Source organism: Sus scrofa, chromosome 12 (assembly GCF_054392235.1).
Source record: "Sus scrofa isolate SSC_HxYL_T2T_F1_AM1 chromosome 12, Sscrofa_HxYL_maternal_Yorkshire_Landrace_v2.0, whole genome shotgun sequence".
Taxonomy (NCBI): Eukaryota; Metazoa; Chordata; class Mammalia; order Artiodactyla; family Suidae; genus Sus; species Sus scrofa.
Window position 1 is genome coordinate 19,104,506 of NC_139394.1, and position 67,534 is coordinate 19,172,039.

The 67,534-nt window shown below is 54.8% G+C and overlaps 4 protein-coding genes and 2 long non-coding RNA genes across 17 annotated transcripts; 3 read left to right on the forward strand and 3 right to left on the reverse strand.

Annotated features, from left to right (window-relative positions):
- Window positions 1–631: 631 nt before the first annotated feature.
- FAM171A2 (family with sequence similarity 171 member A2) lies at window positions 632–12,475 on the forward strand. 3 transcript variants are annotated; one of them, XM_021066867.2, is made up of 8 exons: window positions 632–885; window positions 4,699–4,926; window positions 5,155–5,247; window positions 8,646–8,804; window positions 9,144–9,323; window positions 9,421–9,537; window positions 9,661–9,787; window positions 10,852–12,475. In XM_021066867.2, exons 1-8 carry the CDS (start codon window positions 768–770, stop codon window positions 12,326–12,328), a joined length of 2,499 nt encoding a protein of 832 aa, XP_020922526.2. In that variant the 5' UTR covers window positions 632–767; the 3' UTR covers window positions 12,329–12,475. The 3 variants fall into 3 exon arrangements, with proteins under 3 accessions (XP_020922526.2, XP_020922525.2, XP_020922524.2); XM_021066866.2 differs by lacking the exon at window positions 632–885 and adding an exon at window positions 1,430–1,763 and having other exon boundaries at window positions 10,855–12,475; XM_021066865.2 differs by lacking the exon at window positions 632–885 and adding an exon at window positions 1,432–1,763.
- Window positions 12,476–12,991: 516 nt separating this feature from the next.
- GRN (granulin precursor) lies at window positions 12,992–19,658 on the reverse strand (the record flags this gene model as incomplete). The annotated part of the gene is given in 13 exon segments (NM_001044578.1): window positions 12,992–13,450; window positions 13,556–13,771; window positions 13,884–14,120; window positions 14,357–14,602; window positions 14,693–14,790; window positions 15,046–15,172; window positions 15,414–15,508; window positions 15,600–15,732; window positions 15,829–15,941; window positions 16,273–16,357; window positions 16,451–16,576; window positions 16,701–16,845; window positions 19,642–19,658. Coding segments are annotated over 12 exon segments (1,752 nt in total). The 3' UTR covers window positions 12,992–13,312.
- Window positions 19,659–32,040: 12,382 nt separating this feature from the next.
- On the reverse strand, window positions 32,041–34,575 carry LOC146398089 (uncharacterized). The gene is made up of 2 exons (XR_014821126.1): window positions 33,793–34,575; window positions 32,041–33,111 (listed from the first exon to the last, which is right to left on the reverse strand). It is a non-coding gene; the product is annotated as an uncharacterized LOC146398089 (long non-coding RNA).
- On the forward strand, window positions 32,372–38,965 carry SLC25A39 (solute carrier family 25 member 39). Of its 6 annotated transcripts, none has more exons than XM_021066107.2 (12): window positions 32,372–32,607; window positions 35,647–35,746; window positions 35,847–35,906; window positions 36,024–36,068; window positions 36,327–36,460; window positions 36,781–36,848; window positions 36,990–37,114; window positions 37,292–37,465; window positions 37,773–37,882; window positions 38,146–38,227; window positions 38,302–38,382; window positions 38,492–38,965. In XM_021066107.2, exons 2-12 carry the CDS (start codon window positions 35,662–35,664, stop codon window positions 38,605–38,607), a joined length of 1,080 nt encoding a protein of 359 aa, XP_020921766.1. In that variant the 5' UTR covers window positions 32,372–32,607; window positions 35,647–35,661; the 3' UTR covers window positions 38,608–38,965.
- A 603-nt stretch (window positions 38,966–39,568) lies between these two features.
- Window positions 39,569–48,973, reverse strand: RUNDC3A (RUN domain containing 3A). 5 transcript variants are annotated; one of them, XM_005668758.4, is made up of 11 exons: window positions 48,617–48,973; window positions 44,866–44,981; window positions 44,335–44,468; window positions 44,096–44,181; window positions 43,025–43,114; window positions 42,836–42,916; window positions 42,492–42,657; window positions 42,224–42,381; window positions 41,402–41,539; window positions 41,187–41,293; window positions 39,569–40,152 (listed from the first exon to the last, which is right to left on the reverse strand). In XM_005668758.4, exons 1-11 carry the CDS (start codon window positions 48,721–48,723, stop codon window positions 40,010–40,012), a joined length of 1,326 nt encoding a protein of 441 aa, XP_005668815.1. In that variant the 5' UTR covers window positions 48,724–48,973; the 3' UTR covers window positions 39,569–40,009. The 5 variants fall into 5 exon arrangements, with proteins under 5 accessions (XP_005668815.1, XP_005668816.1, XP_005668814.1 ...); XM_005668759.4 differs by having other exon boundaries at window positions 39,569–40,763; XM_005668757.4 differs by having other exon boundaries at window positions 44,335–44,471.
- A 95-nt stretch (window positions 48,974–49,068) lies between these two features.
- On the forward strand, window positions 49,069–50,860 carry LOC146398090 (uncharacterized). The gene is made up of 2 exons (XR_014821136.1): window positions 49,069–49,186; window positions 50,309–50,860. It is a non-coding gene; the product is annotated as an uncharacterized LOC146398090 (long non-coding RNA).
- Window positions 50,861–67,534: the final 16,674 nt, after the last annotated feature.

Consider the following 67,534-nt stretch of genomic DNA (forward strand, 5'->3'; position numbering starts at 1 on the left):
AACGACGGGAACTCCTCAGCCATGAATCTTATTACTTGCGAGGTGGTGAGCTCCCCCTTCGCCCTGGCCCAACAATAGTACCATTTACTGTGCCCCTGCTAAACATTCAAGCACGTGCTAAACCCTTTACTTCATTATCTCATTTAATCGTTACAATAACCTCTCGAGGTAGAGCTTATTACAACTCCCATTTTAAAGGCTGTGGATCAGAAGGCTAAATCACTTGCCTATGGCTCACGAAGAGGGAGAAGCTAGACGAGAACGGGGTGATTCCTAAGGGGGCTGAGCCCTACCTTCCCAGCATTGCGCAGAAAACTGGGCAGTTCTCACACTTTTTGGAAACACTCATGACCAACTCTTTATGTTGTAAGCAATAGCCATTCTCCCTGCCCAATTTTTGCACCAAATTTCCAGGGCTCTGAAACTCCGAGAATCTCGGTCATTGGACCCTATTCGATACACTCCCTTGCACCTGGGGGTCTAGGCGCCTAGTGGGGTCTGTGGGGTGGGCTGCGGACTGACAGTGCCAGCGGGTGGCGGGCGGAGCGGGGCGGTGAGGGGGCGGTGCCCGGAGGCCCGCGGGGCGGGGCGCCGCCTGCAGGGGGCGCTGGCGGCGGCTCCGGGCGGAGACAATCGCGCCCAGCGGCCGCCGCAGCCAGAGCGGGAGCCCGAGCGGCGCGGAGCGGCGCAGAGCTGGGGCTGAGCGGGGCCGGCCGAGCGGGGCCGGGCGGGAGCCATGGGCCGCTAGGGCCGGGCCGAGCCCCGCGATGCCGCCGCCGAGTGGCCCCAGCGTCCTCGCGCGGCTGCTGCCGCTGCTGGGGCTGCTGCTCGGCGGCGCCTCCCGGGCTCCCGGCAAGTCGCCGCCGGAGCCCCCCAGCCCACAGGGTGAGTCTCGGCCGGGAGGGGCAGCGATCGCGGGCCTGCGCCCCCCCCGCCCCGATTAGGCCCCCTCCCGCCAGCCCCCTCTTCGCCGCGCTCATGAATTGGGGGTATTCTATTCCCTGAATTTGGGTGGGGGAAGCTAGGCGACCTGGGGTCGGCGCTTCTGGGGGAGAGGAGGGAGGGAGAAGGAGACCGTCGGGCGGGGGTCTCGGGGAGACACAATGGGGAGGGCCGGGGTCCTCGGGCTCCGCGCCGCCGCCCCCTCCCGCCTTGTTTTTCTCTCTCTTGGTCCGCGAGGCGCTGCTGCCTGAGCCATTGTCTATCGAAGACACCCGCCCAGGGGCGGGCTGGGGCGGGCGCCCGCTCCGCAGCCCCCTGCGGGTTTCTCGCTCCCGACCCCGACTGCGTGGGGCGCAGGCAGCGGTTGCCACCCTGGGCCGGGACGGGGGCTGGGCGCCTAGAGCTGGGTTTGAAGGGGGAGGAGGGAGGGGTGAGGTGGTAGGCGGGTTGACTGCTCAAATGGGGTTCTTTGCCCTGGAGCCTGACAGCGCCCAGGTGGCCCCCCAGATTTAAAATCTGAAGTGCACCAAAGAAACGCTGATCAGCCCATGATGGAGGAGGGGCTGCAGATGAGGAGGGGGTCTGGAAAAAGGGGTACGTTGTGGTTCCCAGCTCAAGGCGCATGGCAGGGCTGGGGTGGCGGAGCCATGCTGAGCTGGCTGACTGGCTGTGGGCAGTGCCGGCTGGGAAGGCAGGTGCCTGGGTCCTGGTCCAGCAGACCTCCAGCCACTCCTGTCCCCAGCCCTCCCCCAGGTCAGCCCCTTCTCGTCTCACCTCTCCATCGCGGTGGAGGAGACCCTCCCAGCGCCTCGCGGGCCCAGGTGGGTGTGTGAGGTGGGGGCGGGGTCTCCTGCAGCGGGAGAGGGCGGGAGAGCTCGACCAGGACTCCCTACCCTTAGCCTAGGTCCGGGGGGGGGGGCCCTCGGGGGGGCCTCCAGCCGCTCCAGCCCTGCACCGCCTCCCGGGCCCTGGCCCCAGTCACCCCAGCTACTGTTCGCTCCACTCCTGCCTCGGGGCCCCATCTCTGCCTGAAATGGTGCTCTCCACTTTTCACCTCCCCAGCAAGGAGCTGGCAGGAAAAGCAGGGGGGAAGGCAGTCTGGTTGAGGGAAGTGGGGTCCGGATGAAGGGAGGGGGTCGGATTTCCTCCTGGACTGAGGCAGGGCTGAAGCCTGGACAGGCGGATGCTGTCTGGAATGTCAGGCTTTGAGGAATGGGGAAGGATCTCCCTGGCCTCGGGTCTTCTCTGCTCTTTGCTGTAGAGGAGGCTTTGATGGGTAGGAAGAGGCCCTGGATTTTGTTTTGTTTTTTTTTCCAGGAAGCTTCTCCCTCCAGTCCTGCACCCCAGGGGAGGGAGCCCAGGGAATTGGCTGGAATAGAGCCACTAGAGGGGGGTTCTCCCAGGCCGCTGGCTGGGGGCCTGGGTTGCAGGGAAGGCAGAAGGGACTCTGCTAGGCACCTGCCCACCCCCTCCCCAGCTTGGTACCAAGGCCTCTTCAGGCCTTATCTGTCCATCCTTGTACTGTGTTCCCTGGACTCCCTCCCTTTTCTGAGGCTCTGGCCCTTGAACCCAAGGCTTCCTTCAAAGGACCATATTCCAGACTCCTAGGTCCTATCTTCCCAGCTGTTCCATCCAGCTGCTCCTGCCTGGGGTGGGGAGTCGGCCAGCCCCTCTAGCTTCTCAGAATTCTTGCTGGATGGTGGTGGAGGAGGGGAGGGGAGGGGAGGGGAGGGGAGGGGAGGGCGGAGAGAGTGCCCCTTCCGGGAGATCAGGAAAGGGTCCGGTGTGTGCACCCACTGACCAAACTGGGCTCTGGCCTGGAGGCGAGAAGGAGGTGGGCTCGGGAGAACAGCTGGATGGGATGCCAAGATCAGGCGTGGCGCTGGCCCTGGGGTTGGCTGAAAGCCTGAGATAAGACACCTGTCGCTGTTGAGTGTCAGGCTCCACCCGTGAGGCCCCCTGACCTCCTCGTGCTCTGCTGCCCCCAGCTCTGGGCTCTTCCTTCTGAATCTGGACCCTCCTAGGTCTGTGTTCAGCACCCAGCCCATCCCCCACCTTCCTCCTGGGCCTCGCACGGAGGCCTGTGTACCTTTTCAGGAGTGACGCCTACTCCCATGATGAGCAGCAAGGTAGGGGTGAGGCATGTTCTTGAGGGGGCCTCACTGAGTGGGCAGGGGTAGATGGTGCTGTGGCAGAGAGGCTGCCTGTGGAATCCATGGGAACAACTCAAGGCCTGATCCCTCTCCTGTCACCCCATCTGAGCTCAGGACAACCTGCAGGCCCATCTTGGCTGGACCATCCTGGAGCCAGGGACGGAGGTGCCTGGAAAGCAAGCCTCGGACTCCCCTTCCCAGCTCCCTCCACACTAGTTTCCCTTGGGCCCTTGTCGGCCCCCCCAGATCTCCTTCCCCTTGCCAGGGCCCCTGCTCCCTGCCCATCTCCTGGGAGGAATGAGGGCGTTGCTATGGTGACTGACTGTAGCTGACCAACTGGGAGGGGGCTGGCGGTCCATGTGAGGGGGAGGGGGCGGGAGATATTTGTTCGGCTTAGAGGTTGGGGCGAGTCCCTAAATCTGAAGGGAAATGGGCATGTGCAAAGGATTCTGGGAAGAGGATGAATGATGGGAATGCTCAAACCCATAGTGTCCGCTTCTCATTTTTTTTTCTTGAGAACCCAAACTGGCCCAACCGACCCTCTTCCCTTCCAAGTAGCTGAATCCTGACCACTCTCATCTCCACTTGCAGATCCCTGGCTTTCCAGTCATTTGTCTTTTCTCAGCCCTCCTTCCCTCTTCTCTCCCTGACACCAGCCCGATAGGGAGGGTCCAGTGCTTAAGAATCTGGGTCTAGGAGTTCCCGTGGTGGCTCAGTGGGTTACTAACCCAACTAGTATCCATGAGGATGCAGGCCCGATTCCTGGCCTCATTCAGTGGGCTAAGGATCCAGCATTGCTGCAAGCCGAAGCATAGGTCGCAGATATGGCTCAGATCCAGTGTTGTGGTGCTTGTGGTGTAGGCCAGCAGCTGAAGCTCCACTTAGACCCCCTAGCCTGGAAACTTCCTTATGCTGCTGATGTGGCCTTAAAAAGGAAAAAAATAAATAAATAAAGGATTTGGGTCTAGATGGAATTCTTTTGGATGCAGCGGGTTGAGGATCCAGCATTGTCATTGTAGTGGTTTGGGTCGCTGCTGTGGCACAAGTTCAATCCTTGGCCCAGGAACTTCCACATGCTGCAGGTGTGGCCAAAAAAACCCAAAACAATTTGGGTCTAGAGACAGACTCCCAGGTTTGGATCCCAGACCACCCACTTAGCTGTGGTGCAAGTATCTAAACTCTTTGAGCCTCACTTTCTTTATCTGTAAAATGGGCTAAGAGCATATTTTTGAGCCTGATTCATCATTGACTGTAAGATACACCATTATTTATTTCATGTGCCAGCAAAAACGGAACAAAATGCTGCTGGTTATAATTATGACATCATCAATCATAGGCATAGCCAGTGTTCAGAAGCATTAAAATGTCCAAAAGTGCATGAGTTATACTTGATGAAATGTGCTAATAGTACCATCTATCTACCTTACCAGCTGAGGTGAGGTTAAAATGAGGGCCCTGTAAATGCTGGCTCCTATCATTCCTTGTCTAGCCCGGGGCCCAAAGCCCCTCCCAAACCCCACTCCCCTCCTCTGACCCCGAGGCTCCCCTCATTCTCTCTTTCCCCCTGCCTCCTCCTCACCGTCCTCACCCATCTTGCCCACAGAGATCCTGATCAAGGTGCAGGTGTATGTGAGTGGGGAACTGGTGCCCTTGGCCCGGGCCTCAGTGGATGTGTTTGGGAACCGGATGCTGCTGGCCGCTGGCACCACGGACTCAGAGGGCGTGGCCACACTGCCCCTCAGCTACCGCTTGGGCACCTGGGTGCTGGTCACTGCTGCCCGCCCTGGCTTCCTCACCAACTCTGTGCCCTGGCGTGTTGACAAGCTGCCCTGTGAGTGCAGGGGCAGCTGGAGGGGGGGGGCAGCAGCTGACCCCATCAGCCCCTTCCCAGAATAGTCCTCGGGGGTGGAGGGGCTAGGCTTTCCAGCAGCTGCTGCATGGGCTGGGGTACCCGGAGGGGGCTGAGGGAGGATGAAGTCACTGGGATTCAGACGGTGGGAGCGCCCAGCCTGGGGGAGGGGAGGCTTTCTCTGGAGCTGACAGGCCACCCCTCCCACAGTGTATGCATCAGTCAGCCTCTACCTGCTCCCCGAGCGGCCGGCCACCCTCATCCTCTATGAGGACCTGGTGCACATCCTCTTGGGCTCTCCTGGTAAGCCTCCCCCCTCTCTGTGCCCACCCCACTTCTGCCCACACCAGCTCCTCTTCCTTCTCCCTGACTTGGATATAGAGAACTCCACCCCGCCACAGGTTAGCTGATGCCCTTGGGGAAGTCACTTAACCTCTCTGAGCCTTAGCTTGTTCATCCGTAAGATGTGGCTATTGATAGTATCTACCTTGTCAAATCGAGGTCAGGATTAAATAGCGTGCAAAAAACAGCACAGAAGGTGGTCAATAAATATTTCTTGTTATTGGGGCTTCTCGTGGTTTCTATTCTCCCTCTATTCCTACCATTAGAATTCCCACCTCCTGCCACCTTATGTGCAGTGGATCTACACGTACTTCTTATGCACCTACTGGGCGCCTGGCTATGTGAGAAGCTGGGGTCATTCCACAGCCATAGAATACCTGTCAAGTGCGAGGCCAGGAGCAGCACTGCTATGGCCCTTGTCTATCCCCTGGGCTTTCAGTCTCACCCAGCAATACTTCCTGCAGCACCTGCGCTGTGCCAGGTATTGCGGGGGGAGAGGGGTGGTGCTGGGGGATAACGGTGAGGAAAAGAAGACCATTTTCCTGCCTCGTGGAGTTCACCGACGACTAGGACGATAGACAAACAGATCGTTGCCAACCCTGAAACAATCACAGAGCCGGCAGGGCAGTGGAATGGAGGGCAGCTGCCCCCAACACTGAGGCCACCCTGGGGAGTATAGCGGGGCCAGAGGACTTGGCAGCGGGAGCTGCGGGATCTGGAGCTGAAGGGAGAACAAAGTCACCTTCACCAGGGAAGGATCAAGATGCCAGGGCACGGGGGCACTGTGAGGTGCAGGGGACACTCCTGCCTGGCTCTGAGGGGTGGTGCAGACTGGCTGGTGAAGCTGGGTAGAGGGTAGGCTCTACCTGGCTGGTACTAGGGAGCCACGGTGGGTTTTGGAGGGGAACCTCCTCTCCCTAATTTATATTCTTAGCTTGAGCCTTTGTTCCCGAATTACTATTCTTGTTTGCTCATCCTCCTTTCTCTGATCCAGAAGCTTCTAAAATGGCTTTGGAGGTTTCTGAAATGCCACATGAACCCTTTGTTACCCCCTAGTTTAAAGCCCTCCCACGGCTCCCGCTGCTTTCTGTGGAAAGCCTCGACTCTTTCACAAAGCTGGCAGCACCCTCCAGGATCTGGCCTGCCTCCCACTCCAGTCACCTGCAGTCCCCCACCAGCAAGCTGCCTCCGAGCCCCTGGGTCTTGCTCCTGTCAGTGCTGGAAGTCCCTCTCCACCGTCTTTCCTGAGTCTTACTCATCCTGTAAGGCTCCACAGGGTGCTCCCGAGCGGGGCGGACCAAACTCTCGTTGCACCTGAGTATTTTAGTGGCGAGGCAGGATGGAATATGGGGGGGGGGAGGATGGGCCCTGACACCAGACTGCCGGGGCTTCAATCGTTGGGCTCCAGGCTTGGGACCTTGGGCAAGTTACTGAACTTCTCCTGACTCCATTTCTGCATCTATAAAATGGGCATCTACCTCGGAGGCTGTCGTGTGAATTACAGGGGTTAGTATGGGTACCCTGCTTAGAACAGTGCCCAGCATATCTGAAAGCTTAATAAGTGTCGGCTATGACTATATTACACTGGAATATTGTTTACAGGTCCCCTCTCCTCCAAGAGAGCAGACACACACACACATACACACATAAACCTAAGCTGTCAAATGCAGTAGCCACTAGCCAGATGTAACTATTTAAACCTGAATAAATTGGAGTTCCCGTCGTGGTGCAGTGGTTAACGAATCTGACTAGGAACCATGAGGTTGCGGGTTCGGTCCCTGCCCTTGCTCAGTGGGTTAATGATCCAGCGTTGCCGTGAGCTGTGGTGCAGGTTGCAGACGTGGCTCGGATCCCGCATTGCTGTGGCTGTGGTGTAGGCTGGCAGCTACAGCTCCGGTTTGACCCCTAGCTTAGGAACCTCCCTATGCTGCGGATGCGGCCCTAAAAAGACAAATAAATAAATAAATTTTTAAATTAATTTGTTTGTTTACTTATTTATTTTTTCTTTTTAGAGCTGTACCCATGGTATAGGGAGGTTCCCAGGCTAGGGGTCAAACCGGAGCTACAGCTGCCGGCCTACACCACAGCCACAGCAACACGGGATCCGAGCCACGTCTTCGACCTACACCACAGCTCACGACAACACCAGATCTTTAACCCACTGAGCGAGACCAGGGATTGAACCTGCAACCTCATGGTTCCTAGTCAGATTTGTTTCCACTGCACCACGATGGGAACTCCCACTAAACATTTTATTTATTTTATTATTTTTATTATTATTATTGTCTTTTTATGGCCACACCCACAGCACATGGAGGTTCCCAGGCTAGGGGTCTAATCAGAGCTACAGCTGCCAGCCTACACCAGAGCCACAGCAACCCCAGATCCGAGCCACGTCTTCGACTACACCACAGCTCACAGCAATGCCGGATCCTTAACCCACTGATCGAGGCCAGGGATCGGACCTGAAACCTCATGGTTCCTAGTCGGATTTGTTTCCACTGCACCACAACGGGAAATCCTAAACTTTTTAGAATTAAAAGTAAATGCAGGAACTCCAGTTGTGGCTCAATAGTTAATGAACCTGACCAGGATCCATGAGGACGCAGGTTTGATCCCTGGCCTCATTCAGTGGGTTAAGGATCTGGTGTTGCCCTGAGCTGTAGTGTAGGTCACAGATAAGGCTCGGATCCTGCGTTGCTGTGGCTCTGGTGCAGGCCGATGGCTTCAGCTCTGATTAGATCCCTAGCCTGGGAACCTCCATGTGCTGTGGGTGTGGCCATAAAAAGACAAAAAAAAAAAAAAAAAAAAAAACCACTGCAGTTCTCTAGTCATACTAGCTGCATGTCAAGTGTTTAATAGCCAAGTGTGTTCGAGCGGGAACTTTAACAGGCAGCACAGACCTAGAACCTTTCCATCCATATCAGAAAGTCCTAACGGGTCCTGCAGTGAACAGTGCTGCACTAGACTGTGAAGTTGAAAGCAGGGAATTGTGAATTGCGTCTTATTCATCTTTGTATCCCAGCACCTAACACAGGACCTGCCACACACCAGGCAACAATAACTGTTTGAGGACCTAAACCTTGTCATTTTATAAGTGAACATGGAAACAGTGTTTCAGAGAGAGCAAGTAACTTGCTCAGGGCCACACAGCCAAGGACTAGGAGATTTGGAGTTCAGGACCCTTCTAGGTGAACATTCCAAGACTGCCCAGTTGCCTCCCTAGGCCACCACCTTCCCTGGCCTTCCCAAGAGGCCTGACCCACTGGCTCTTCTTCTCCGTAGATACTTGCTTTCTGCTCTGGTCCCTGGGGAACCTTGATCCTGGCCAGGTCACTGCAGCCCCTCTCTCCATCCAGGTGCCCGCTCCCAGCCCTGGGTGCAGTTCCAGCGCCGGGCTGCCCGCTTGCCTGTCAGCTCTACCTACAGCCAGCTCTGGGCCTCGCTCACACCTGCCAGCACCCAGCAGGAAATGCGGGCTTTCCCTGCGTTCCTGGGCACAGACGCCTCCAGCTCAGGTATGCTGGATGCCAGCCATGGAAGGGGTGTTTCCCCACCAGGATTTAAACCCTCAGCCTGGAGTTCCCGCTGTGGCTCAGCAGTAACAAACCCGACTAGTATCCATGAAAATGTGGGTTCAATCCTGACCCAGCCCAGTGAGTTAAGGATCCAGTATTGATGTCACAGATGTATCTTGGATCTGGCGTTGCTGTGGCTCTGGCGTAGGCGAGCAGCTGCAGTTCTGATTCGACCCCTAGTCTGGGAACTTCCATATGCTGTGGGTGCGGCCCTAAAAAGACACAAAGAAACAACCAAATCAAAAAAACCACCTCAGCCCTTGTGTCCTCTCCCCCCAGGCAATGGCTCCTGGCTGGAGCTGATGCCTGTGGCTGCTGTGAGCGTGCACCTGCTGGCAGGTAATGGGACAGAGGTGCCCCTCTCGGGCCCCATTCACCTGTCCCTGCCTGTGCCCTCAGAGCCTCGTGCCCTTGCTGTGGGCACCAGCATCCCGGCCTGGAGGTTCGACCCCAAGAGTGGTGAGTATCTGGGCGGGGCGGGCAGGTGCTGGAATCTGGGGAAAGAAAGAGGGACCGAAGTTGGAGGACACTGACCTTGCCCCCCCGCCCCCTGCAGGGCTGTGGGTGCGCAATGGCACTGGCGTGATCCGGAAGGAAGGCCGGCAGCTCTACTGGACCTTCATCTCCCCCCAGCTGGGGTACTGGGCGGCTGCCATGGCCTCCCCCACATCTGGTGAGAGTGGGGGGACAGCAGGGCCGGGAGGCGGAGGTAGGAGGGGAGGCTGGGGGCATGGATGCTTTCTGAAGGGCAAGAGGACATCCACACCTGGCAGTGCTAAGCCCCTGCCTGGCACAGGGCTGGTCACCATCACGTCTGGCATCCAGGACATCGGCACCTACCACACCATCTTCCTGCTCACCATCCTGGCAGCCCTGGCCCTACTGGTACTCATTCTGCTGTGTCTGCTCATCTACTACTGCAGGTGAGTACCCCCCACCCCCTCCAGCTGCCTCCCAGTCTCCCAGGCTGTTCTCATCACAGGCACTGACTGAGGCCTGGTCTCATGCTGGGCCCTCCAGCCCCAAAGATGCATAAAACACAACTTTGATCCTCAAGGCGCTGATAGGAAAGCACTGCATATGCACTTGCAGCGACCAAAAGACTAGGAGTTCCCGTTATGGCTCATTGGGTTAAGGACCCAAAATTGTCTCTCTGTGGATGCGGGTTCCATCCTTGGCCTCATTCAGTGGGTTTCAGATCGGGCATTGCCATGAGCTGCAGTGTAGGTTGAAGATACGGCTCAAATCCGGTGTTGCCACTGGCTGTGGCATAGGCTGGAGGCTACAGCTGGGATTCAACCAACAGCTGAGGAACTTCCCTGTGCCGCAGGTATGGCTGTAAAACAAAGACTGAAAGACTGGCAACTTCAGAGAAGTGGGAGGAGAGGAGGCAGGAGCTGCAGGCCCCTCAAAGATGACCTGCAGCTGCTCCCGCCACCCAGCCCGCTCTTCTTCTTCTTCTTCTTTTTTTTTTTTTTTTTTTTTTTTTGGCGACTTGGAGGCATATGGAGTTCTGGGGCCAGGGATCAGATCTAATCAGCAGTTGCTACCTAACCCACACCTGTGGCAACGCCGGATCCTTAACACACTGTGCCAGGTTGGGGATTGAACCTGCAGCCCAGCACTCCCAAGAGGCTGCCAATCCCATTGTGCCAGAGCAGGAACTCCCAAGCCCTCACTTCTAGGGGACCACAGGCCATACATGCCCCAGGCTGGCTTAAGTGGTCCTCCCAGGCTCTCACTGCACCTGCTATGTGCCAAGGATGACCCAAATGGGCACAGCGGCTGGCTGGACCTCCCACAGACACTCAAGCTCTTTCCCTCTCCCAGGACCCATCTGGGCTCCCCAACCCCTCTCCTGAGTCCCAGGCATTGTCCCCCAACTGCTCCAATTATCTCCATCCCTCATCTTGCAACTACAGTGGTTAGGGAGCTGCTCCAACCTCCATCCTCTCCTGATGGGGTCGGTCTGCCCCCTCTTCTCCAGAAGGCGCTGCCTGAAGCCGAGGCAACAGCACCGAAAGCTGCAGCTCTCCGGTCCCTCTGACGGAAACAAACGAGACCAGGCCACCTCGATGTCTCAGCTCCATCTCATCTGTGGGGGCCCCCTGGAGCCCGCCGCGTCGGGGGATCCCGAGGCTCCGCCTCCAGGCCCCCTCCACTCGGCCTTCTCCAGTTCCCGCGACTTGGCCGCCTCCAGGGACGACTTCTTCCGCGCCAAGCCGCGCTCCGCCAGCCGTCCGGCCGCCGAGCCCGCAGGTGCCCGCGGGGGCGAGGGCGCCGGGCTCAAGGGCGCCCGTTCCGTCGAGGGTCCTGGAGGGCTGGAGCCAGGCCTGGAGGAGTACCGGCGGGGGCCCCCGGGGACGGCGACCTTCCTGCAGGAGCCGCCCTCGCCGCCGCCGCCCTTCGAGCACTACCTGGGCCACAAGGGGGCGGCCGAGAGCAAGACCCCCGACTTCCTGCTGTCGCAGTCGGTGGACCAGCTGGCGCGGCCGCCCTCGCTCAGCCAGGCTGGCCAGCTCATCTTCTGCGGCTCCATCGACCACCTTAAGGACAGCGTCTATCGCAACGTCATGCCCACCCTGGTGATTCCCGCGCACTACGTGCGCCTCGGCGGCGAGGCGGGCGCAACAGGTGCGGGCGACGAGCCGGCCCCGCCCGAGGGCGCGGCCCCCGGCCCGGCGCGCCCTTTTCCCCAGCCAGACCCCCAGCGCCCGCTGATGCCGGGCCACCCGAGCGCGGGGGGCGAGGGCGGCGGGGGTGGCGGCGGCGAGGGCTGGGGGGGTGGGCGCTCGGCACCAGTCAGCGGCTCGGTCACCATCCCGGTGCTGTTCAACGAGTCGACCATGGCGCAGCTCAACGGGGAGCTGCAGGCGCTGACCGAGAAGAAGCTGCTCGAACTGGGCGTGAAGCCTCACCCGCGCGCCTGGTTCGTGTCGCTCGACGGGCGCTCCAACTCGCAAGTGCGCCACTCTTACATCGACCTGCAGGCGGGCGGCGGCGGCCGAAGCACGGATGCCAGTCTGGACTCGGGCGTCGATGTGCACGAGGCACGGCCGGCGCGCCGCCGGCCCCTGCGGGAGGAGCGGGAGCGCGCCGCGGCCGCCGCCCCGCCGCCCCCGCCCCCCCCGCCGCCGCCCGCGCCCCCGCGCCTGGCTCTCAGCGAGGACACGGAGCCGAGCAGCAGCGAGAGCCGCACGGGCCTCTGCTCCCCGGAGGACAACTCGCTGACACCGCTGCTGGACGAGGTGGCGGCGCCCGAGGGCCGGGCGGCTACGGTACCCCGGGGGCGGGGCCGCAGCCGCGGGGACAGTTCCCGCAGCAGCGCCAGCGAGTTGCGGCGCGACTCGCTCACCAGCCCGGAGGACGAGCTGGGGGCGGAGGTGGGCGACGAAGCGGGCGACAAGAAGAGCCCCTGGCAGCGGCGGGAGGAGCGGCCGCTCATGGTGTTCAACGTCAAGTAGCCCCCGAGCCCGGCCTGGCGCCGCCTCCGGGCCGGGCCCCGCCCGCTCCACCTGGGCCCGCCCCCAGGGTGCGCGCCCCGGGGCTGTGCAGGGGTCCTCGCCCTTAGTCCCCCAGCCCCGGCCTGGAAAGACGCCCGGGGTGGGGCGGGGGGCTGCGGAGCTGTCCGGTGGTATGTGCTGGTTCATGTCTTGGGAGGGACCCCAGGTCTGCCTCCGAGAGGGAGGTGGGGGGGGGAGTCCAGATGCCCTTTGGGAGGTGCTGGGGAGGCGGGCTGGGTGGGGGGAAGCAGTGCCTGTATAAATGTGGCTGTACATAGAAAGCTCTATCGTGGGAAAGCAGGAGGGGCAACCGGGCCTCAGCGGCCAATGTGAGGGCTGGGAAGGGAGGGGGCATTCTAGCGGTCCCCTGGGAGGGGAAGGGGTGCTGCTGGCTGACAAACCCACCCCTGGGCTAAGAGGTCCCAGGACTGGAGGCTGGGGCGGCTCTGGGAACTAGGGGATAATGGGATGGGTTCGCTGTGGGCAACAGCAAATATAAAACTGGTGAGATTAACTTCTGTGTGTCTTTCTTTGGGGCGAGGGGAATGTGGACACTGGATGGGGACCCCAATTCAGAGGTCCCCTGGGGAGGGCAGGCAGGGTGGCCAAATCAGACACTGTTAAGAAAGTGTACAAACTTTATTGCAGCGCACACACACACACACACACGCACACACACCACCCCCCGTGGATAGGGAAGAGCACCTGGCCACGGGGTCCACTAAAATCGGGGGGAGGGGATGGCAGCTTGAACTGTGGCCTTCGCCACAGCCCCCCCTTCCAATAGGGAGGACCTTAAATTGAGGCCCCACCTCCTAGGGTGATGGGGGGAACTCAGAAGGGGGGTTCTGGAGAATTCAGTGAGGGAGAGGTGCTGGGGAGGCCTGAGCAGTGGGCACCCTCCGAGCAGGGTCCCGAGGGCTGCGGAGTGTCTTCGGGCCCTCCTCACAGCAGCTGTCTTGGAGCCGGGTCCCTCAGAGGAGCGTCCCAGCGCAGGGCCTCCTTGTGCAAGCACTTGGTGCCCCTGGCCCCACAGCGGAAGCCTGCCGGGCAGCAGTGACGCCCGTCTGCACAACAGATGCCCTGGATGGTCAGAAGAGAGGAGTAAAAGTTGGACATGGCACGACTGGGCCCACGGCCCACACCCAGCCCTGGGGGTGGGGGTGGGGGTGGGGTGGCAGCACCGACCTGGCGGTAGGGACAGCAGGCCCAGCCTCCAAGACTGTCTCGGCAGCAGGTATAGTTGTTGTGGCAGAAGCGCCGTTCCCCACACGCCACGTCGCCCACACGGGCCAGGTGGGTGGCAGGGAGGGCAGAGTCCTCCTCCTTCTCACATGTTCGGGCCTTCACGTTGCAGGTGTAGCCAGCCGGGCAGCAGTGCTGGCGGTCCTCACAGCACACGGCCTGGGGGAGGAGCGGTGTTACACTCCCCTGCCCCCCCCCCCCCGGCCCCGCAAGTTGGCTCCCTGGCAATTTGGCTCCCTGTTGGGGAGCTGGCCACCCGCTGGGCACTCACGTGGGGCAGCTGGCAGCAGGCCCAGCCCTTGCTCAGGCTCGGGCAGCAGGTCTGCCCCACCGGGCAACTGGTGTGCTGGTCACAGCCCGTGGTGTTTCCGGGCTGGGACGCGGAAGCCCGGCGGGTGGGCATCTTGTTCAGTCCGGTCACCATGTCCTTCTTCCTCTTACAGTGTCCCTTGCCGACACACGTGTGGCCCTTGGGGCAGCAGTACTGGTGGTCCGAGCAGCAGACAGCCTGGGGACGTGGCAGAGAAGGGTGGTTTAGGAAGCTCCTGGGGACAGAACACTGAGCCCCTACCACCCCCTCCGCGCCTCTCCTGCTCCCAGCTCTTCCCGCCGGGAATGACTCTGAGTCAGCGGGGGCCACCTGTGGGCCAGGCAGAGGGCAGGAGACAAGGCAACAGGAGCCTGGCCGTGTGCCCAGCCAAGATGCTGTTCCGCCACCCCCTGGTTCTCCCCCTCCCCAGGCACCTCTGGGGCAGGACAGCAGCCCCACTCTCCAGGCGTGACTGGACAGCAGGTACTGGAGGAGGGACAGCTGGAGACGTTATCACAGGGGACATCTCTCTCCATGGCTAGGAGGTCCGGCCGGCTGAGGCTGGCCGGGATCTTCTCCTTCCAGGGCACCCACTGGGTCTCCAGGTCACAGGTGCCCTTCTCTATGTTACACTGATATCCGGTCGGGCAGCAGTGTACGTGGTCGTTACAGCAGACAGCCTAGGGTGGAAGGAGAGGGGACGGTGGGCATGGGGACCTAGGTGGCTGCCACCCTCTGGTCAGCCCAGCCCACTTGCCCCTCCGAGGTACCTGGACAAAAGGGCAGCAGCCCCATTTTCCGGACTGCAGGCGGCAGCAGGTGTAGTCGTCCGGGCAGCTCACCTCTGTGTCACACTTCACCTCCTGCACTGTGAGGCGCACAAGGACAGGTCAGCGGTGGCACTGGGCACCTGCGGGGGTGTCCCTCCTTTGCCAGCTCCACAGCCGGAACTGGATGTAGAGGACCACGAGGGCCACCCCTGGCAGTGATCCTAAGGCCCAGTGTGGACAGAAGGGGGCTGTCCCTCCTCTAGCCCCTCCGCGTGGCCATCAGTCCCCCATCTGCGTATCCCGTCACTCCTCAGGGGGCGGGTGGAATGGGGTCCGTGGCCTGGCCCGGGTACCTGAGTGCGCTGGCAACTTGGTGAAGAAGTCTATGGCTTCATTCTCCTTGGAGAAGCACTTCTTCTTGACCGGGTCACACACAAAGCCGTGGGGGCAGCAGTGTATGTGATCGGAGCAGCAGGTGGCCTGGGTGAGGGCGGGGGTGAGTCTTGGGGACTGCCAGTGTCCCTGGAGCCCAGGGAGCAGCGGCCAGACAGCTGGCACTGCCCCCATCCCCCACTAGGGGGTGACATGAGTCCTGAGCAGCCAGGCTCCCAGCAACCAGCCAGCCAGCCCACCCCACCACCTGGAGTCCCTGCCAGGTAGGTGTAGTCCAGGCCAGGTGGCTGAAGGCACACAGTCCAACTGGCTACAGCCCCTCACTCACATTGGGCAACGGGCAGCAGCCATACTTTCCACTGGACAGCTTGCAGCAGGTGGAATTATTGTGGCACTGGGACTCTGCATCTGGGCACTGGACGGCTGAAAGAGAAGAAAAGCGTGAGGGGCCGCCAGGGTGAAGGGGAGCTTGTCCCCGGCCAGGAGCCAGATGAGACCTCTCCCACCTCCTCACCTGTCTTTATAGTCTCTTGTGAAGGGATCTTTGCCATGGGGTGGGTGTTGGTCACTGTGAGGCAGCGGGAATGGGCCAGGTCACAGGAGGTGCCGTGGGGGCAGCAGTGCACCTTGTCTCCACAGCAGGAAGCCTGAGAAGAGATGGCCCTGACTCCACCTCTGCTCCCTCCAGCCCTTCCTCTGCCCCCGCTGCCCTCCTCCCTCCCCGCATCTTCCCGAACCTGTACCTGGGGCAAGGGGCAGCAGCCCCAGGAGCCGTCAAGCATAGTGCAGCACGTGGAGGAGTTGGGGCAATGGAACTGGCTGTTGGGGCACAGGATGTCATCCGAGGGCTTGGTATCTGTAGACGGGATGACACAGGATTCCGCCCATCAGTCCAGTTGCTGCTGGCACCTGGGCCTGCAGGCCCAGCTACAGGACTGGGGAGGCGGGGGATGGGGGAGCATTGGGGGGCGGGCACTAGGGCTCAGAGGAGCCCCCAGGCTCTCCTGACCCCTCCTCGCCCCAGTGCTGCCCCTCCGTCCAGAGCAGGGGGGCTGCTTAGTACAGATGCTACATGAATGAGGACATGAAGGCAGGAATCAAGGTCACCCCAGCTGGCTGGGCTCCTGAGTGCTCCAGGCTCTACGTGGTGCCCATCTGCCTGCCCTCCGCCCCCACCTTGGCCGCACCTGGTCTTCGGAGGCAGGACCACCCATCAGCACTGCAGTGGAAGCCCTGCGGGCAGCAGTGGAGGCCATCCCTGCATGACACGGCCTGAGGGACACAGAGATGCCTTCATTGGCGAGGCCCTTTTCCCTGGGGGAGGGAGAGACCTGAGCCCCACCACTGACCCACTGGCACCCTCACCTCTGGGAACGGGCAGCAGTTGGAGGTCTCATTGGTGGTGAGGATGCAGGAGTGGCCAGGAGGGCACTGGGCTTTAGTCTTGCAGGGTACGCCCAGATGCTGGCTCAGTGCCTTGGGCCACTTGTCCTGGAAGGCGAGAAGAGCGGATAAACCAAAGGAGCCGAGCCTGGCTCCCTCCTCTGGCCAATCCAAGGTGACTCTTTGGGAATTCCCAGGCCACCAGCTCTTGCCTGAGCCAAAGGGCACTCACCGGAACGGGATTGCAGCAGCTGTAGCTGGCTCCTCCCGGGTCCAGGCAGCAGGCCACGGGGCAGAGCTGACCATCCGGGCACTGTGTTCCAGCCACCAGCCCTGTCACCAAGGCCACCCAGCTCACCAGGGTCCACATGGTCCACCTGCAAAATAGCAAGAGGCTTTTGGCAACTAGCTTAAGCTCAGACAGCCCTTCACGCTGGAGCCAGTCACTCCCCCAGCCCCAGGCTCCGGCCCCAAGACTCCCCGAGTCCCCCCAGCTATACCCCATCCAGGCGGGAAGAAAGGTGTGGGGCCTGAGATTCAGCTTCCTACGCGTGTACACCCGTGAGCATAAATGCTGGCCTGAGCACATGTGTGAATCTGTGTCCCCAGCATGTGGCTTGACACCTGAGCCTCCGTGGCTAAGTGTGCAGAGATGTGGGCATGTGAGAGTCAGGAAGACCCGTGGATTCTGCGGGTCTGATCTGTGGGGACATGGCCACCTCCCAGGGGTGGGGAAGACCTCAGTCGCCGTGGGAGAACGGGGCTGGAGGACAAGGAGGGAGTTTCCACTCGAAGAAAAGTCGGAGTTCCGCTTCCCGAGCCGGCCCCTCTAGATGCCACCTTGTCTGATGCTGTGCTCACACCTGCACCCTGCTAAGTTCTGGTGGCCGAGAAGTGGGGGCGTGTGACGATATGGGAAACCACAGGGTTGAGAAAGTTGTGAAAAAGGAAGTATGGTGCCCATGGAGCCTGGGCTACCTTCCCCAGAGGCCAGCTACCACCTGCCCACTGACTGTCCCCTCCACACCCAAAGAAGGGGACACACAGGCTGGGTCAACCTTTGGGACCCCGGTGTTGTAAGGGCCCCCTAGTACCACCAGGCCATTTCAGAATGTGCAGACATACCACCCTCCCTTCCCCTGCCTCTCCCCACCCTGGAGCCGAAACCCGGCTGCAGGTGGAGACAGCCCAGGGCTGCCCACCCGGTGCCGATCTGAATCAGAAAAAGGAACCAAGCCCCGGTTTCTGAAGGAGCGCAGCCTCTCACTTCCTAAACAACTCTTCCCCCAAGCTCGGCCAGCCTTGTGGGGCAGGCCTGGAAGATGCGACTCTGCCTAGAGAGGTAAAATCAGTCATGTCTCTCGAGCCTCTTAGGAGCCAGTTACAACATGCTATGGTATTTCTTTACCATCTAAAGGAGTCATTATTATCTTTATTATTTTTTTTCTTTTTTTTGCTTTTTAGGGCCACACCTGTGGCATATGGATGTTCCCAGGCTAGGGGCTGAATTGGAGCTGCAGCTGCCAGCCTACACCACAGCCACAGCAACTTAGGCTCCAAGCTGCGACACAGCTCACGGCGACACCATATCCTTAACCCACTGAGAGAGACCAGGGATTGAACCTGCACCCTCATGGATACTAGTCGGGTTTGTAACCCGCTGAGCCACAACAGGACCTCCCTACCTTTACTTTTCAAAGGAGGATGCTGGGGTGTAGAGGTGTTAAATAACCTGCCCAGGTCACACCACAGGCTTTGGTGGCTCCAGAGTATATTATTCGACCTAAGTTCATTTCACAAGCGGCACCGTGGACAGTACCTGGGAAAGGACCCCAGACCCCAGGAGGGTAGAGGCCTGGGGTCCAAACTGAGAAGTGGGACAAAAGCACTTCCTGGGCTGGTGGACCAGGCAGGACAGGAACAGAGAGTGTAGGGGCTACCTGGATACTTACCACACGCGGCCCCTAGTCTGTGACAGCCGCCACAGTCGCTCCCTGTCTCTGGGCCTTGGTTGCCCGTGAGTCTCTGTGTGTGTATACACTGCACACTACGAGCGGCAGGGGTTTGCACAATCCTCTCTCCCTCACCTGGCTTTCCTCGGTGGCCCCTCTCAGCTCAAAGACCACCTCCACGAGGCCATCTCCTGGCCGGGTAAGGCTGAAGAAGCCCAGTCCTGGCCTGTGGCCCTTTCACGCTCTTCTCCAATGCCCGCAGCTCCCTGCAAGGCATCTACACCTGGCCCCACCTGCTTCTTGGGAGTCCAGCCTCAAGCCTCCTCAGACTTGTCCTGCTGGCCTGACTCAGGCTGGAGGGAGGGCCTGTCTGCACACACCGTGGACCACTCAGCACCCTAGTGATTCATTTATGCACATTTCCCTTCCTGGGCATCCTGAGGTTATGCATGCGCCGACCGAACACACATGCATGCACGCGCACGCACACTCAGGACAAGGGAGGGGGGAGGGGACCCGACTCCTCTCAGTAGGGTTCCCACGGTGCCACCACCACCGCACACCGCCAGCAGAGAGGGAGATCAGGAGCCTCTTCAGGCCCCTAAGCTCCGTCATCTTCCACTAGGTGGCAGCCCCCAACTCCAAGTGCCAGGAGAGAGCTTCTCAAAAGGTGAACCAACCCAGCTGCGGAGAGCCGGGGAAAAGTGACGGGGAGAGGCGGAAGTTAGCTTTTCCCACCCGCCACGAGAGGAAGTAAAGAAAAGCCAGATGCAACCCAGGGGTTCAATCACCACTCCCAAGTCCCTACGGCCTTTGAGGAGGCCACGGTCTCAAGCCCTACTCCCAGCCCTTTGAGGTCGGGGACCACCGGCTGGCGCCTCGTCTGCTCCCAGCCACAGCAGACACCCCCTACCAAACCACCACCAGCACCTGCCAACGGGGGCGGAGTCAGCTCAAGAACAGAGTGGTCCCTGCTTTAGGGGAAGGGGCTGCAGCTTCCGGGGTTGCTGGAGAAGGAGAGGGCCCCTTCTAATGGGAGTCACTGCAATTACTGTTTACTCCCCCTCCCCATAAAACTCCCTCCAGTGCATGGGAGTTTCTCTAAGGGAGTCTTTTCGTGTCTCCTCTCTGAAACTCCTGAGGACCCTCAAGTCTCCACGTCCCCTTGGCCGGGCCCCTGGGAAGGAGCAAGCGGGAGCGCTCCGAGGCCACCCCTCTTACCTGCGTCGCGGTCAGCTCTGGGCAGCAGCTGTCCGGCAGCTCACCAAGTAGGGCCCCTCGGCGCGATGGCCCGCCCACCTCAGTTTCCATTGGCCAGGTATCTGGACTGTCACGCTCCCATTGGCTACTCGTCGACATAAAGGCGGGGCCAACCTGGAATCCTGTGCTTCTTTCCTACTCATTTCACTCTCCTCCCTCCCTTCCTCTTTCACCCCAACCCCCCCATTTCCAGGGATCATGTGATTGGAGAATCATGTGACGCCCTGGCCGACTCTGCCAGGCTTCGAGTGTCCGCCTCGCCCGCCGACTCCTGAGATATTAACATCCAAGGGAGCTCTCGGTTAGAGCGTGCTTCCAGAGCTTTCGCAGGCCGTCGGCTTCTGGTCTTGGAACATTTGTGTTTCTATTCTGTTCAGTCAACTCGGATTTAATGCTGGGCAGCCAGGCCCCAAAGGGGGTTGAAGGAGAGTTGTGAGGGCAAAGATGAACAGCTCTCAGGCAGGCCCTTTCCTTAAGGTGCTCCCAGCAAGGGTGCGGTGGGGGTTGGAGAAGGGGAGACAGGCTCAGGTTAAATCTGATTTAAGGTACGAAGTCCTTACCTTACCTGTGCCAGATGCTCTAGGTGCGTGGAAGGGAAAGGAAGTAGGTTGGTTCTGGGCAGGGAAGAAGAGATTTCATTCCAACCTGAGGGCTGAGTTTTGAGCTGAGTCTTGGAGGATTTTAGGTGGCAGGTGGGGAGGGGTTGGAGAAATGGCCGGGGGGGGGGTGGTGTTGGGAGAAGCATCAGGAAACCAGATGGCAGGGGCAGCCTTGAGCAGGGATCGAGGGCCAAGTTCAATGTAGTGGACTTGAGGAACTGCTGGGGGTGTGGCACCCGGCTGGGCTGGAGGTGGGTGCGTAGCCAAAGTGGCTTCCTAATTTCAGTGGTCCCTGCCTCCCAGGAATTGATATGCTGCTTTTTCAAGTGTACCACATAGGACAGATTTGCCAGCAGCAGAAGCTAGACTGCTTGGTGCCCAGAAGCCCTGGCCCGGGCAGAGATGGGCAACGGGAAGTACACCGAGAGAGAGGAGAGGCTCAGAGAAAGCCTGGTGCTGGGCCTTGGGGGAAGGACAGTGTTTGGTGGTGCTGAGTGGAGGGAGAGCTTGAGCCGAGGGTGAGGCTGGGGTTGGGGGACAACCAACCAAGATCCGGGGTGGTAGGGGTCTGGGTAGGGAGGAGGTGGCAGGGCTGAAGAATTGTGTGACAGTGGTGCTCTTCCTGGGACTGGAGAGGGCCCAGAGGTGGATAAGGCTCCTACTGAACGTCAAGACTACTCTGCACACTCGTTCCCCTTCCTGTGCATCTTTATGCTTCTGTGGACAAAGCGAGCACAGAGGGAGAGGAACGGGGGAGGGACACTATGGGGTAGGACATTAAGAGGTACAAGTTATTACGTATAAAATAAGCCACAAGGGTATATTGTACAACAGGGAATATAGTCAATATTTTATAAGAACTGTAAGCAAAGTATAGCCTTTAAAAACGGACTCACTGTATTGTCCCCCTGTAAGTGATAAGATGATGCACACCAACTACATGGTAATAAAAAGAAAAAACTAACCATCCCGTTATCCTTTGTTCCTTTTTCTCCCGTGTTTGTCTTTTTCTTATTGAACTGTGGGAGCTCTTTATATAGTTTGGATCAGGATATACGTTGCAAATATTTCCTCCCAGTCTATCCTTTGTCTTTTCTCTTTGTTGATGGTATCTTTTGTGGTCAGAAGTTATGTCATTATGTCATCTGAAACCTAGCCAGCAATCTTTTCCTTTGTGGCTTCTGCTGCCCCACCCCATGCTTAAGAAGGGAGAGATGTGTTCTTCGTGGTCTGTTACTATTCCTGCTGTGGTCCCACCTCAGATGCCAGCGCTGCCCCGGATTGAGGCAGCGCAGATGGTTCCACTGAGAGGCCTCACAGGAAGAGACCCATGGTTGTGTCTGTGGCTAAGAGGTTCCTCCAGGTCAGCCCCAGGGCCGCTCTCACAGGTGGCGGTCAGGATAGAGCAGGAGAGCGTGCCCTCCTTCTCCTTCTCTCAGCATCTCACTCCTCAGGTATTTCTTCGTCCAGAGTTACTGTTCTGCCCCCCACAGAAGAGTCACAGTTGCCCCAGGAGAGGGGCTTTTTCCCCAAGATCTTGAGTTGCTGGATAAGACAGGAGTTTCCACGGTGGTGCGCCGGGATCGGTGGTCTCTTGGACGTGTTGGGATGCAGGTTTGATCCCCCGCCCACCAGAGTGGGTTAAGGATCCAGCATTGCTGCCGGTGGGGCATAGGTTGCGATTGTGGCTCAGATCCGATCCTTGGCTGAGGAACTCCAGATGCCTCGCGGAGGCCAAATAAATAAATAAATAAAAATAGCAGGATGTCCAGTTAAGTTTGAATTTCGCATTAGAGACAAATGCTTTTTGGCATAAATACGTCCCATGTGATATCTGAGACGTACTTTAAAATTATCCCTTGTGGACTGGAATTCAAAGTTTACTGGGCATCCTGTGTTTTTATCTGCTACATCTGGTGGCCCTGCACACCAAGGCTGGAGTGAGGGCACGGAAGCCACCTCCTCCTCAGACACACCTACCCCTTCCTTCCCCTTCCTGCCTGAGTCACCTCAGCGTGAGCAATTGTTGCCCCAGTTCTTGTGGCGCCTGCCCTCATCATCGGGCACCTGACTGGCGTTTGCGGGGCTCTGCTGGGCCCTTCAGGGCTGACTGGGTGGGTGTGGGGGAGGGGAGTCAGGAACAGGCCAGTGTCCAGGCCTGAGGTGGTGACGGGACATTTGGCAACAGAGGCAGCAGATCGGGGTTCCTGCCCCGGCAGAGGCCATGAACTAGCCCGGTGCCCGTGGGCAGGCCAAGTGCCCTGGTGTTCTTGTTTTTTAATCAATTATTATGTTTAACAAAGTATACGATGCAAGGAAATTTCAGACAAATTATAACACAAAGCAGCACTCTTATTATCCGTCTTTTCCACCCTAGACTCCCACTTTCAAACCCTTTAACCGTCTCTTCTGTGTCTTCACCTCTTGTGCTTGTTTGTAAATTATTTTTTTTCCAGCCGTACCCAGGGCATAGGACGTTCCCAGGCCAGGGATGGAATCCAAGCCGCAGCCGTGACCTACCCCCCAGCTGTGGCAACCCCAGATCCTTAACCCACGGTGCCCCCACGGGAACCCCTTGTATATGAACTCTTAATCTGCCTTTGGGCTTAGTGGGTTCATCTGGGCAGCAGGGGAGCACTGCCCTGCTCCCTGTCAGCTGGGAGATTCAGATTCCACACTGAGCTGCGGGTGCTCCACCTGGCCCCGGGGGCAGGACCACATTTTTGCGCAGGCAGATTAATGCTGAGCATTATCTTTGAATCCATCCTGGAGGCGCGGAATGCAGGGGACAGGTGAAGGGGGAGGGAAGGGAGGGGAGGATGGGGAAGGAGAAGGCAGCCAGGGGACGGGGACTACCTGACTTTGCAGAGGCCCAGGATGGAGGGACCCTCAGGGATGTGCTGGCCTGGGGTTCAAGCCCCAGCAGTCTCTTGGAGTCACCTGGGGTGGGGGGGGGTTGCTGCTGCAGAGGACCTGATGGGCAGGTCTGAACCACTATCCTCCTTTTTTTCTTTTTTTTAAGATTTTTATTTTTTTCCATTATAGTTGATTCACAATGTTCTGTCCATTTCTGCTGTAGAGCAAAGTGACCCAGTCACACACATATATATACATTCTTTTGCTCACATTATCCTCCACCATGTTCCATCACAAGTGACTAGATAGAGCTCCCTGTGCTCTACAGCAGGATCTCATTGCCTAGCCACTCCAAAGGCAATAGTTTGCATCTATTAACCCCAAACTCCCAGTCCGTCCCACTCCCTCCCCCTCCCCACAATCACAAGTCTGTTCTCCAAGTCCATGAGTTTCTTTTCTGTAGAAAGTTTCATTTGCGCCATATATTAGATTCCAGATATAAGAGATATCATACGGTATTTGTCTTTCTCTTTCTGGCTTACTTCACTTAGTATGAGAGTCTCTAGTTCCATCCGTGTTGCTGCAAATGGCATTATTTTGTTCTTTTTTGTGGCTGAATAGTATTCCATTTTGTATATCTATCACATCTTCTTAATCCATTCATCTGTCGATGGACATTTAGGTTGTTTCCATGTCTTGGCTATTGCGAATAGTGCTGCAGTGAACATAGGGCATGTATCTTTTTCAGTGAAAGTTTTGTCTGGATATATACCCAAAAGTGAGATTGCTGGGTCATATGGTAATTCTATATTTAGTTTTCTGACATCCCTTTTATTTCTTTTTTGGCCACCCCACAGCATACGGAGTCCCCAGGCCAGGGACTGGATTTGAACAGGTTGTGACCTACACTGCAGGTGCAGCAGCAACACTGAATCCTTTAACCCACTGTGCTGGGCCAGGGATCGAGCCTGCACCCTGACACTGCAGAGATGCCGCCAATCCCATTGCACCTCAGCAGGAATCCCCCTTTTTATGCAATGAGGAGCCCAGTGCTTAGCGAGGAAATGCCTCTCATTCTCCTTTCCTCTTATAAGCTGTGTGACTTGACGCGACCTGTCTGCCTCAGCGTCCTGGTCTGTACACCGAGGACGTCAACAATGAAGCGCTTCCCTTGAGAATGAGGCAAAGCCTGCGGAGCCCTCAGCACAGGGCCCGAGCCAAGGACGTGCTCCGTTAACGAGGCTGCCACTGTTCTGACTCCTTCACTTGGGTCCTCCCAGCGCCTCCCTGCCCCATCCCCATACACATGCACCTTAGCCTGGAAACCTACCCACTCACCCCTCAGCCCACCTCACCCTCTCCTCCCTACACCTGTCCCAAGTATCTCTCTTCCCAGAAATCCACCTGGACCCTCCACGCAGCTGTGCTCCATCGTATTCTCCTGGCCCAGCATCCAGAGCTCGGTCCAGCAGGGGCTATTTGCACCCGGTCCATCTGAGACCCCTGAGAAGGGCACCTCTCAGACTGAAACCGTCAGGATCCCTCAGCCAGACGGGGGCAGAGGGGGCAGAGTGATGGGGTTGAGGCAGGGAGACACGGGGCTGGCGAGCTGGGTGGACTTTTCCCGTCCAAACGTGGAGGCAGCACTCATCTGCTGCAGGAGAAGGATACATTCCCAGGGCGAGTTTCAGTTTCTTCGATTCTGAGATGATCTGGAGAAGAACTTCCTGCTGGAGGCTGGGACTGACTCCAGTGAGTCTCCCAGAAGTCAGAGTGACTTCCGGGACTGGGCCGGTGACAAGTGCTGGAGGAAGGGAGTCAGCTCTTTCCTGGAAACCTGGGCGATGGGCTGGGGTCCGGGCAGTGGGCCTTGTCTTTGCCTGCTGATCTCAGATTCCAGCTCAGCCTCTTCCCAGCTGGCTGCCTTTGGCTTATTTCTTTGACCCTAAATGCCTTCATCCATGGACTGGAGTAGCTCCAATGACCTGCCAGGACTTGGGGAAGATGGGTTTGCTCACACATGGATGTGAAGTGCCAGGCACACAGCTGACCCTCAGAAACTGTCCCCTCCTTCTCCACCGCTCCTGTGAGCGAGAGAATTTTGACAACCGAACAACCTGATTCCGGATGAAGGAATTCACCCTCCTATTAAAATCTGCAAAATCCATAGTGCCAAAGCCGATGCCATTCAAGTGAAAAAGAAAAAAATCCAGCCAACCCCAAGACAGGGGCTCAGATCCTCCAAACCCTGGGCAGGCCCTGCCCCCCACATCTAAGGACACCCCATCTCTCCCCTGGAAGGCTTGCAAGGGGTTGGGTTCCGATGGTGAGCTGGCCAGTGTCCTGCCTCCCTGGGGGAGGGTCCCCTTTGCCTTGTTCTGAACGGGTGGACTCCAGGAGATGGAGCGGAGCTGCTGTCAAGGGCAGCAAGTGGACAGACTGGGTCACGGGAAGGGAAGGACAGCTCGGATTGTGGGCGCTGTTGACTCATGAGAGCGGGGGTGATAATGAACGGGGGTGGGGGGGTGGAGAGGAGAAGAATCAGGACCTTGTCTTGCCTGCTTTTTCTGTCCCATATTACTGAGTCCTTCTAACCACACTGCTGGAGTTCTCTTGTGGCATAGGGGGTTAAGGATCTGGCGTTGTCACTGCAGGGACTTCCGTGGCTGCTGTGGTGCGGGTTGGCTCCCTGGCCGGGGAACTTCCCCATGCTGTGGACACGGCCAAAAAGAAAACTGAACAAGCACACACTGCAGAGTATTAGCCCCGTCTTGTCCAGGGTCACCCAGCTATGAGGCCATGGTGTCAGCATCTGAGTCCACGTTGATCAGACCTCAAAGCTTTGGCCAGCATCCCCGGGCTCCACTGGATGCTGGCCCAGCTCGGCCCAATCCTCCCTCTGCCTCCCTCCAGCCCACCAGAGCTCTCCCAGCCCTTCTCCAGGCAGGTCCCGCCTAGGGGTCCGGGGACATTTTGACAGGTCACGTAACTCCTCTGAGCTGGCTTCCTCATCTGCAAAATGATGCGCAGTAACCCCCACCCGCCCTCTCACCCAGTCGCATGAGGGTCACATGGGCTGATAGATGTCAGAGACCTCGTAAAGCGGCAGCTTCAATGGCAGGAATTCTCCGTGGGACGTCAAAGTGGCTCCTCTTGTTCATCTGCTGATCGGTCTCTGAGGCGCTGGGCCAGGGCCTACGTGAGGAAACTGCCCGCAGCCCCAGTGTCACCCTTTTCGGGTCACAGACCTCCCTCAAACATTCCATCGGTCATCTTAAATCTCCCAGCAAGAGTATCCTTTCAATTTCAAAAATGAAGACAATGAGGCCCAGAAAAGAGACAAGTTCCCCCAACACGTTAGCAAAGACATCTCTACTCAAATGCACATCAGGGGACTTTAATTCAATTCTAGGGCCGCTTCCCGCAGCATATGGAGGTTCCCAGGCTAAGGGTCGAATCAGAGCTGTGGCTTCCAGCCTACACCACAGCCCCAGCAATGCCAGATCCAAGCCTTGCCTGCAACCTACACCACAGCTCATGGCACCGCCCAAACCTTTAACCCACTGAGTGAGGCCAAGGATCCAACCCACATGCTCATGGATACTAAATGGGTTTTTAACCCTCTAATGCACAACAGGAACTCCCTAAGTCAATTTCTTATGTGAGAAAGAATCTTATATGTCATTTCAGTGTTTTTAAAAAGTAGGTCTGGGAGTTCCCGTCGTGGCGCAGTGGTTAACGAATCCGACTAGGAACCATGAGGTTGCAGCTTCGATCCCTGCCCTTGCTCAGTGGGTTAAGGATCTGGCGTTGCCATGAGCTGTGGTGTGGGTCGCAGAGGCAGCTCGGATCCCACGTTGCTGTGGCTCTGGCATAGGCTGGCAGCTCAGCTCCGATTAGACTCCTAGCCTGGGAACCTCCATATGCCGCGGGAGCGGCCCAAGAAATGGCATAAAAGACCAAAAAATAAATAAATAAAAAGTAGATCTGGGGAGTTCCTGTCATGGTGCAGCAGAAACAAATCCGACTAGGAACCATGAGGTTGTGGGTTTGATCCCTGGCTCAGTGGGTTAAGGATCTGGCATTGCCGTGAGCTTTGGTGTAGGTCCCAGACGTGGCTCGGATCTGGCATTGCTGTGGCTGTGGCGTAGCCGGCAGCTATAGCTCCGATTGGACCCCTAGCCTGGGAACCTCCATATGCCACGGGTGCGGCCCTAAAAAGACAAAAAGACAAGAAATAAATAAAAAGAAAAAGAAATAAAAAGTGGGTCTGGGAGTTCCCTGGTGGCTTAGTGAGTTAAAGATCCCAAGTTACCACTGCAGCCTCCCAGGTCCCTTCCATGGTGCAGGTTCGATCCCTGGCCGGGAAACTCGTACATGCCATGGGCTTGGGCAAAAAATAAATAAGTAAAAAGTAGGTCTGACTAATGCTCACTGAGACTCGCATTGTACCAGGATCTGTACTAAGCTCTCCTTTGATCTTAAACACACCCTTGTTCGGTAGGTACAATTACCACCCCCATCTCACAATGAAACAGAGGAGAAGTTCAGCAACTTTCCTGAGTCCCTGTAGCTGGAAAGGAGTGAAGCCAGAAGTTGAATCCAGATCTGGCTCAGAGCCTACATTTGTAACCTTTACAGCCGTTCTTTTAACCTAAATTTCTGGGCCATCCCAGCCCCTCATCTGAGCACTTCCTTTCATCCCAGCCTGCTTGGCGGTCCCTTGGGCTTCACTGCAGATTGATCTCTGTCAGTGTTCGCTGGGCCCCCTACGTCTCCCATTTTTCTAGGCCATCTCCGGCCCTCTATAGCACGTGACCTGTTTTTGTGCCTTTACAGATGTCTTCAATGTCTGCCATTGTCTTTTTTTTTTTTTTTTCTTTTTACAGCTGCACCTGTGGTATATGGAAGTTCCCGGGCTAGGGGTCCAATTGGAGCTGTAGCTGAGGCCCATACCACAGCCACTGAAATGCTGGATCCGAGGTGCTTCTGCAAACTACACGTCCAGCTTTTGGCAACTCAGTGTCCATAACCCACTAATCCTTAACCTGCTGCAACCTGTGGCATAGGTTGCAAATAAGGCTCAGATCCCATGTTGTTGCAGCCCTGCTGCATCTCCAATTTGATCTTTAGCCTGGGAATTCCCATTTGCTGCAGGCCAGGCCATTAAAAAAAAAGGAAAAAAAAAACAGACATCACATTCACAGATAATATAATTTCCTATGCACTTTTTTGGGGGCATTGCCTGAGGCATGCAGAATTTCCTTGGGCCAGGGATTGAACCCAACCCACAGCAGCGACCCGAGCCACAGCAGTGACAAGCTGGATCCTTAACCCACTGAAACACCAGGGAACTCCTTCCTTTTCACGTTTTTTTTTTAAATCTGTATAAAATCCAAAGTGTCGCAGAGAGAAAAAATAAGAGAAAGTAATGTAGAATAAAATAATGTGTATCTCCATGTGTGAAAGCTCAGACTTGACTCCACGAGAGGACAGAAGTTACAGATGCCCACAAATTGCTCACAGTGGAGAACCATAAATGCAGACCCGGTGCTGGAGTGTTGTATTAGCAACTCAGCTCCCCCCGCCAGGGGGCTGACCATATGGGATGTTCTGAGTGGTGTATGATCCTTGGTAAAATTCTAATGGAGCCAAAGCCAAGTCTTCCCTAAGACTGCATGGTAGTTCTTTTTTTTTTTTCTTTTTTTGGCCATGCCTACAACATGCAGAAGTTCCCAGGGCAGGGATGGAACCCGAGCCAGAGGAAGGATCCGGGCTGCTGCAGTGACAACACCAGATCCTTAATCCGCTGTGCCAAGGGAAACTCCCCAATGGTAGTTTTATTCCTGAAAAATTCAATATACTGTAAAACTATTTGAAAAGATGTGGGTGGACTTCCTGTTGTGGCTCAGCAGGTTAAGAACACAACATAGTGTCTGTGAGGATGTGGGTTCAATCCCTGGCCTCGCTCAGTGGGTTAAGGATCTGGTGTTGCCACAAGCTGCAGCATAGGTGACAGATGTGGCTTGGATCGGGCGATGCTATGGCTGTGGTGTAGGCTGACAGCTGCTGCTTGGATCCGACCCCTAGCCTGGGAACTTCAGGGCAGGTGTGGCCCTGAAAAAAAAAAAAAAAAAGACATGGGTGACATTCCTGGGCATACATCTGGACAAAACTCTAATTTGAAGAGATACATGCACCCCTATGTTTATAGTAGCCCTATTTACAGTAGCTAAGACATGGAAGCAACCTAAATGTCCATTAATAGATGAATGTATAAAAAACATGAAACACACACACAATAGACTACTACTCAGCCATAAAAGAGAAGAAATAATGCTATTTGCAGCAACACAATGGACCTAGAGATTATCATCCTAAGAGAAGTTAGAGAAAAACAAATACCCTATGGCATCACTCATATGCGGAATCTAAAATATGACATAAATGATTTTACCTACGAAACAGAAACAGACTCACAGACATGGAGAACAGACTCACGGTTACTCAGGCGGGCAAGGGAGATGGACCAGAAGTTTGGGATGGGCAAATGCAAACTATTATGTCTAGAATGGACAAACAAGTTCCTACCATATAGCACAGGGAACTATATTCAATCTCCTGTAATAAACCATAATGGAAAAGAATATGAAAAAGAATATATGTATAACTAAATCCCTTTGCTGTACAGCAGAAACTAGCACTTTGTAACATGTTGTAAATCAACTATAATCCAATAAATAATTTTTTTATTAGCTTTTTAGGACCGTACCCACAGCATATAGAAATTCCCAGGCTAGGGGTTGAATCAGAGCTACATTGCCGGCCTACACCAGAGCCACAGCAACCTCAGATCCGAGCTGCATGTGCGACCTACACCACAGCTCATGGCACTGCCAAATCCTTAACCCACTGGGCAGGACCAGGGATCGAACCCACATCCTCATGGATAGTAGTCAGATTCGTTACCACTGAGCCACAGCAGGAACTCCCAAAATAAAATGTAATAAATGTATTTTATTAATATCAATAATTATTAATTAATAATTATTGATATTAATTTTAAAGATGCTGGCTGAAATCGAGCTAGCTTCTAAGTCAGATAATTAGGAACACGTTTCCCTAATCCATAGCTGTGAGATGTGCCTATACAGAGAAGCAACAGTATTCACTGCTCTGAGGCCATTTTACATAAGGGACCTGTGCCTCCATGGATTTTGGTATCCGCAGGTGCTCCTGGAACCAAACCCCCATGGGTACTGAGCGGCGACTGTAGGTGGTTGTCCAGAAAGACAGAGGAAAGCTGAGCGGTGGACGGGGATAAATCCTTGCTGTGTCAGACTGCCCTGCACTTTACAGGACTTGTAGCACCCTTGCCCTGCCCTGCCCTCTATCACAATCCAGGGGCTCCACTCTTCCTGACCACCACAGACGCCCTCGTAAATCCCCCACATTTCCCCTAGGGGGCGGAAGAGCTCCAGTCGAGAACAACTGCAGGGCATTTTCCCCAGCGCTCTGCTTTTTAATGTAACACTTTTGAGGTTGTTTTACACCTGGCGCTAGAGATCCGCATCCCTTTCAAGGTCGTATTTGTTATATGGAGATATTGGCAGGCAGCTCCCTTTCGGTGGCATTCTGCTGTTACAAACAGGGCCACCATGAAGGCGAGTCATTTCACGTGAGCAAGCCAGTCGGTGGAGGAATTTTTACAGGTGGCCTGGCTGAGTCGGTGTCGGACATTTGGAATTTGGATAGTTATAGCCTCCAACTGCCTTCCCCGGAGGCAGATTAACCCACACTCCCCAGCAGAGTAGAGATAGCCCGTCCCCAGAGTTCCAGGCTTCAGGCTAGGGGGCAGGGGGACGGCCATTCTGGAAAATCTTAGCCAGGACCCTTCCCCTCTGGAGGCCACCTCCTCAGACCACACCCAGGATCCCCTCAATGAAACCCTGGGGTCCAGAAACTGCCCATCCCAGCTTCTCAGGCTATGGGGCCTTGGGGAGATAGAAAGGCCTTTCCCCATGTGGGCTAATCCTAGCTATTACTTTTATTATTACATTTATTTCTCTTTTTAACCCTCAAAAAAAAAAAAAAAGCTTTGTTGCTTTCTGATTCTAAAATAATACATGTTTTTTTAGAGAGAGAAATGCCTTTCCCCACCAACTTTTTACTTTGAAAACTTTTAAAACTTCAGAAAAATTGGGCGTTCCTGTCGTGGCTCAGCAGAAACGAATCTGACTAGCATCCATGAGGAAGCAGGTTCGATCCCTGCCCTTGCTCAGTGGGTTAAGGATCTGGCGTTGCTGTGAGCTGTGGTGTAGGTCGCAGATGTGGCTCGGATCCCATGTTGCTGTGGCTCTGGTGTGGGCCGGTAGCTGTAGATCTGATTGGACCCCTAACCCGGAGAACTTCCATATGCCATGGGTGCAGCCCTAAAAAGACGAAAGAAAAAAAGTTGTAAGAATGGGACAATGAGCACCACACACCCTTCACTTTGATCCGTAATTGCTCTTATTTTGCTACAATGGCTTTAGCTCTTTATTTTTGCTGAACCACGTGAGACTAAGTTGCAGACACTGGCCCCTTGGCACGCAGAGGGCATTTCCTAAGAACAAGGACATTCTCCTCCGAAACCGCTGTATGGTTATCACACTCAAGAAATTGAACATTTGGAGTTCCTGTTGTGGCACAGCGGAAACGAAACCGACTGGGAACCATGAGGTTGCCGGTTCGATCCCTGGCCTTGCTCAGTGGGTCAAGGATCTAGCGTTGCCGTAGGCTGTGGTGTAGGCCAGCAGCTATAGCTCCAATTCAATCCCTAGCCTGGGAATCTCCACATACTGCGGGTGCGGCCCTAAAAAGCAAAAAAAAAAAAAAAAAAAAAGAAGAAGAAATCTAACATTGATAAAGTAATATCAACCTTTATTCAATTTTCTCCAGTTGTCCCAATAAAGTCCTCTCCCACTCCTCCCAGCCTCCTGGGCCCAATCAAAGATTGGACTTGACATTTACCTGTGGGCTCAGTACTTGGATTTCCTGGGGTTCAGCGGGCCGGCAGCCTGGGCCTCTGCCTCCAGGAAGGCACCTCTAGGTGGGCACAGTGCTGGCCCTGAACTCACGGGAGGGACCTGAGCCCTACTTCAGCCCCATAAATGTCTTCCTGGGCCCTGGGGCTGCAAGCTGGGGCTTGCCCTGGAAGAATTCAGCCTCTCTATAAACTACCTTCTGTTTATATCACTCCCCCAGTGCCAGGCAAGGACTTGTACGTCACTCCCTGAGATAACCCATGGCGCGGGTATAATTTTCTCCCTTCTACAGTGGAGAGGAATTTGTTTGTCCATCTGACAAGGAGGCCAGCGAGGAGGCCAGATACCATTAGGTGTGCTGTCAGTGTGGACGGTGGCTGAGCCGGTCAGGACAGCGCCACAGCGCCGCCTCCTGTGGCCTCTAGCCTTGCTTCTCAGGATGGCAGGTGAGTCTCAGCAGGGCCCCACAGGTTCACAGACATCTCAAGGCTCCAGCTCCACCTTGCAGTTGCCCTGGTCACCCTTGGAAGACGCCTCCCCCAGCTCCAATAGGGGATAACTTCTCCTGCAGGCCCAGACGGCTGTCACTGCACTGGCCACCACTGCACTGGCCTTTGGTTACCCCGAGGATCCCCCAAGGTCTTCTCAGTCTCACAGAATTTTCCTGTGGGGGGGTGGCAGGAAATGTGAGCTGCTCCGCTCTGGGTGTGGACTCTACCTAGCTTTTCGCAGATAGCACTTGAGCTAAGAGTCTGTAAATGAGCAGGATGGTGACATCATTCTTATTTTCAGTTGAAGAAACTGAGGTATAGTGACAAATCTCAAAGGCATCCTATGGCAAGAAGAAAACCAGAAATGGAGCGCGAGTCCCTCATTTACTGTGAGGAAGACAGGCTCCGAGGTCTCCGAGGGGGATTCCTGGCTGGGCTACTTTGCAGCTCATCTTGGCTCTGGGGAGGAAAAGGGTGTAAGGAGTTATCACTACCACTGCCTGTATTTAGAGGCAGAGGTAAGATCGGAATCCTGGTTGCTCTAAAGACCCTTTCCAGAACGTTCTGTGCCATGGGGTGGGGTGATGGGGGGATTAATAATAATAATAATAATGACAGTCGTAGTCATTGAGGGCTTCCCATGTGCCAGACAGGGGTCTAAGCACTTTACTGCTATTAAATCATTAAATCCTCACAAAATTTCTGTGAAACGGAAGTATTTTTATCCCCATCAGCTCATTTTGGGCTTCCTAGAGGTGGAGATCCCGAACGTCCTTTCGCAGGGAAAGCACATGGTTGGCCCCTTGGAATCCACGTGCTAAACCGGCGTGCACCGGCCGGCTGGGTGACTCCAGGCCCAGATGGGACCGTTCCCGGCGGTGCAAGGCGGGGGAGCCGGTGACGTCAAAAGCACGGCCTATCCTTCTTAAAGGCGCAGGTTCACACTCCGAGTTAGTTTTTCTGTTGGGACAAATAACCACTGACCACAGGAAAGTTGTAGAGGCGAGACAGCTGGTGGTCTCGGGTAAGGTCGGGAAAGAAATGCGTCTCCCTGAGAAGCGGGATCAGAGATGGCATCGCAGGATTTATGTCCACCTGTCACCTGGGGAGGCAACCTGGTGCAGGGAAAAAGGTACTTACCCGGTTCTAATACCGGATTCTTCGAGCCTCATTCCGTCTTCTGTAAAATGGGGTTAATAATAACCCATTTCTAGATATTCGGAGATTTAGAAGAAATCGGTTTTGTGAGAGTAAGCAACAAAGAAATGTGGGTCCCCTACCCCTACTCAATCTTCACCCTTTGCGAAGGAGGAATCCGAGGCACAGAGCGGTGCTGTGACCTGCCCAGGGTCACATGGCGATGGGACGAAGCCCAGATTGAATCCGGTTTAACCCAGGTTTCCCGGCTCCCGGGCCAGCCTTCTATCGCTGTCCAGCCTACCAGGCCCAGGTTACTTACTGCTTCTCTAAATCTATTGCTCGCGCTCGCGTGTTACCCGGCAGTTTGTCAAGAGGTCTTGGAATTTCAGTCTCAATGGATTGCCTGTTAAGTGCGGACGGCCCCATTTGATACAGTCGCCGTTGAGTTGTAAAAACTTAGCAGAGTCCGGTAGTTAAATGCTTTGCCATCGCCGATTCAAAAGCCCGCCTCCATGCAGATGAGGAAAATGGGGGGATGCGGAGAGTGCGTTGCTCACGCTCGTTTGCAAAGTTTGAGGGATCAGCAATCTGCCCGGGTGCTGGTGAGGTGTGTTGGTGACAATACGAAGTCAAGCGTATCACTGCCGCCAGGTCACACGCGGCGCCGAGACCCCCAACCTTGGCGCGTGGGCCCGGCAGGGCACTGGGGAGGCACAGGTGGCGCGGGTCCGAGACAGCGCTGGTCCTGGACGAAGCTGGTACGAGTAGCAGCGCCGGCGTCACTCCGGGCGTGCGGCCGGTCGGCCCACGGGGGCGGGGCCTCCCGGCGCGTTCCGGGGGCGGGGCGAGCTCCGCCGCTTTCCGAGTCGGCCTTGCTGCCCGGTGAGGGCTCGCGGAGCCCGCACCGGCCGCGGAGCCGCTATGGGCCCGCCCGGCCCCGGGCGCCGCGGCGCGCGAGCACCGGCCAAGAGCCAGGTGAGTGGGCAGGACCAGGGTTGAGGGTTCGGCTGGAGACGGAGGCGGGAGTCGGATCTAAGGGGGTCCCGGGGAGGCTGAGCCCGGGGGTGATGGGCTGAAGGCCGGGAGTCGCGGGCCGACCTCGTCGGCCCCACCGGGCGCTCTCTGAGCGGCTCCGGGGTAGAGAGTGTCGCCGAGGGACGAGGAGCTATCTTTCGTCGATTCCCACTTCTCGCACTCTCGGCCGACCGATTTGGGGGGAGGGAGAGCAGAGAGACTGTTCTTCCCACCCAGGCCCGGGGCCTGGCGCTTCTGGCCTTGGGAAGATGGGTGCGGGAGAGGACCAGGCACCCATGCCTGCAGTCCCCAGAAAACAGATGGGGGACTGAGTCCCCTTGGCCGCTCTCAGATGTGTTTCTTCCCCTCACTCGTCTGCCCCACCTCTCCATGCCCTGTGACTTGGGGCTCAGGAGTGGGGGGCCTAGAGGGGCGGCTCAGGCGTTTTGATCTTTAGGCCCCCAGACCCCCCCCCCCCCCGCACCTACGCTGAAGAGATGCCCCGTAAATCTGTGTGGGGAGGGTAAGGGCATGGCGGTGGGTCATTACTGCCCGTTAAACCATGGGCGACTCTTCCAGTTTCCTTCCCGACTACAGACCAGACCCCCAGAGGGACCTTGGGTAGATCACTTCACCTCTCTGAGCCTCAGGTTCCCCGATGGCAAAGTGGAGTTGGCAGTAATTGCTTTAATGGGTTGTTGCGAGAAACTCACTCTCAGTGGATGGATGGGGTGAGGGTCCGGGTAGTGTCCCCAAGTGCCCCTGCCTTGTTTTCTTTCCCCTCCCCCCGAGTCTGGTTTTGTGGGTAGATGCTCCGTTTGAGTGACCTTTGCTTTCCAGAACTGAAGCTGCGAGATGGCCGAGCAGGACCCCGGGGGCATCAGCCCCCTCCAGCAAATGGTGGCATCAGGCGCTGGGGCTGTGGTCACCTCTCTCTTCAGTAAGAATTGGGGAGGGTCGCGGAGGGGCGGGCAGCTGGGAATTGGAGGGGTCAGGGTGGTGTCCTGCAAGGAGTCCTCAGACCTGCCCTCCTCCCCCAGTGACCCCCCTGGATGTGGTGAAGGTCCGCCTGCAGTCTCAGCGCCCCTCGGTGGCCAGTGGTGAGTGCCCAACCCCAGAGCCCGTAGGGTAGGGGCTGGTGCCAAGGATTTCCCAGAGGTGGGGGCTTCCGAGTAGGTAGGGTACACTCCCAACTTGGGTACTGCCTTGTATTTTAGAGCTGATGCCTCCATCCAGACTCTGGAGCCTCTCCTACGCCAAATGTGAGTGCCCTAAGCCACAGGGTACCTGTAAGGGTCCAGGGGAGGGAGTGTACCAGTCTGCCCAGGGCTCACAGGGGCCCCACAGCTATGGACTAGCACTGGCTTCTAGATCCCATCAGCCACCCCTCTCTCTCTGACACAAGAATGTCCACCCATGGACCCCAGGCTCTGCCGGCCCTCCAGGGATGGGGATGGGAGCGCACTGCCTCCCTGCAGGGTTCCAGGCCTGTCATCCTGATGCCCCCACTCCTTCCCCAGTGCCCTCCTCTCTCCAATCCACAGGGAAGTGCTTCCTGTACTGCAATGGTGTCCTAGAGCCCCTGTACCTGTGCCCGAATGGTACTCGCTGTGCCACCTGGTTTCAGGACCCCACTCGCTTCACTGGCACCGTGGTGAGGAGCAGCTGCACCCTGAGCTGGGCCTGTAGGCCTTGCTGAGGGGTACAGATTGGTTGGGCAGCAGACTAGGAAAGAATGAGTAGTGGGAAGCATGTAGGGCTGGCCAGTTCGGTTTGGGAAGGGCTTCCCTGAGGAGGTGGTGCCTTCAGGAGGTTTTGAAGGGTGAATAGGAGTCCACTTAGAGCCAATTAGGGAATTATGTGTGTGGAGGCCTGAGCAGAGGCATCAGGCCAGGGCCCAGCCTGGGCCATGTCCATCACAGGCTTTGTTCACACTCATCCTCCCTCCCCCTGGGCTGGTGCCTGCTTGGCCAGGATGCCTTTGTGAAGATTGTGAGACACGAGGGCACCAGGACCCTGTGGAGTGGCCTCCCAGCCACCCTGTGAGTACCCCAGTACTGTGTCTGGTCTCCTCCTGTTACCCCACAGATCCCTTACTGCCCTGTGGGCCGGCCAGGCGAGGCAGGGAGGCTGGGGGTTAGGGAGCGTGGGGAGTCTTGGCTAAGCCGTTGAAAACCCTGTAGGGTGATGACTGTGCCAGCCACTGCCGTCTACTTCACCGCCTACGACCAACTCAAGGCCTTCCTGTGTGGGCGAGCCCTGACCTCTGACCTCTATGCGCCCATGGTGGCTGGCGCCCTGGCCCGCCGTGAGCACAGCCCTGGGCCCTCAACCGCCCCCTGACCCCACCTGTGCCCAAGTTCAGTCCTGACTCCCAGCCCCACCTCTGCCAGCCTGGGGGTGGGGGGGGTTGCCCAAGGCCCCCAGACTGGGCAAGCGGCCCCTGGGACCTGTGAGCTGACCCCTCCCCACCGTTCCCTCCCAGTGGGCACCGTGACTGTGATCAGTCCCTTGGAGCTGGTTCGAACAAAGCTGCAGGCTCAGCATCTGTCGTACCGGGAGCTGGGCACCTGCGTCCGAGCTGCTGTGGCTCAGGGCGGCTGGCGCTCACTGTGGCTGGGCTGGGGTCCCACTGCCCTCCGCGATGTGCCCTTCTCAGGTAGGCACCACACCAGGGGTGCAGGGGGTGGGGGAGCCTTCGGATGAGGCCCCAGGTGATGTCCACAGCCAAGTCGCAGTTCCTGGCCTTGATGTCACGTGATTTCTCTGAGCCAGGAATAGCTCATCTGTGAAACAGGCCCCAGCAGGTGGGATATTCGCCCAGGTTTTCAGCGATGCAGGAACAGGAGCAGGCAGGCCTTGTGACTGGGAGGGAGCAGTTGCGACGTAGGTCCACGGAGGCTGGGCGCGCTGGGCCCTGCCCCCTGCCCTCCTCACCTCTCCCGCGTGCGCCCCTGTGCTCCCAGCCCTGTATTGGTTCAACTACGAGCTGGTGAAGAGCTGGCTGACTGCGTTCAGGCCAAAGGACCCAACCTCCGTGGGCATCAGCTTTGTGGCTGGCGGCATCTCAGGGACGGTGAGTTGCCCAAGCTGGGAGGGAGGCCAGCAGAGTTGTCCTTGTGGGGCAAAGGGCGGAGGGCGGAGGGCGGAGGGCGGGCCCTGGGGTGTGGAGAGGCTGGCAGAGGTTCGGGGAAGAGTCCTCACCCGCCTGGCAAGGTGGCCACACGCGCCCCTCCCCTGGCGAAGCTCTGGCTGAGGCTGGCGGCCCCCGTCTGTCCAGATACCAGGGGTGGGGGTCCTGGGAATAGAGACGAGCCCCCACCCCACTCCCACCCCCAGGTGGCGGCCATCCTGACTCTACCCTTCGACGTGGTGAAGACTCAACGCCAGGTCGCGCTTGGAGCGGTGGAGGCTGTGAGAGGTGCGGGGCCCTGGCGGGTGTGGGGCAGGGCAGCCGGGCAGCAGGGTCTTACTGGACTGAGCCTTGGTTTGCAGTGACGCCCCCGCGCGCCATCTCCACCTGGCTGCTGCTGCAGAGGATCCGGGCCGAGTCGGGCACCAGGGGGCTCTTTGCAGGTGGGTGTCTCTGAGTGTGTGTGTGTGTGTCTGTCTGTGTCCAGGCCCTGGTGGATCTGGGGCCCCCTGGGACCTGACCTCTGACCCCGGCCGCTCCCTCCCGCCACAGGCTTCCTCCCGAGGATCGTCAAGGCCGCCCCCTCCTGCGCCATCATGATCAGCACGTATGAGTTCGGCAAAAGCTTCTTCCAGAGGCTCAACCGGGAACAGCCTCTGGGCCCTTGAAAGGAGTGAGGGGACAGGGACCCCATCTCTTCCACGGGTGGGGTGAGGCAGGAGGAGACTGAGCCAAGTGCCTTTTCCTCAGCACTGAGGGGAGGGGCCCCGTTTCTCTTTCCTCTCCGCTCTGAGCCCCAGGCCCCCCACCCCAGACCACTTTCTTCCTGCTGCTCCCCATTCCCCAGCCCCGTGAATCATCTCTCCCCCCCACGTTCAAGACCAAATCTGCTAACTACCCGCACCCCCCATTCCCTGGTGTATCTGCTGTAGCCGGGCCTGCCCCTGAAAGCCTGCGGGCCTGGCGTGGTCTGCACCCGCCTCTGTTAATTCCTTGAGTCTAAAGATGATAAACTTCTTTCCAGTGCCTGTGACTCTGGGAATGGGGGATCTGCGGTGGGTGGCCCAGTGGGTGAGGAAGCAGGGCATGGTGAAGGCAGTGTGTACAGAAGAGTCCCAGAAGGGACCGTGATGTTGGCTTTGGCTCTCCGGGTCTTGCCCACGTAGAGGACCCCACACACAACTTGGAGCCGGGTCAGGCTAAGGACCCAGGGTTGAAGGGCTGGTGAGACTTGCCCCAAGGGCACAAACTTTCAGTGACCACCCAGGAGGGAGGGTGGCTTCACAGCCAGGCTTCGGCCTAGTGGAAGGAGCTGGACCTGTAGGCCAGAGCTGACTTGCTCAGGAAGGTGGCAAGGAAACGGGGCCCTGCCTTCGCCATCCTGCCCCCTGGGACGCCCCGCGTCTTCTCTGCCTGGGATGAATGAGTTACTAATTGGATCAGGGCGCAGGGGCCCTTACACGTTCTGGTCCCACGCTGGGCTGACCTGATACTTAGGAAAGCTGCCCACTCCCTGAAATCCTCCTACCACGGGGCACACACGGACTCTGGTCCAGCACGGCCTTGGCCCCGGTGCCAGCCCCTCCACGTTCTGGGCCCTGTCCCAGCCCCCCACAGACAAGGCTGCCCTCAGTCCTCTGGTTTTTATTTGCCTGATGGCCTCAGAGGCTCTCCCCTCCTCCACCTCCTTGGAGACCAAGGACGGAGTGGCTCCACGGTGTACACAGGAACAGACGGGAGAGGCATGAGAGGTGGGGGTGCTGAGGCTGGGCCACCAGCTCCTAAGGAGGGTGGGGAGATGAGCAGAGGAGAGTCCAGTAGGGAGCGAGTCAGGCGTCAAGGTCGGCGGAAGAATAAGCTCCCCGCAGCCTTGGCGCCCCAGCCTCTGGGGCCCAGCCGGCCTCCCTTGGCAGCTCCTGCCTCCTCGGGCAAGAAGTTAAACTGGGCTAGAAGCAAAGGGTGTCTTTCCCCAGACGCTCCTGGAGGGTGGCCTGGATTGGGGGACTGAGGACAGGTGGCAGGCGTCTGTGCCCCTGGCAGGTGCGGCTGGCACCCCCCGGGGGCAACTCCTCAGCTGGGGCTCAGTGCCGGGCTGCCCTCAGGACTGTCGCTCACCAGGCACTCGTTGGATTTGAAGCTCGCCAGCGACTTGCAGCTGGGGATGGAGGCCAGGGAGCCGCAGAGGCCCAGCATGGAGGGCGTGGGGTCCTTCCCTGGGGAGAGAGGGGGGGTGAGGCCGGGCCAACCGGTCTGCGTGTGTGTGAGTTGGGGCGTGCGCAGGTGCAGGCAGTGAAGGGACAGCCCTCAGGTCACCCACCAGGCGGCCTTCCTCATTTCTGGAGCGTTTGCCTTCTGCAACGCACCCTTGCTCAGCACCTGCCCGCGCCATGCACAGAGCTGGGGACACTGTATTGTAATCGTCAGTTGATGTCTCTGTCTCCCCCCTGAGGTTCACCCTCTCTCTTTGTCCATTTATTAAACACACGGTGAGCACTTGTTCCGTTCCAAGCACGGGGGATACAGAGAACGGACGAGACACGGTCCCTGCCCTCACGGAGCTCACAGTCTGGTGGGGAGACAGACACACGGACAATCACAAACACAGTGTGGCGGGCTTCCACATCCATGGCCTGCCTCGTCTCAAAGAGGATCTAGGGTCATCCAGTGCAGTGTAGGTTTTAGAAAGAAAAGACAAGGAGTCCAGGCACCAGGAAAACTAGGGTGGGAAACCAAGGAGAAGCCAGGGGGAGGGCAACACAAAAATGCATGCGTTGAAGTCCTGGACATTCGCTTGAAGGGAGCCACTAATTTGGCTCTGAGCTTCCTGGCAGCCAAAGAAAAGGGGGAAACAACGGTCAGGTGACTGGTTCACAGAGGGCATGAGACAAGAGCAAATTAGGCAAAGAACTCCCCGAGGGTCTGTGAGGAGCCCCTTCACGATGGCTCCATACCAAAAAGCCATCGAGCCCTCACCATGTGCCAACACTGGGGATTATTCTAAGCGGCATCCCCATCTTACGGACGAGAAGGGCTCAGCAAGGTGAAGTCACTGACCAAGCTCACACAACCAGAGGGGGCACAGCTGCCATCGGCACCCGGGTCTACATGACACCCCAAACCAAGCTCCCAATTGCTGTGCTAAGCTCTCGGGAAGGGCCGAGCCTATGAGGGAAGTGGCCAGAGCCTGACTACAGGCCCCGAGGCCTGGCCTCAGCCCTTCCCCGGCGGGTGCTGGGTGCTGGCTCACCGATGGGGCCCCAAGGCTCCTCGTCCCGCTTGCCCTCTCCCAGGCGCTGGGAGTCTGAGCTCAGACTGGCTTCTGCTGACAGCGGCTCCGTGCTCATGAAACTGTGTCTGCGGCAAAGCAGAGAGCTAGTATACAGGCAGCGGCCCTCGGACCCGGCGCCCTCTTCCCTGGGAGGGACAGCACTCAGGCCCAGGCTGAGCGTGGCTGGGGCTTACCTCCGGTAGAGCTTGGGGTTGTTAGTGCCTTCGGCCCCGTTGAGTGTCCCCAGTGATGGCCACTGGTTGACCAGGCGTGCAGTGAGGTCCTTGGAACCCTGGGCCAGGGGAGCGTGGTCACCGGGGATCAGACCTGTCCTGGGATGGGGAGGGGGGGTCAGGCCTGGCCAGGAAGGGGCTCAGCAAGAGGTGGGAGAGGAGTTAGGATTGAAACCTGGGTAGCAGAAACGGGTATGAATGTTCATCAGTGGGGCAGATCCTGGGGGTCAGAAGGATGATGGGAATTAGTGTCCGGGGTTAGGGGAATAGCAGGATGTGGACGGAGTCAGGGGATGGGCCTTGGTGCCGAATAGTGTGGGAATCATGAAGAGTTAGGGGATGTTGGGGGTTATGCTGGGAGGAGCGGTTAAAGGGATGGATAGGGTTGAGGTCAGGGGTCACCATGGCTGATGATGATGGGCCTACACTGCAGGTCAGAGGGGTGTTGAACAGAGGGGAAAGGGCAACCCTGTTGAAGGTTGAGGAACAGAGGTCCTTATGAGCTATGTTGGGGTCCTTGGTAGTGTCAAGAGTCCCAGAAGTAATGGCCATTCTAGCTGGTGGCAGATAATTGAAGGTGAAGTGGGGAAGCTGGTTTTGGGGGGGGGTGTCCTCGTGTTGATAACGTTAGGTCGCGCGAGGGTGGGGATCTGTGGATGAAGGTGACAGGCTGTTGGTATCGGGAAAGGTGACGTTAGAGTCAGCGGGGGCGATGGTGGGGTTCCCTGGGGTGATGTGTTGGGGGAGGCGGAGGAACGGGGTCAGGGCGGCGGCGGCGCTCACAGCTGCTCCTGCAGCTCCAGGATCACGCCTTCCAGCTCCCGCTTCTCGCGCTGGTTCTGCGCCGCCGCCTCCTCCAGCTGCAGCTGCAGCCGCCGGTTCTCCGCCTCCAGGTCTTTCAGCTGCGACTCGCGCAGACGCACCAGCTCCTCCAGGTAGCCCTGCGGGGCGCCGGCTCAGCCAGGGTGGCAGGAGGAAAGGGGGGGGTCCCCGCGGCCGCCCCAGCCGCCCCGCCCTCCTCAGGGCTCCCCTCCCCTCCCCCACCGCGCACCTTCTGCGCGTAGACAATGCGGAACTTCTGTTCCATCTTATGCCACTTGCTGTACCAGCTGTCCTCGTCGGTGACGAGCGGCAGGTAAGGGTGCTCGGGTGAGTTGTCCTCGCTCGTGCTGCTCTCGGCGCTGTGCCGCTCCTCCTCGTCCGTCAGGTAGTCGTAGCTTGGGGAAGGGAGCCGTGGGCACTTGCCGGCCCTGCCCGCTGGCGTGCCCCACGCCAGCCCGCTTGGGCGGGGGCACCAAGATTCTCCCTGCCGCCGGCCTCCCCCCGCCATCCCCGCCCCTTAGGGCGGTCTTCTGACCGCACCCACCAACCACCGGCAACAATCAGGCTGCTCACCTCTGGGTGAACTTCAGGTAGGGCGTGTAGTCGATGACCACGGGGGTCTTCCCGTCCAGCACTTCGCCCTTTAGGCAGAAGCTGGGGGCAGAGGAGCCACAGGATGGCAGGCGGGTATGAGGGGACGGGAGTGTGGACTTTCTCGGAGAAACATCCCCATCGCCATGGCCACCGCCACGCAGCCCCCACCTGAAATCTATGGCGCTCAGGCCGATCAGCATCCCGGTGAGGACCGTGGCTTCCTCCCGCAGCATGATGGCTCCCGAGTCATAGAAACGTCTGTAGGGAGGGGGGAAGGGGCCGATGGTGGAGCACCTCCCACGAAGCCTCAAGGCTTCTCTTGGCTCATTACAGACTCTCCTAGAGGAAGGAGGTATCTCTTTCCTGTTCACTCAGCTGAGGATTTGTCTCCCCCTCAGACTGGGACCCGCTGGGGACAATGCCTGGGTCTCCCACCTACTAGAACAAGCGTCCCCCGAGAATAGAGCTCCACCCTCTGAACTACCCCTTCCCCATCAAGCACTGGGTCACCCAGATCCTTAAAATCAGGAAACAAGTTCTAAAACGTGCTTGCATACAGTCAGTGCTCAAAAACATGCTGATGTGAACTCTGAAATGCGAGGGCAGGCTAGACCTACAATGCAGTAAAAACAGCAGTTTGAGTGTGGCCACCTGGGGGAGGGGGCGGTGGGTAGGTCCGTGCCTGTGCTGTACTCAGACGGCTTCAAACGCACCTTCCCCACGGACACATCTTCCCTGTGACCCTGCCCCCCCAGACCCGCGCTCTCTGCAAACCCTCAGCGCAAGGATTGAAGCTCTGGACACCGGGACTCTGTAGTCCATGGGTCGCAAGCACAGACTGCTGTTATCGTTTGGGAAGCAGATAGGGCTGTGTGTTAGAGGTCGTGGAACACGGCCAGCAAGAGAAACGATACATGGCTGAGGCTTGTCCCCGGCTGTGTCTAAGGGTAGAGCTGCGTCTGAGACCCGTGCTAGGCAGTCATGGCAGATAATGAATTTGACTTGGAAGAGAGGGTGGTGGTGCTAAAGTTGTGTTCTGGGACGGGAGACCCATCGGACTGGTAGACAGTCTGAGAGAGGGAAACTAGCAGTGCATGCTGGGAGTTGTAGTCCAGGTGCTAAAGGGTGCAGCAGGAACTTAAGGATCACATGCGTTTAGGCAATGCATGTGCCCACTGGGACTTGTGGTCCACACTGCCAGAGGTGGCGGCGGGGGGGCCGGGGGGGGGGTGATCTGACCTGGTGGTCCGGGTGTCCCGCAGGGCTGTGGTGATGTATTCCGACATGCGCTTCTCCATCAGTGCCACTCGGATCCATGCCCGGCCCTGGAAAGAAGGCTTACCTTCTTACTTGTTGCCCCAAAAGGACCCGTGCACCACTTGGCACCGTGGGCAGGGGCGAGGACCAAGGAGCAGGCTGCCCCCTGTACCTAGAGCAGGAAGCAGCTGCCCTGGCTCTGCCCTCTACCGACGGCTCACCTTGGCTCGGGCTGTGCTGATGTTCTCCATGTTCTCGATGCTGCTCACGCAGTTGTTGGGCACTTTGCTGCAGGCCAGCCGGATGTAGTCCCAGAAGCCCCGCTGCCCATCTGAGCTGAACCAGCTCACCGGACCTGCTGGGGCACAGGCTGAGCCAGGGCAGGGAAGGGGCTCAGCAAGACCAGGGAGTTTGGAGAGGGTCCATGTACTGGGGCACACACATGCGTAAGCACAAGCAGCCATGCACACCCGTAGCACCTCCCCCAAACATACGTGCACACACATGCATGTACACACAGGGCACACCAGCCCATAATTGCATGCCCACTGATGGGGCTTGTGGGCACCCACCGTTTTGTGCCCAAAGGACCCCTCCCCTCTTCCCAGCTCTGTGGACGAGCTTCTGTGCATGGTCCAGAATTGGAGCCAGGGTCAAGGATGGGGTTCAGAAAGCCACAGAGTAGGGTGGCTGGAAGCTAAAGGTTGGGAGTTGGGAGGGCTGGGCAGTGGGAGACAGGAACCTGGGCCCACCTTTGAAACGGTGGCTGAGGATCTGCTCTAAGATGGCTGCAAAATTCACAAACTCCTCGGATGAGTCGTCGATGGGCTCTGCCGTGTACTTCTCCAGCAGGGTTTTCACAGAGAACCTGGGCGAGGGGGAAGGAGAAGGGGCAGTGGGGTGTCAGGTGGGAAGACAGGGTGGCTGCGGGTAGAAGAAAGGCATCAGGCAAAGAGAGGGAAGCAAGGGCAGAGAAGAGGTCCCAGGATGGATGTGGTGGGGAGGTAGCGGAAGAGACGGCGGGAGGCAGGCGACAATAGAGTGACCGTGGAGGTGCTGTGACATGGGAGAATAGGGTGGCAGGTGGGAGACTGACACAGTAGGTGACAGGAGAGGTGACAGGCAGAGAAAGGGGGCTTGGGGAACAAGGTATGAGGGGGTGACACGAAAGATGAAGCCCCTTCCTCCTTGCTGCCCCGCCTCCCCTCCCGTAGTGACTCCCCTAGTGTCAGAGAAGGGTGGGAGTCAGGAGCTGCTTTGTGCCCCTGCCCTGAGCTGTCTTCTGCTACTGCTGGAATGACCTCCAGTCCCTTCCAGGGTGGGGCTGGGGGTCACCTGTGCCAGGGCATGTGAGTTGGCGCTGAGCACATGGAGCGTGTGCATGCCTGGGCGGCCAGGTGGGCTTCTAGCACACGGATGCCCCCCCTTCCCCCTTTTCCTTCCTAGCTCGGCCACCCACACACCAGCTGCCCAGAACCAAGCGATGCAGAGCTAGGCAGAGGGACATGCAGGGTGTGGGTCTGACACACACAGTGGGTGGGAGGGGGCACTGGCAGCAGATCTCTGGAAGGGGCTTGGGGGCCCGAACACCTGGCTTCTCAGCGAGGAAGGAAGCCAAGGGACGCCCATGGGGCTGAGGGACTGGAGCCCAGCAGCCCCCATCCCTCTTTCCAGTCCTGCTTGGAGCTCCGGCCTCCTCTGCAGTCCCCACGCCTGCAGTCACCACCTGCCATTGCTGCAGCGGGGTGGGGCAGGGGTGAGGACGAGGCTCCCAACGCCCCGTTATTGTCCCACTGTGGGTGGCACAGCAGGGGCGAGGTATCCAGGGATGCAGGGGCTGCTTGGAACTGTCCCTTTTTTTTCTAAGCTCATCAAGCCCTGCAATGTGCCAAGCACTCTGCCTGGGTATCTCATCCATCCCCACGGCAGACCTGGGAGGAAGGTCTCCTCATTATCACCCACATCCCCATGTTACAGGCCCGGTAGCTGAGGGTCCAAGAGCTTGAGTGATCTGTCCAAAGTCACGCAGCCTGTGGGGAGTCAACAGGTAGGGCTGATTCCAAAGCCCTCGCTCTTTCTGCTACATCTGTGGCCTCCTGGTGGCTGCTCAGTAGAGGCCCCTGAGCAGCCCCTCCCTCTTCCAACCTCTGTCCTCTACTCAGCAGGCTCCAGCCCTTGAGCACTGGCCTCTGGGGCTCTTGGACTAAGCCCAAGGACCTCCCTCCCTTCCCTTTAGGCTTGGAGTTAGTCTGGCCTGAGATCAGAGCCAGGTCAGTGCTGGGTTGCACTAGGGAGAGGCAGCCTGGGTGGACAAATCCTGTGTCCTTGTGATACCGATGTGGCCTTGGACAAGTCATTTAATCTCTCCAAGGCCCATTTTCCCAAATGCAGACAAGAATAATAGTATTTGTCTTATCAAAATTTGGTTCAGATCCCAAGACATATCTGGAAGGTGAGTGTACAGGTCATTGGCCAGGGGTGGTGAGGAGCCGGGCCTTTAACGGGATGGCCAGAGGAAGCCTGAGTTTAAGGCATTATCTGGGCTTCATTGTGCAGCCCCTCCCCCGTGATTTCTTCTGGTCTTTTGGGTCAGACCTCAGTGGGGGCCTGCAGCCGGTTTCAGCATGGCAGCCATCTGCCATCTGCCCTCAGGGGTGCTGCAGAACTGGTCATCGCCCCCGGGAGCCCCGTGGTGTGTTCCCTGTTAGGAGGTGCAGTGGCTGCTGCAGGTTGCCATGGAGACAGGGCAGCCAGGGCCCAGGGGAGTCCTTGGCCTGCTAAAGGGAACTGTTCTGGGAGCTGGAGGCAAACCACATGACAAGGATGAGGCAGCAGGGGCCTGAGAGGTTTCTGAGCCTTTGTCATGCTTCCGATCCCCCCCGGCAAAACTCCATCCCTCACACCCCAGCTCTGAGCCCACTTCCAATCCACCAGAGCCTCTGCTTCTCCAGCCTAGGCCAAGGGGAGTTCCCTGCTTCCCCACACCCTCAAGAGGCCCAGGTGTCCTGGCAGGCAAGAGAAAGGAGAGGAACCTAGGTGTTGAAGAGAGAGGAGAGGGCCAGGAAGGATGTCCTCGGCATGAGGCTACCGGGCGAGGCTCCTCTGGGCTTTCCGTCATTACCATTCCTTGGTGGGGCTGTTACAATGTTACAATGGGGATGAAGCGCCCAAGGCCCAGAGTGGTTAGGAGACTTCCCCAAGTTTGCACAGCTAATAACTGTTAAAGTAAGAGCTTGAACCTAGGGCCATCTTTATTTACACCAGCCGACAGGGTTTGAGGGTGAGCATAGAGGCAGAGGTTTGCATTTGGGCTGGGCCATTGCTGCACTCATTCCTGCTACAATATTCTGGGTGTTTTTGCAGGGGTCCGATGTGCACAGCACTGTGCTAGGCCCTAGGGATATGATGGTGTGAGACAGACGCAGTGTGGCTGCGTGTGTGCCCAGAACCCTGGAAGGAGCTGTAGAAGATGGGAGCCTGGGCGTCAGGTGGGCACTGAGTCCTAGGGGAAAGAGCAGGGCCAAGGCCTGTGTGCAGGCAGGTGGGGCTGGCCAGGGAAGACAGCTGAGCTCTGCACTGGGAGCACCCTGCCCTTGGAGGTGGCATGGGGGAGAGGGGAGGTTGCAGATGGAGAAGGCAGCTGGCATGGGGACCCAAGGGGAGAGATGAGGGCAGGTGAGGGCCGAGGGACAGGGGCTGAGCTACTGGCCATTCCTGGCTTCAGGGCAGGGCCGGGAGGGTGAACCACTGCAGGCCTGGGAAGTGGGAAGGTTCATTTCCTGAGCCTCAAGAAAGCGGGCAAGGCTTCTGAACACTGCGACAGCCCCACCCTCAGGGACCAGTGGCTCTGCCCTCCCAACCTCCTCCCGGCCAACCCAAGAGACCCAGGCTTCTGTGGTCAGGCCCTCAGTCCTTCCCAAAGCAGAGCTAGTGCCCCACACTCTTCACTGCACTGATTCGGGGACATTGCCTACATGCCCAGTTAACCCTGCCCTAGGCTGCAGCTGCCCAGACATGGAGGAAGGTACATCCCTGCTCCAAGATTTAAGCATCAGCATCTCCACGGAAAGCCCCACCCCAAAGAGGCCAGGCTGACGGGGAGAGTGAGGGTATGCTCGGAGGGATACCCCCTGTCCCCTCGGTTCTCCTCAGCCCACCCAGCTCCCGCCCCCAGCAAGGGAGCCAGCCATCCTCACCCCTCCCCCTCGCACACAATGTCACTTCCTGGTTCTCACAGGAAGCTGCAGTGCTAATTAAACACCCCTAACCCCCCGGGCTGCAGGCTGAGCAGAGGCCTGGCTAGGCCTAGAGGGGTAGGCATCAGACCTCCCCAGGCCTGGCCCTGAGGACAGTGGATGCGCTTCTCTTAACCTTGCGCTGCCTCCCTTTCCTCCGCGGCTGCTGTGCAGCCATCCTCCCGCGGGCACTCTCAGGCCGGGTTTCGGCAGCCCACCCCCACGCCTCTCCCGGACCACCTCACCCCCGCCCGGCGGCGGCGCCCACCTGCACACGGTGATCAGGTTCCTACGCTCCACGGCCACATTCCGGGAAGATGCTTTCTTGGAGGACAACCCCAGAGCCATGGTGGTCTGGACAAAGCTCGCTTCCATCCAGATGTGTGGCCACTGCTGCCGCCGTCAGCTGCCCACCCGGCGCCGCGGCCCCCCCCAACAGATCACGGCTGGGCCCTCTGCCCGCCGGGGCCCCTCGACCCCTCCAAGGCCATCCTCTTGCCGCTGCGCCTGTTGCCCGGCCCCCTGGCTCCCTCCCCAGGCGGCGATTCCGGAGCAAAACAAGGCCGGGGAGGGAGCTCTCCGAGGTGCTGAGCCGGGGCGCGTCACCCCCCCCTCCCCTAGCCTCCCGCCCCCCCTCGGCAGGTGACGTCAGGGCCCTCGGGCCCCGCCCCCCGGCAGGCCGGGGACCAATCCGCAGAGGGTGCAGGATTTGGGGGCGGGGAGGGAGAGGAGAGCACTGGGCCTCAGGGAGGACTGAAGGGGGTCCCCGGAAGACGCAGCGTTTGGAAGGAAGAAAAGGGGCATCTGGCTTGTCCTCCACCCCCGTGATCAGAGCCCGGTACCCCACGCTTCGCATCTCTGAGCTCCGACCCCTCTACCCCCTTGTTTCTTATCTGCGATCAGTGGGGTCTAGCTCAGATTTCGCCCCCTGATTTCTCCTCACCTCCTGTACTCTCGTCTCAGCCTCGGCCCCCACCCGTTCAGTGTCGGCATTCCCAGCGAGGCCAGAACCAATCCTAGAGACCAAGGAGCAGTGAGAGCCTGCGTGACTGTCTGCGCCCGGGGGGGAGGGGGTGGACTTGTCTGCAGCAGCCGGCTTCTAGGGTGGGGGATGGGAATCCAGCCTATGCGGTAGGAGCCCAGCGCCTGGGACTCCTCTGGACAGTGAATGGAGCAGATTGGCAGCTAAGGGCCTGGGCTCTGTGGAGGTTCCCAGCCGCAGAGCTGGTGCCCAAAGTAGTAGGAAGGCAACTGCTCCTTCTCAGGGTCCTACGTCCTCACACCCCCAGGTGGCTTGAGGGTTAAACCCCTTGGCTACCAGAATTGCTGCAGGGTGCCATCAACTCTCTTTGCAAGGCCAGAAAAGCTGGTTGCATGTTTTGGGGAAAGATGGGGAAACGGAGGCACCGGCCGGCTTCCCTGCCACCTTTCGCTCTTTCACATCTCCACTCGCATCTGCTCCATTCCTCTATTCAGCCTGTTCTCTTTCACCCACTCAAATGTCCACCTCCCATAGAACGCCTTTCCATGTTGATAACAAGGGCTTCACTCAGTTTCTCCATCTGGCCTCAGAAACATCCATTCCCAGGCTCAGCTCATATCCATTCACCAACTCTGCCCATGCACTGGATTTACTCTGCTGGCTGGTGGATGGTCAGTATCTCTGCGTTGATTCAGATGTGCAGCTACATCTGACTACGACCAGCAGGCAAGGACCCTTTTCTAGCGCAGAGAAGGAGGTGAAAGACCTGCCAAGGTCCCCAACCTTGGTCTGTCTCCCTGGGGGCTGGATCTCCTGCTCAATTCTTGGCTTCTGAGACCTCAGAGTTAGTCTTCTCTGTCCCTCCTCTCTGCCTTTTCCCTCTTGCCTCATCTCTAGAAGCCCCTCTTAACATCCTCCTGCCTCCAGACCCATCCCCAGGGGCAATCACAATGTTTGTTCTTTTGTTTTTCATTGCAGGATATATCAGATGCCCAAAAGAGCACCTAAAACACATGTGTGCAGCTTAAAGAATGTTTCCAAAGCACAAGCCTGGGATGTAATCTCAATGATCAAGAAATAGGACATTGAGGGCGTTCCCATCGCGGTGCAGCGGTTAACGAATCCCACTAGGAACCATGAGGTTGCGGGTTCGGTCCCTGCCCTTGCTCAGTGGGTTAAGGATCCGGCGTTGCCATGAGCTGCGGTGTGGGTTGCAGACATGGCTCAGGTCCTGTGTTGCTGTGGCTGTGGTGTAGGCCGGTGGCTACAGCTTCAATTCGACCCCTAGCCTGGGAACCTCCATGTGCCACGGGAGTGGCCCTAGGAAAGGCAAAAAGACAAAAAAAGAAAAAAAAGAAATAGGACATTGCAAACACCCCAGAACCTCCACTATGCTCCTCGCAGATCTCATCTTCATCCATCCCCATAGGAGGTAACCACTACCCAGACGTTTGTGATAATCATTTCCTTGCTTTTCTTTGTAACTTCATCATCTATGTGTCCATCAATAAAAAATATGGTTTAATGTTACCAGTGTTTAAACTTTGTAGAAATGGAGTCATCTTGGAGTTCCTATTGTAATTCAGTGGCAAGGAACCTGACTAGTATGCATGAGGATGCAGGTTCAACCCCTGGCTTTGCTCAGTGGGTTAAGGATCCTGCGTTGCCATGAGCTACGGTGTAGGTCACAGACGGGGCTCGTATCTGGCATTGGCTGGCAGCCGCAGCTCCCATTCAACCTCTAGTCTGGGAACTTCTGTGTGCTGCGGGTGCGGCCCTTAAAAAAAAAAGACCAAAAAAAAAAAAATGCAGTCATTCTGTACGAATTCATTGGTGATTTGCTTTCAGTATTAGGTTAGAGCGGTTCATTTTCCCCAGTACACTATTCCACTGTGTGACTATACCACAATTTATCTATTCTAACCATAAGGGTTACTTTGTGCACCAGATAGGGCCTAGTCAGAAAAATGAAAACCACATTACCTATTTTGGGTAGAGGGGATTTGATTACACAGGAGTTGGAAGAGCAAGGAGAGAAAGAGGACACTGGGGCAACGAGACAACTCGTGGAGCTTGTAACTAAAGAAAGCAGTAAGGGGAGTTCCCACTGTAGCAGAGTGGGTTAAGAACCTGACTGCAGTCGCTTGGGTCCCTGCAGAGGTTCAGATTTGACCCCTGGCCCAGGAAATTTCAAATGCCACTGGGTGCGGCCATTAGAAAAGAAAAGAGGAGTTCCTGTCATGGTGCAGTGGTTAACGAATCCAACTAGGAACCATGAGGTTGCAGGTTCAATCCCTGGCCTTGCTCAGTGGGTTAACGATCAGGCGTTGCCGTGAGCTGTGGTATAGGTTGCAGACGCGGCTTGGATCCTGCATTGCTGTTGCTGTGGCTGTGGCATAGGCCAAGAAATGGCAAAAAAAAGAAAGAAAGAAGAGAAAAGAAAGACATCAGGAAGGAGGGCTGAGGACACAAAAGAGAAGTGGGGGCCCAGACGCCCCCAGCGGGCTGCCCCTGGTGTCATCTACAAACAAAGAAAAGCCAGCTATGAAGCTGGTTCTCTGAAGGCAGAAAGAAGCTAAAGGCTAGAGCCAACTTCCAATGACAGAGCGACCCTGAACAAAGCCAAAAAAAAAAAAAAAAAAAGTGCCTTCTCCCTTCCTCCTGCCCTCCATCTCCCTCTAGAGTCTCCTATTCACAGACCTCAACAGAAAGCCAGTAAAAGAGTCTGGGAAATAGGAGTTCCCCTTGTGGCTCAGGGGTAACGAACCCGACTAGGATCCATGAGGAGGCAAGTTCGATCCCTGGCCTTACTCAGTGGGTTAAGGATCCGGTGTTACCATGAGCTGTGGTGTAGGTTGCAGACTTGGGTCAGATCCCGCGTGGCTGTGGCTGTGGTTTGCGGCATAGGCCTCAGCTGCAGCTCCAATTGGACTGCTAGCATGGGAACATCTGTGGTGTGACCCTAAAAAGACGAAAGAAAAAGAAAAAAAGAAGAAAAAAAAGCTAAGGCAGAGGAAGAAAGGGGACATGAATTTATATACATATGTATTATTTATACACACACACAGAGTATATAGTATAAAACAAGCAAGCAAAAAAAAAAAAAAAAAACCCATAGCTTCTACAATTCTTATTTCTGTAACTGGTCAGAAGCGGATATATTATTTATTTATTTATTTTTAGGGCTGCTCCCACAGCATATGGAAGTTCCTAGACTATGGGTCGAATCAGAGCTGTAGCTGCCAGTCTCCACCACAGCCACAGCAATGTGGGATCTGAGCTGTGTCTGCAACCTACACCACAGCTCACGTCAAAACTGGATCCTTAACCCACAGAGCAAGGCCATGGATCAAACCTGCGTTCTCATGGATACAAGTCAGGTTTGTTACGGCTGAGCCACAATGGAGTCTCCAGAAGCTGATATGTACAATTTCCTCTTCCATCACTTATTTCATTGTCGTCTTGCCCTTAGGCAGCACCTCCGTTTTCTGCTGTTTTTAAACCATGTCAGGTGAGGGAGTTCCTGTTGTGGCTCAGCGGTGACAGAGCCAAGTGATATCCATGAAGATGCGGGTTTGATCTCTGGCCTCACTCAGTGGGTTAAGAACCCAGCAGAATTGGGTGAACTGTGGTGTAGGTCTCAGACGAGCCTCGGATCCCACATGGCTGTGGCTGTGGCACAGGCTGCAGCTGCAGCTCTGATTTGATCCCTAGCTGATTGGCGAATGCCCCAGTTTTCTCAGCCGTCTGTTGGGATGGCCCCGAGGCTTATGCTACGACTGGCTCCCTGAGTCCCCAGCAGGATTAAGCTCCAGTTGTCCACAGTCTGAATTTGCCTGATAGCACATCCCTCACTGACCATCTTCCCTTCTCTGTGTCACTTTCCCACCCACGTGCAGGTAGTTCCCAACATCGATTCCTCAAATAAATGCTTGCCTTCAAATCTTCAACTGTGGTTTTATTCCTGGGGGGAATCCTCCCTTAAAAAAAAACAGTTGGGGAGTTCCCATTGTGGCTCAGCAGATTAAGAACTCAACACAGTGTCCAGGAGGCTGTGGGTTTGATCCTTAGCCTCATTCAGTGGGTTAAGGATCCAGTGTAGGTTACAGATGTGGCTTGGATCTGGCATGACTGTGGCATAGACCAGCAGCCGAAGTTCTGATTCGGCCCCTAGCCCAGGAAGCCACAGGGCCCTAAAAAGAAACAAAGAAATTGATATCTGAAGTGGTCCTAAGACGCAGATCCCCTGAATGGGATTCTAAAATCGAATCACTCACCATAAATTAGCAACAAGGGTAAGTGGGGTGCTGATACCCACGCACAAGCATGATTCACCCTGGGGAATACAGGGGTGCTTTGCCTGTGTGCATCTCTAGTATTTGAGATATGAGAGGGAACTGGGAATTAAAAGGATTGTGGAATTGGTCAGATGTTAAATGCCATCAAATTGCTAAAAGACAAAAAAAAATGACAGACTCGCATTGGCTAACTCTCAACTCAGGATCAAGTGTAAAAACCAGAAGTCCAGGAGTTCCCATTGTGGCTCAGTGGTTAATGAACCTGACTAGTAACCATAACGTTGCAGGTTCTATCCCTGGCCCCACTCAGTGAGTTAAAGATCCGACGTTGCCGTGAGCTGTGGTCTAGGTCGCAGACGTGGCTCGGATACTGCGTTGCTGTGGCTGTGGCGTAGGCTGGCAGCTGTAGTTCTGATTCGATCCCTAGCCTAGGAACCTCCATATGCCGTGGGTGTGGCCCTAAAAAGACAAAAGACAAAACAAACAAATAAACAGAAGTCCAAGAGTTCCCATGGTGGCTCAGCAGTAACAAACCCGAGTAGTATCCATGAGGACGTGGGTTCTATCCCTGGCCTCTCGCAGTGGGTTAAGGATTCAGCCTTGCCATGAGCTGTGGTGTAGGCCAGCAGCTGCAGCTCCAATTCAGCCTGTAGTCCCAGAACTCCCACATGCTGCAGGTGTGGGCATAAAAACAAACAAACAAACAAACACATGAAAAGGTCTAATTCTGCCCCCTCCCCCATGATTCTAGATCCAGTGCCTTAGGCCGTAGGGCCACACTACCACTCATCAAGAAAATGCAGCCTATCCATGCTATGGCTTTTTTTTCTTTTCTTTTCCCTTTCTGGCTTCCCAGGGGCATATGGAGTTCCCCGGCAAGGAACCAGATCTTTTTGTTTGTGACCGTGACTTCCACCGGAGCTAGAGGAATCCTGGATCGTTAACCCACTGTGCTGTGCCAGGCCAGGGACTGAAACGGGGAGCCAGTGCTGCAGAGACACCCCTGATCGTGTTGCGCCACAGTGGGAACTGCCCCTCCATGATTCTAGCCCAATAACCATAGCCGAGTTTCTTCAGGGGCCGCTTCATCAAGGAATAAGCAGGAAGTACTATCCTATAGCCCTGGAAAGGAAGGGACTATTAGCCAAAAATGCTGCCTGCTCTGGCTATCATGTAGCCGCAGAAAATTGGGAGAACATGCTTGAGAAGGGATCTTGCGGGTGTCCGACTGTGGTCGGGGAGTAGAATATAAGCCTGGAGAGTGGAAAGTTGATTGCTCTAGGATACCCTGCCATGAATAAGGATTTAACGTTTTAAAGGCTTAGCAAGAACATATGATGAAATATGCTTCTGGGATAGAAATTCAACATTCTGAGGAAACTCTGCGTTACAGCAGATGAGGTGGCAATGCCAGAATTTCCTTGGCAGAGTCCTGGGGAAGGGTGGAAAGGCTCAGAGGGGTGGGCTCACCAGAATTAAACTATTATCAGGTAAGATGAAAGAACCCTCCTGTTTGCCACGTTCTGCATGAGGACTCGGAGACACTCTCTTAAATACAGAGATTGGGAATGTGCTGGTGGTTAGCGCAGCACTGGCATCCCTTGCAGCTCAGTAGAGGCTATTCTCTGCAGCCCAAAGCTGATGGTAGTGGAAGCTGCTATGGACCTGGGCTTCCTAAAGCCAATGGGTGCAGCAGAAACTCCAAACAGAAACCAAGTGATGGCACGTAGTCATGAGTCAAGGGAAACATAATTGCCATAATGGCAGAAAGACCCAAATGGCCCATTGGGCTCTCCTGTGATCACCAATGGTCCTTACAAGGAAGACCAAGATCTTGCTAGGTAGGTGGAAAGCCAGCGAGAGTATTTCTTGACTTCTGCATATCTAAAACCAGGCAAGAATGTGTCAGCAGAAGGATGATGTCAGCCACTGCAAAGGAAAAAAACCACAATCCCTCCCCCAATTTCCAGACCGCAACCATTTTTCAGCTGCAGAGCCCATTGATTGAAGGGGAGGCCAGTGCCCTTCAGGGAGAGTCTTGCAATGCCACAGCGAGTTTATATCATAGTAATTGTCTCATGCCTCCTCCAAGGCCACTCCTCAGAGCAACTGTATACTAGGGAAAGGGGAATCCTCAGATCTTTCAAGGCTTTGGGGTATAGGGTCTGAGCTGGCACTGATATTAGGAGACCAAGATGCCATTATGGACTCGTATTAGGGTTGGGTATACAGAGGCCAAACGATGAAAGGAGACCTGGAGGTTCCCGTGGTGGCTCAGTGGTAATGAGCCCAACTAGTATCCATGAGGACTCAGGTTCGATCCCTGGTCTCGCTCAGTGGGTTAAGAATCGAGCGCTGGGGAGTCCCGTTGTGGCTCAGTGGTTAATGCATCTGACTAGGAACCATGAGATTGCAGGTTCGATCCCTGGCCTTGCTCAGTGGGTTAAGGATCCGGCGTTGCCATGAGCTGTGGTGTAGGTCGCAGTTGCGGCTCGGATCCGGCGTCGCTGTGGCTCAGGCGTAGGCCGGCAGCTACAGCTCTGATTGGACCCCTAGCCTGGGAACCTCCATATGCTGTGGGAGCGGCCCTAGAAATGGCAAAAAAAAAAAAAAAAAAAGAATGGAGCATTGGCATGAGCTGTGGTGTAGGCTGGCAGCTATAGCTCTGATTCCACCCCTAGCCTGGGAACTTCCATGTGCCACAGATGCGACCCTAAGAAGACAAAAAAAAAAAAAAAAAAAAAAAAAAAAAAGGAGGCCTGGCCAAGTCAATCCCACAGTAGGTCCAATAGGTTCACAGACTCACGTGGTGTTTATTTCCCTGGCTCCTGGATCTATATTGGGATAGACATACTTGGCAGATGGCAGAACTCTCATATTGGTTTCCTGAAACGAGAGCCAGCAGAGTCGGAAGACCGAGTGGGAGCTGCCCCCTCCGCTGCCCAGATGTTACATCGGAAGCCATACCTCATCCCAGGTGGAAGGCGGTGTACGGTCACCCCCAGAGGAGGCAGGTGTCGTGGTCCCTGTTGTATCTCCATTCCACCCATCAATCTGGGCCTTGCGAAAACCAGACGCATCATTGTAAATGACGGAGAACGGAACCAAGGGGTCGCCCCAGGTCAGCTGCTGCGCCAGATGATCCGACAGCTTTCCTAGAGCGGATCAGCACAGCCCCTGCTATTTAGTACGAGGCTATTACCTTGGTGAAGGAAATGGATTAGAACCATAGAAAAGTACGCTTCCATTTCCTCTCTCCCTGACTTTGGCTGTTGTCATACCTTTTGTTTTAGTTGGCATTTCCAGGCTGGGTAACATGATTGAGCATTTTTTCCCTCATGCTTATTGGTCATTTGAGTTTTCTCCACTGTGAAGTTCCTGTTCCAAGTATTTTGCTCATTTTCTTTTGGCTTTTTTTCATTGCTCTGTAGCAGGTCTTTATATATATTCTTTTTTGTTTGTTTGCTTGTTTTTGTTTGTGTATTTGTTTGTTTTAATGACCCGACCCATGCCATATGCAAGGTCCCCGGCCAGGGCAACACCAAATCCTTTAACCCACTGCACCCAGCCATTTTCACCATTTTTTTTTTTTTAAAGGGCCACACATATGGCGTATGGGGGTTCCCAGGCTAGGGCTCAAATCGGAGCTACAGGTGCCGACCTATGCCAGAGCCACAGCCACAGCCGTGAAGGATCCTTAACCCACTGAACAAGGCCAGGGATCAAACCCGAAATTTTGGGTTTGTCACCACTGAACCACAACAGGAACCATTTTAACTTTTTTTTTTTTTTTTTTTTTTTTTTGAGGGCTGCACCCAAGGCATAGGAAGATTCCCAGGCTAGGGGTCCAGTCGGACCTGTAGTCACTGGCCTATGCCACAGCCACTGCAACACGGGATCCGAGCCATGTCTGCGACCTACACCACAGCTCACAGCAATGCGGATCCTTAACCCTTAACCCACTGGGTGAGGCCAGGGATCCAACCTGCGTCCTCATGGATGCTAGCCAGATTCCTTTCCCCGGAGCCATGACAGGAACTCCCATTTTAACCATTTTTAAGTGTACAACTCAGTGGCATTAATTAAACTCACAAGGTTGTGCCACCATCACCACTATTTCCAAGGCATTTTCCTTACCCTTCATCATGCTATGAACATTTGGGTACAAGGATCTGTTTGAGTCCCTGGTTTCCATTCTTCCGAATTGCTATGTCATATGGTAATTCTATGTTTAACTTTTGGAGGAGTAGCCAAACTGTTTCCACCATGGCTGAACCATTTGACATTCCCACCAGTACCATGCGAGGGTTCCAATTTCTCCACAGCCTCGGCAACACTCACTGTCTTTCATTTTTCATAACAGACGTCCTAGGGTGAGTGGTGGTGTCTCATTGTGGTTCTGATGTCTATTTCTTTAATGCCTAATGAGGTTGAATTTTTTTTTTTCCTTTTCCTTTTTCTTTTTAAGACTGCAGCTGGGGGAGTTCCCGTCGTGGCGCAGTGGTTAACGAATCCGACTAGGAACCATGAGGTTTCGGGTTCGGTCCCTGCCCTTGCTCAGTGGGTTAACGATCCGGCGTTGCCGTGAGCTGTGGTGTAGGTTGCAGATGCGGCTCGGATCCCGCGTTGCTGTGGCTCTGGCGTAGGCCGGTGGCTACAGCTCCAATTGGACCCCTAGCCTGAGAACCTCCATATGCCGCGGGAGCGGCCCAAGAAATAGCAAAAAGACAAAAATAAATAAATAAATAAATAAATTCAACATCCTCATTCCTATAAAAAAAAAAAAAAAAAAAAAAAAAAAAAGACTGCAGCTGGGGCATATGGACGTTCCCAGGCTAGGGGTCGACTGGGAGCTGCAGCTGCCAGCCTACACCACAGCCACAGCAACACCAGATGCGAGCCACATCTATGACCTACGCTGCAGCTTGCAGCAACGAAGTATCCTTAACCCACTGAGCGAGGCCAAGGATCGAACCACATACTCTCAGAGACTACGTCATGTTCTTAACCTTGTGAGCCACAGTAGGAACTCCGAGTACAGTGGAGTTTTTATCTGTTTACGGCCATTTGTATATCTTCTTTGGAGAAATGTCTGTTCAAGTCCTTTGATCATTTTTAAATTGGGCTGTTTGTACAATTTTTAAGTTGATTCTTCTAACTGATTAAACATTTCTATAAAGTGAAATAATTTATCTGTAGCTTCTTTTGGATTTTCTTGCTACATAATTAGACCATTTGCAAGGAAGAGGTTCTTTCCTTCCTTACCGGATAACAAGCATCCTTGTCCTGTTTCTGACCTCAGAAGGAAAGATTTCAAAATTGTGACGTTCGCTATAGATTTTTTATAGCTATCCCCTATCAGGTTATAGAAGGTTCCTTCTAGTTTTCACATGCTCAAAATGTTAATCATTAATGTGTGGCAAATTTTATCAAATGCCTTTTTTTTTTTTTTGGTCTTTTTGCCATTTCTTGGGCCGCTCCCGCAGCATACGAAGGTTCCCAGACTAGGGGTCGAACTGGAGCTGTAGCTGCCAGCCTACGCCAGAGCTCACAGCAATGCCGGATCCTTAGCCCACTGTGGGAGACCAGGGATCGAACCTACAACCTCATGGTTCCTAGTCGGATTCGTTAACCACTGAGCCACGACAGCAACTCCCCTTTTTTGTTTTTGAGATGAATCTATGGTTTTCATTCTTCTTTCATGTTCACGTGGAGGATTACATTAATTGATTTTTCTTTTTTAGGGCTGCTTCCGCAGCATATGGAAATTCCCAGGCCAGGGATCGAATCAGAGCTGCAGCTGCGGGCCTACGTTACAGCCACAGCAGTGCCAGATCCGAGCTACCTCTGTGACTACACTGCAACACGGGTTGGATCCTTAACCCACCGAGGGAGGCCAGGGCTCAAATTGGCATCCTCATGAATATTAGTCGGGTTCTTAACCCACTGAGGCACAATAGGAACTCCCTAATTGATTATTCTAATGGTACTAAACTCTATGTCTGGAATGACCCAGTTTGGTCATGATATATTATCTTTTTCATTTCTCACTGGTTTCTGTTTGCTAACGTCTTATTTACTTAGGATTTTAAAATTTATTTTCACGGGTGAGATTAACTTGTTCTTTTTCTTCCTTGATTATCCATGCCAGGTTTTGGTGTTAAGAATATGTTAGACGAGGAGTTCCCATCATGGCTCAGAGGAGATGAATCTGAGTAGTAACCGTGAGGTTATAGGTTCGATCCCTGGCATCACTCAGTGGGTTAAGGATCTGCTGCTGTGGCTGTGGCGTGAGCCAGCAGTTATAGCTCCAATTGGACCCCTAGCTTGGGAACCTCCATATGCTGCGGGTGTGGCCCTAAAAAGCAAAAAAAAAAAAAAAAAAAAAAATTTAATGAGTAAAGAAGTGCCCCCCACATTTGCACCTACAGCATGACGAAGTTCCTGGGCTGGGGCTCAAACCTGAGCCACAGCAGTGACAATACCATGTCCTTAGCCACTAGGCCACCAGGGAACTCCATTCCCTTCTTGATCTATAATCTGGAATAATTGGTGACTATTTGGAATTATTTGCTTCTTGAATAGGTGACTGAATTTAATGATGAAGCTATCTGCTCGTGGAACTTGCTTTGGGGGAATATTTTTGACTGCTGATTCCATTTCTTTTTTTATTCCTAGAAGGTTTTAAGTTTGATTTTGTTAGTTAATTTCTCCACTTTAAAAATCAACATTATTGAAGTATAATTTACATACAATAAACATACCCGTGTTACTTGCACTGGTCAATGAGTTTTGACAAACATGGGTTTTGTGGGTTTTGACAAACCCACAATCAAGACAGGGAATATTTCCATCAGTGGAAAAGTTCCTTTGTGCCTCTTCCCAGTCAATCCTCTGCCCCACCCTGACTCTAGGCAACCATTTATTTACTTGCTATTGCTAAAGACTAGTCTTCTCAAGCATTTCATCAAAATGATATCATGTAAGTTTTACTTTTTTGTGTCTGGCTTCTTATTCTCAGCATAACATTTTGGAAATTCATTCCTGTTGTTGTAAGTATTGTTAATTCATTACTTATTAGTGTTGTGTCATATTCCATTGTAGAAATGAACCACAGTTTATTTATCCGTTCATTTGTTGATGGATATTAGGATTTTTTCTTTTTCTTTTTTAACTTTTTAAGGCTGCCCCATGGCATGTGGAAGTTCCCAGGCTAGGAGTCAAATCAGAGCTGACACTGCCTGCCTACACCACAGCTCACAGCAATGCTGGCTCCTTAACCCACTGAGCCAGGCGAGGGATCGAACCTGCGTCCTCATGGATACCAGATTTATTTCCACTTAGCCATCATGGGAACTCCAGGATTTTTTTCAATTCTTTTTACTAGTGTGACTAAAGCTGCCATAAATGGCATTGTATAAATTTTTGTTTTCCTTTCTCTTGGGTAAATACCTACAAGTAGAAGAGAAATATGTGTTTAAATTTATAAGAAACTTCCAAACTTGTAAAGTGGTTGTAACATTTTACATTCTCACCGTCAATGCATGAGAGATCCAGTTACTTCACAGACTCACCAATATTCAGGTTTTTTTATGGCTGCACGCACAGCAAATGGAAGTTCCCAGGCCAGAGACTGAATCCAAGCCGCAGCTGCGACCTGGCAAAACAGCCAGATCCTTTACCCATTGCACTGGGCCAGAGATGGAATTGGCGCTTCACCAGCGAACCAAGCCACTGCAGTCAGTTTCTTAACCCACTGCACTATAGCAGGAATTCCAATATTCATTATTTTTATTCTTTCTTTCTTTCTTTTTTTTTTTTTTTTTTTTTTTTTTTTTTTTTTTGTCTTTTTGTCTTTTTGTCTCTTTAGGGCCGCACCCGTGGCACATGGAGGTTCCCAGGCTAGGGGTCCAATTGGAACTACAGCTGCCGGCCTACACCACAGCCACAGCAATGGCAGAGCCGAGCCACATCTGCGACCTACACCACAGAGCTACACCAAGGAGCTCCTGTACGTTTTCTTTTGCTAAGTGTCTGTTCAAGTCTTTCATCAAAGTTTTTACTGAGTTTTTTTTTTTTTTCATAATTGAGTTGTAGGAATTCTTTATATATTCTAGATGACAGGTCTTTTGTCCCATACATGTGTTGCAAACATTTTCACCCAGATTGTGACTTGCTATAAGCATCAAGGTGTTGGAAGTTTTTGGTTTCAAAATCACACTAGAGGTTCTTTAGCTTTATTAATCTTTTTTTTTTTTTTTTTTTTTTTTTTTTGTCTTTTTTGCTATTTCTTTGGGCCGCTCCCACGGCATATGGAGGGTCCCAGGCTAGGAGTCGAATCGGAGCTGTAGCCCCCAGCCTACACCAGAGCCACAGCAACGCGGGATCCGAGCCACGTCTGCAACCTACACCACAGCTCACGGCAACGTCGGATCCTTAACCCACTGAACAAGGGCAGGGACCGAACCCGCAACCTCATGGTTCCTAGTTGGATTCGTTAACCACTGCGCCACGACGGGAACTCCTAGATTTATTAATCTTATTAAGGACCTACCTTTGTCTTAACTGATGTTTTACTTTGTATTTTATGTACTTTTATTATTATTTTTCTTCTCTCTACTTTTAAGGGACTTATTTTGTTCTTCTGTTTTTTTGTCTTTCTGTCTTTTCAAGGCCAGACCTGCGCTATACAGACGTTCCCAGGCTAGGGGTCGAATCAGAGCTGTAGCTGCTGGCCTACACCACAGCCATAGCAACACAAAATCCGAGCCCTGTCTGCAACCTACACCACAGCTCACAGCAATGCCGGATCCTTAGCCCACTGTGGGAGACCAGGGATCGAACCCACATCCTCATGGATACTAGTCAGGTTCGTTACTGCTGAGCCACAACGGGAACTCTTTTCTTCTATCAAGTTACAGAAATGAGTAACTTAGAAGTCCCTGTGGTGGCTCAGTGGTAACAAACCTGACTAGTATCCATGAGGATGTGGGTTCAATCCCTGGCCCCACTCAGTGGGTTAAGGATCTGTTCTTGCCATGAGCTATGGCGCAGGTCCTAGATGTGGCTGGGATCCTGTGTTGCTGTGGCTGTGACTTAGGCCGGCAGCTGCAGCTCTGATTCAACCCCTAGCCCGGGAACTTCCATATGCCACAGGTGTGGCCCTAAAAAGATAAAAAGACAAAAAAGAAAAAAAGAAAGGCATTAGTAGCTTAGATTGTTCATTACATGCTTATTTTCCAATACATACAATTAAGGCCATACATTTTTGTATAAGAGTTGCTTTAGCTGTATCCTACAAATATTGTTTTCATTCAAGTCAAAACACTTTATAATTTTCATTATGGTTTCTTCTTTAACCCATGAGAGCCATCAGACCGATAGGCAGAGACATATAGATATGTAAGCATCTTTCTATCTATATTTGTAGATATACATATATAAATATAGATAGATATTTATGTGTAAATATATATAAACATGTGTGTATTTCTAGGTGAATCTTCAGGGAGAGATTGATCGATGGCTTTATTGCCAAGGAATTGGCTTACTCAATTGTGAGGGCTGGTTAGGCCCTCTGAAATCCACAGGGCCGGCACTGACACTGCAGTTCATAGACAGGCTTTCTTCTTCCTCAAGCACCATTAGTTTTTTTTTCCGTGTGCGTGTGTTTTGTTTTTGGCTTTTTTGGCTGCCGAAGCCTAATGGAGTCCCTCGGCCAGGGATCAGATCTGAGCTGCAGCTGAAGAACACTGGATCCTTTAACCCACTGTGCCAGGCTGGGGGATCGAACCCGTGTCCTGATGCTGCAGACGCCATCAATCCATCACACAACAGCAGGAACTCCAAGGGACCCTGAGTTTTTCTCTGAAGACCTTTCAACTGATTGGTTGAGGACCATCCAGAATATCCTCTACTTAAAATCAGCAGATTGTAGATTTTAATCACACGTACAAAATACTTTCACAGTGACACGTGGATTAGTGCTCAGGTGAATAACTGGGTACTGTAGACTAACCAAGTTGACCAGAACTAACCATCACACCGCTGTCTGATGCTTCTCTCATGATTAGACGCACATTATGAGGTTTAGGGAGGAAGATGACAGAGACCTATTTTCATCCCAACATCTCAAGTCTATGTACCCTCAGCATAATCTATGTCCGATGATGTCGACCCTGCCTGTTGGCTGAGCTCGTTGGCTGCCAAGTTACTCCACTGTTGTACTGTTTTGAAGGGAGTCACTCCGTGAGCCCACACTTAAAGGGGAGGATTTATGGTCCCCTTCCTTGAGGGTAGAGTATGATATATATTATTTGGAATTCTTCCACATGGGAGATTGGTCTCTTCTTTCTGTCAGCATCTCTCTCTCTAAATGTTCGTAGACATACCTATACAAATATAGGTAAATATTTACATGTAAATATAGAAAGAGTTGTATATTTATAGATATATTTATAGATAAATGTGTATATATATATATATACACACATACACACAGATGGAAAGAGAGAACGTGAGTGAGTGCTTTACTGCTTTATTGCCATGGAATTAATTTATTAATTTATTAATAAATACAAGAGGTTAATTTATTAATGTATTCAATTACTTAAATATATATCAATATGGACTCATGGATATAGATACATCTTTTGGCCTCGGCCATGGCATGTGCAAGTTCCCGGACCAGAGATCAAACCTGAGCCACAGCAGTGACAGCACTGAATCTACCTGCTAGGACACCAGGGAACTCCAGGAGTTATAGATACTTCTTTTTTATAATTTGGTTATAATCCAATACTGCTTACTTTGTTATTTAAATTGTTCCAGCTTTGGTCACCGGGACCTGCGTGGTATATCCAGTTCCTATCTTATTACTTTTACTTTTCAGCGTCCACCTTCCACAGACGCTTCTTGAGCATCTTCTGTGTAGATCGTGTGGAATCCACTTGTAGTTTCGTATGTCCGTGGAGAGAATGAAGAGGACGAATGAAACCCAAGATTCAGCAGAGCTACAGGATTTGAGCATTAGCATCTGAACATCAGTAAGTCGCGACAGGCTCCTATTTGGGCTTTGGAAAGGTCATCAGTTATAGGAAACACAATGGATGGCTCCTTGGTGGCTGGCCAGATAAGGCGGAAGTTTTGCAGGCACTTCCTGGTTTCTGGCTTGAGCAATGGGTGGACTGGGGTGTCTCTGGCCGAGATAGGGCACCTTGGATGAGGGCCAAGTTACAAGAGCACGCAGAGTGGAGGGAGAAGATAGCTCAGGAAAGATGAACTTAGGGGAGCATCAACATGGGGGAAGGCGATAGGAGGAAGATGAGGCAGCCAAGAAGATACAGGAGAAACCATCAATTATACAGGAGGGGAACTGAGAGCAGATATCTCAAGAAAGGAGAGGCTGGACATGTCAAATGCCACAGAGAAATCCAGCCGGAGAGCTGGGCAGTGTCCATTAGATTTGGCAAGTTATTGGAAAAGGGAGCTAGAGGAGCAGCTGGGCTGTCTTGGGCAGAGGAGGGAATGGGAGGTGAGGAAGAGGAGAGAGTGTTATGCCCTGTAAGGGGTAGGAGCGCAACAGGGCAACCACTCTAGACTCAAGAGAAGCTTGCCTGCTTATTTCAATGAATAGACTTGAATTAGGTTGAACCAGGATAGGAGAGAGAGGGAGAAGAGACCACTGAGGCAGGAAGTCCAGAGGGTTCTGAGCCTCAGTGGGGGTGGAGTGCTCCAGAGAGACAGGGCGTGGCTTGAGCCCCCTGGAGGACCGGTGGTGTCACTACAGGCAAGTTTACACACTAGCTGCCGAGGAGAGTTTATTTATTAAAATTTTCAAGGTTTGGAGTTCCCGTGTGACTCAGTGGGTTAAGTATCCGGCATGGTCCCTGTAGTGGCTTGGGTCGCTGCCGTGGTGCAGGTTTGATCCCTGGGAACTTCTTCATCCCTCAGGTGCAGCCAAAAAAATAAAGCTTTTTTTAAAAAAATCTTCAACATTCAAGGGTCTTTACTGATGGAGAGAAATCCTCACTCCTACCCAAACTTGGCTTCACGTCCAGTTTATTAACCTTCCGAACCTACTGAAAAACTGGTAATACTTTCAACAATTAACATCTCTCTAAGAGTCACCCAAGCACAAGTTGACTCTTAGGAATTTGACAAATTAAATTTCTTCTAACACTTTAATCATCAATTACCAAAAATAACAATAAAAATAAGTAGCACTTAATATCGCCTTTACTATGCTCCAGGCACTAACAGCCCCTGCATGTATTACTTCAATAATCCTCACAATAACACTTCAAGGAAGGGAGGCTTTTTTGCTTTGTTTTTTTTTTTGTTGTTGTTTGTTTGTTTGTTGCTTTTTAGGGCGGCATATGGAACTTTCCAGGCTAGGGGTCTCATCAGAGCTACAGCTGCCGGCCTATATCACAGCCACAGCCATGCCAGTTCTGAGCCACGTCTGCAACCCACACCACAGCTCACGGCAACACTGGATCCTTGACCCACTGAGCAAGGCCAGGGATCCAACCTGCATCCTCATGAATGGTTCCTATTTTGCAGCTGAGGCACCCGAAGCCCAGAGAGGTGAAGTAACCCGCCCGAGGTCACACAGCTGGTGAGTGTTAGACTTGGAATTTGTACTCAGTCACCTGGGCCATGGAGACGCTACTACGATTACAGGCTGTAATGAAAACATGGCTGATTTTTCTGGAATTTAAACAATTGGCAAAACATACACAAACACAGGAGTTCCCGTTGAGGCACAGCGGAAATGAAACTGGCTAGTATCCATGAGGATGTGGGTTTGATCCCTGGCCTTGCTCAGGGGGTTAAGGATCTGGCATTGCTATGAGCTGTGGTGTAGGTCAGAGACAGGGCTCAGATCTCAGGTTGCTGTGGCTGTGGCATAGACCAGCATCTGTAGCTCCCATTCGACCCCTAACCTCGGAAATTTCACATGCCACATGTGTGGCCCTAAAAAGCAATACACAAATACGATTATTTCCAAAAGTGTTATGTATGGTTATCAGGCAAATCAAAGCTTTTCTTTGCAATAGTCGTTTCCCAATGATCTAAACTTTTTGCTTTGGGGATTTTTTCTTTTCTTTTCTTTTTTTTTTTTTGGCCAATCTTTCATCATGCAGAAGTTCCCAGGCTGGGGATCAAACTTGAGGCACATCAGTGATAATGAACCACGGCAGTGACAACACCAAATCCTTGTCCCCTAGGTTACCAGGAAACTCCTAAACTGGTTTTTTTTTTAATTAAAAAATTTTTGTTTTGCTTTTTAGGGCCGCATCTGCGGCATATGGAAGTTTCCAGGCCAGGGGTCGAATTGGACCTATAGCTGCCAGTCTACACTACAGCTCAGGGCAATGCTGGATCCTTAACCCACTGAGTGAGGCCAAGGATCGAACCTGAGTTCTCATGGATCCTAGTCAGGTTATTACCACTGAGCCATGTCGGGAACTCCCCAGCCTCTGTTTTTCAAGTACAAAATGAGGAGAGAGAAGTGAAAGCCAGAAGGTAGAGTCATCTTTCATGTCCTTGGCTCACTTTTTTACCTTCATGTTCTGCCCCTTTGGGCACAAGGATGACCCTCTCTCCTGCGCTGTCCTGTCCAAAGTCATAAGCACCGTTTGACCCTTGGGACATCCCATCTGCCGTGCCCTGCTGCGTTTCACACCTGGCTTATTGGCTTATTCAGGTTAGCCTAAGAGTCATTTCTCTCTCTCTCTCTCTCTCTCTCTCTCTCTCTCTCTCTCTCTCTCCCCATTTATTTATTTATTTATTTATTTATTTATTTGCATTTGGAATTTCCTGGGCCAGGGATTGAATCCCAGCTGTAGCTGCCACCTATGCCACACCTCCCGCCATGCCGGCTTTTTTTTTTTTTTTTTTT

What these genes read in the sequence shown, in the direction of transcription:
- FAM171A2 (XM_021066865.2), top strand. Translation starts at nt 1,565, where the DNA reads ATGGCAGGGCTGGGGTGGCGGAGCCATGCTGAGCTGGCTGACTGGCTG. An exon ending in GAGGTTCGACCCCAAGAGTG is followed by an intron (nt 9,324 to 9,420) that starts GTGAGTATCTGG and finishes CGCCCCCTGCAG; the next exon opens with GGCTGTGGGTGCGCAATGGC. An exon ending in CTGCTCATCTACTACTGCAG is followed by an intron (nt 9,788 to 10,851) that starts GTGAGTACCCCC and finishes CCTCTTCTCCAG; the next exon opens with AAGGCGCTGCCTGAAGCCGA.
- SLC25A39 (XM_021066107.2), top strand. Translation starts at nt 35,662, where the DNA reads ATGGCCGAGCAGGACCCCGGGGGCATCAGCCCCCTCCAGCAAATGGTG. An exon ending in CTGGCGGCATCTCAGGGACG is followed by an intron (nt 37,883 to 38,145) that starts GTGAGTTGCCCA and finishes TCCCACCCCCAG; the next exon opens with GTGGCGGCCATCCTGACTCT. An exon ending in AGCGGTGGAGGCTGTGAGAG is followed by an intron (nt 38,228 to 38,301) that starts GTGCGGGGCCCT and finishes CTTGGTTTGCAG; the next exon opens with TGACGCCCCCGCGCGCCATC.
- RUNDC3A (XM_003131350.6), bottom strand. Translation starts at nt 48,723, where the DNA reads ATGGAAGCGAGCTTTGTCCAGACCACCATGGCTCTGGGGTTGTCCTCC. An exon ending in GCATTGTCTACGCGCAGAAG is followed by an intron (nt 42,382 to 42,491) that starts GTGCGCGGTGGG and finishes GGCGCCCCGCAG; the next exon opens with GGCTACCTGGAGGAGCTGGT. An exon ending in GGAGCCTTGGGGCCCCATCG is followed by an intron (nt 40,153 to 41,186) that starts GTGAGCCAGCAC and finishes CTCTCTCCCCAG; the next exon opens with GGAAGGACCCCACGCCCTCC.